At 31.1% G+C, this 72,089-nt stretch overlaps 4 protein-coding genes, 1 long non-coding RNA gene and 1 other non-coding gene across 6 annotated transcripts; 1 reads left to right on the top strand and 5 right to left on the bottom strand.

Annotated features, from left to right (window-relative positions):
- Nucleotides 1-2,462: 2,462 nt before the first annotated feature.
- On the bottom strand, nt 2,463-2,840 carry LOC141526511 (uncharacterized). Its single transcript, XM_074241545.1, has one exon. The coding sequence runs from the start codon at nt 2,838-2,840 to the stop codon at nt 2,463-2,465; it is 378 nt and encodes a 125-aa protein (XP_074097646.1).
- A 53-nt stretch (nt 2,841-2,893) lies between these two features.
- On the bottom strand, nt 2,894-3,712 carry LOC141526512 (uncharacterized). Its single transcript, XM_074241546.1, has one exon. It carries the CDS (start codon nt 3,710-3,712, stop codon nt 2,894-2,896), a length of 819 nt encoding a protein of 272 aa, XP_074097647.1.
- Nucleotides 3,713-10,511: 6,799 nt separating this feature from the next.
- Nucleotides 10,512-11,457, bottom strand: LOC141526543 (uncharacterized). The gene is made up of 3 exons (XR_012479046.1): nt 11,380-11,457; nt 10,937-11,064; nt 10,512-10,738 (listed from the first exon to the last, which is right to left on the bottom strand). It is a non-coding gene; the product is annotated as an uncharacterized LOC141526543 (long non-coding RNA).
- Nucleotides 11,458-14,377: 2,920 nt separating this feature from the next.
- LOC141526513 (uncharacterized) lies at nt 14,378-15,768 on the bottom strand. Its single transcript, XM_074241547.1, has 5 exons — nt 15,692-15,768; nt 15,396-15,516; nt 15,043-15,244; nt 14,785-14,967; nt 14,378-14,532 (listed from the first exon to the last, which is right to left on the bottom strand). The coding sequence occupies exons 1-5, from the start codon at nt 15,766-15,768 to the stop codon at nt 14,378-14,380; spliced, it is 738 nt and encodes a 245-aa protein (XP_074097648.1).
- A 9,570-nt stretch (nt 15,769-25,338) lies between these two features.
- LOC141526514 (uncharacterized) lies at nt 25,339-29,265 on the bottom strand. Its single transcript, XM_074241549.1, has 5 exons — nt 28,308-29,265; nt 27,847-28,049; nt 27,597-27,726; nt 25,566-27,389; nt 25,339-25,364 (listed from the first exon to the last, which is right to left on the bottom strand). Exons 1-5 carry the CDS (start codon nt 29,263-29,265, stop codon nt 25,339-25,341), a joined length of 3,141 nt encoding a protein of 1,046 aa, XP_074097650.1.
- Nucleotides 29,266-51,492: 22,227 nt separating this feature from the next.
- Nucleotides 51,493-51,679, top strand: LOC141526544 (U2 spliceosomal RNA). Its single transcript, XR_012479047.1, has one exon. It is a non-coding gene; the product is annotated as a U2 spliceosomal RNA (small nuclear RNA).
- The last annotated feature ends 20,410 nt before the right edge of the window (nt 51,680-72,089 follow it).

A 72,089-nucleotide genomic window follows, 5' to 3' on the forward strand; every position in this document is an offset into this window, starting at 1 on the left:
AGATAGTGAATTTTTATTGGACACCTTCAATACATTCAACATGGTGATGTGAGAAACTGCATAGTAAACGACGAAGAAATTAATAACCCTCTTAACAATTAATATAAGTATTCTCTTGATATAAGCTAAACGCTGTAAAAAGCAATTACTTACACATTTTTATTATTGGTTGATCGATCTCTTCTTCTAATGTAAAATTTATTTTGATTTATAACCAATAACATAGTTTTAATTACAAATATGTAACTGTATTGGCGCACGCACGCGCGCGCGCGCGCGCGTGTGTGTGTGTGTGTGTGTGCATATGTATATCGAAGATCTGTTTTCTTCATTCTTTATGCCAAACCGTAAGGTAAACTTCGTCTCGTCATCGTTTACCTACAGTTTCGTAATAATAATAAAAAAACAAATAATGAATAAATACTTAATGGATAAAAAACATTTAACACAGAAGAACAGGGTGGGCGAAAATCAACCAGTCTATATGTATGTGTGTATGTATACACATTTTTATAAAATTTTTGATTTCATCAATCGTTATGCCCAATGTTTAAGTTTAATTTCTTTATTATTTCTTACTCAAACTTTTACAAAGATGAGAAAAAAAATAAATTTTAGACATGTATTCGACGAATCAAAAACAGTATAACGTCAAAGAACAGGGTGGGCGCGGATTAACAGGCCTGTGCTTGTGTGTGTGTGCGTGTGTGTGTGTACATATTTATATCAAAATTTCGGTTTCCTTAATCTTTATGTCAAATTTGTCAGTAAAATTTGAAATATTATTATTTACTAACAGTTCTGTAAAGATACTTTGAAAACCGATAAATGTCCCATGTTTGCCGTACAATAAAAAATTTGAAGCAAAACTGTTCATCACGTTCATGTTATCGATGGCCCAGTTTATAATTTATATAAAATAATCGTATGGTTTTATTATAGCATACAACGGTCTTGGAATTTATGATAAAATTTCTTTATATACTATGTTTTTGATGACTTTATCATGATTATCATTTGCTAAATAAACTTGTAACCCTGACCAAGATCGTACTCTTGAAAACGCAACATAAAGTTGACCGTGGGCAAAAACATCTTTCACAAGATCTACTCCAATTTTTTCAAAAGTTTGGCCTTGGGCTTTATTAATAGTCATGCAAAAAGCTATTTTAATTGGAAACTGTCGTCTTTTGAAAGTAAAGGGATATGTATTTTCGCAATATAATGTTAATCGATTTATAAAAACAATCTCTCCAGCCCTGTCACCTGATAAGATTTTACATCTTAAAACATTTACTCCTAACTCCATTATCATCAGTCTTGTACCATTACAGAGCCCTTCACTTAGATTTAAATTTCTAATTAACATTACAATAGAATGTTGTCGTAACCTAAGTTCATAAGGTGGAAAATTAGATGGGTTTAAAGTATTTAAATATTCAGGTAAAACTATATCATCTATGTTTCCATTATCACAGTTTTCAGTACTGTCAACAGCGGTGAAAATTTTTTCAGTAGAAAAATCCAAAAGTTCTATTACTTGTTTATTTATTTCGTCTACATCTACATTTCTTGCTGATAGTATAACAGCTGAAGTAAGTTGATCATAACGTTTATTTCTGATAATCATGCCATATACATTTTCTACAATGTCATTACTATTTGAAGTGGTACATGAGTCCGGCAGAGTAATTTCATCATTTAAATTATTGTTTACACCATCACCAATATTTAATAAAAAATTTACAAATTCTTTTTCTTCCGGTAATGCTCTCATATTTTGTGTCAATGGAAATTGATAAAAATTTTTCCATAATACACTAAATTTAATGGAAAGATTTACAGTTTCACTTCAAGTTGCGTGAGGTTGTACAGGAAGTAATTGACACAAATCACCACCTAATCCCATCAATTTTCCCCCAAAAGGTAAATCATTATTCATAATATGACGTAATGTACGATCTATAATTTCTAACGCGTATCTAGGTGACATTGGAGCTTCATCCCAAATAAAAACATCAATATTTTTTAAATATTCTCCCTGCTTAGAATTAGGTTTAATACTTGAAGAAGAATTCGAGAACATTGGCACAGGTAATCCAAAGGTCTTATGAACAGTCTTCCCGTTAGGTAACAGAGTTGCTGCGATACCTGTGTAAGCCATTGTACAGACGTTTTTGTTTGTATTTTTCAAGACCTGACAAAGTGTTGTATAAATGAATGTTTTTCCTGACCCCCCTGGTCCGTCTATATAAATACAATTAGAGGCAGTGATTCTTTCACTGTTCAATGAGTTTATAATAAAATCGACAACCTCTTTTTGACGGCTATTAAGTTTATTGTAATATGTCTGTGGATCGTCTTCGTTTCTAGTTAATAATGTTTCACCATGTAGTAAACTTTCATCAATTTCATTGATTTGGATCATGCTAGGAAAGGATAAGAGGCTGTATCCCTCACGATTAAGCATAGAATTGATAAAAATGTATGCTTTTTTTCTCTCCTTCTTCCTCTCCGAAACGCCTATTATAATCCTCAGACATATATCCTTTAAATTCATTCCATAACTCTTCTGGTCGAAGTGGATGACAATGAATTAACATACGAACAAATAAACAACGTAATTGCCGAGGCATCATCCATATTATTGCTTCATTTAAAGTTCTTCTCCACTCCTGATCATCTTCTATAAGTCCAGCTGCTAAGCATGCAGATGTAAAGGTATCATAAAGAGTCCCATTTACTGTTCTGAGTTCTTCAAAACTTCTTGCCCCTTTGATATAAAGTAATAATAATCTCAGATGAAATAATTCAACTTGAGCAGGACTAATTGAATACATTCGTCCAATAACGTTCTGATGTTTTCTTCGTGGTCGCCAACTTGAAATTTTAGTTACATCATCTTTTTAAAAACGTAATGATATGGGATATCACTATAAACAAATTGACGAGCATTTGGATCACGTTCATTTAACTTAAAGAAATCAATTAACATAGATGTTTTCACTAAGGCTTCTTGAAGTTCTTCCTTAGTACAAGTATCATTAATAGTAATATTTTGTTCATTTGGTAAGTGTACTGGTAGCCGTATAATCGCATGACTTTTGTCCTGAAGATCTTTTGATAAAATACGCCAAACAGCTTCTGTAGGCCCAACGTAGCGAGCATCAACGAAATCACTTACTTCATCATGATTCTGAACGTTATTTGAATTAGCAGACTTATCATTTGAATCATGAGAGATATGAGCTTCTTCGCTTGTATTCGGTATATTTCCGTTGATTGTGATTGCTGCACTGTCATGGCCTTTATAAATATATTTATATAAATATTTTACAGCTTTAATTGAGGATACAACTTCCACGTTAATATGACAATTAAAAGTTTTTAATAATACAGGATTGTATGGTACAACATGACGATTATCAAATACGCAATTATTTCGTGAAAATGTAACACTTTCATCGCGACGACGATAATATGGATATCCATCTGCATCCATTGTTGTTTCATTTCGAAAAGACTTGGGAAATTTCTTTGAACAAATATTCTTGACTAAACACCAATCTCCACAAGGACCATGCAACATATTTTTTGTAACAATATCAAATAAAGTTGGATCACTCATAGGATCTGGAATTTCTGCAGATATTAATTTATCAACATGTTCAGGAGTAGTTATCTTAGAACCACTTTCTAATGTAACTAACATATGTAAATGTGGTAAGCCACGTTTTTGAAATTCGATGACCCAATTCTAAGCAGTGACTTGACCAAATAGATGATTTTTCACAATTGTATTAATTAAAACATTTTTCTTAATATTAAAGACACGAGCAACTAAATCTGGTCGATCAGACGCAGTTTGTCCCGGTAATAAGTTTTCTGAAATTTCACGCCACTTTGGGTTGCATGTCATAGTAATAAATAAATCAGGCTTTCCAAATTTACGCACAATAGACATTGCATCTTGGTAGTGTTGCATCATATTTCTTGGTGAACCATGAAAACTTGATGGTAAGATAACAATTTTCCCGATATTTGAATTATTACCGGAATTTTGCGATTGTAAATGATCTATTAAGCCTTGATAAGAATCAGCTCGTAGTTTCGACTGTTGTCTTCTGGTATATTGTAATTTGTCTGTCTCAATTTTAACGTATGCATCTACTATCCACTGCTGTGTCAAGCGGCGTCCCATATGAAAGATATTGAAATAGTCTTTAATTGCTAATTGATATTTATAATAATCCGCACGTGTTACACATCTTTCAGTTTTATATCTATAACGTATCGACATATGCCATCCCTGATTTCCATGAGGATAAAAAGAGGATAAACCCAAGGTTCAGAATTAGGATCAAGACTACTTAAAGTTTGAAATGATTTATCTGTCTTATTTTGAACGGTTACATATGCTTCGGGAATCTCACCATCTGCTGTAGTTGAAAAAACTGCAGCAACTTCATTAATCCTTTGAAAATTATAACGCCTCGCATCCATGCCAGGTTTTAAAGTAAACATTAATTGTAATTCAGGTTCAATAACATTACCATCTGAATTAAGTGTAGAATTTTCTTTCAAAACATCTTTCATCATCTGATACGATCGCGCAAAAATGTTGTATTGTCGTAATGTAGTATCGATGTCTTTCAAAAGATCAATATCACACTTAACATTTCTGGCAGAACGACATTCAGCAGCTTCATTAGAATCTACAATAAATAATTGTCCGTAACTGGGAGACTCATTTAACGATGGATATAATGATGTATTTATTTTGTAATAGATTTGTCCTTGTATTTTAAAGCAATATGGGCCATGTCTCTGAGAGGACAGGTTAACTAAATTAGCATTAAAAGAAGCAAATGAGAACGAACTATTAAAATTTCGAATACAGTCAAAAAAAATTTTAGATTTGACATGCGTTCCTAAAAATAAAGACTTTAATAATTGTGGAGGATCTGGCTGAGGTTTTAAGTTTACTTCACCGTGACGACAACAGTCATTAAAAGAATTGTATTTATTAGCAACTTTTTCAGCAGCAAAATGTTGTGCGTTGCAATGCTGACATTTCACATTCATTGTACCAATGTAATGTTCAGAGATCATACTTACATCATTAATGTTATTCAAATTTATTCGATTTATAGATACATTTTGATTAACTGAAGATGCTCCGGATCTATGTTTATTATTTGTTTTACTGTAATTATGATCAAAATGATGTTGTAATGACGCAGATTCAAGATACAATGGACGATAATAATCGTGATCACCGGATTTATGTGCAGACTTAGAATCATAAGTATATGAAGTATTAGCTGACCGAGACGAAATTCTAATATCAGAGACTTGATTGAAAGGAATAGAATTCGAAAAGTTAGCAGAAGAATTTATGCTAGTAGAAATCCCATTCCCAGCGATTGATTGCCAGGATGTAGATCTAGCTGCAGACGTAGAAGAGACGCTTATAAGGTTATTCAAGATATCATATGATGTTGGATTTAAAGGGTGATTAGTATTATTAGGTGTTTTAATTGTATTGTTTTGCTCAGTGTTATTAATATTTCGAGAATTGGACTTATCAAAATGGGACGCTTCATAATGATTAGATAATTTATTACTTTTTATTTTTCGTTTATTACGTTGACGTTCTTTGTTTTTTTCACGTCGTACCCGTTTGATTTCTTCTTCTTCGGCAGGTGTACGTACAATTTTTCTGCGACCCATGATTATATAAATTAAAAAATTAATAATAACAGAAATTATTACCGTTATGAATAGCAATGACAATTATCTATTATGAAATAAATCAAATGAAAAATGGTCGTACAATCAAAATTTTGAAATAAGAATGAATCATATGCGTTCATAAATCAAACGTTGATAAAATAAATTTAAATTATTATTTACAAGTCAGAATTGCTCAAATTTCAGTATATTTATAATTTATGAAAATAACAGAAACTTGTACAAGGATAATATATATATATATATATATATATATATATATATATATATATATATATATATATATATATATATATATATATATATTAGGTGATTCAAAAAAAAAAAATTTTTTTTTTTTCGTTTGGTACTCTGAAAAATAGGTTCCTAGACACCTCTAAGAAAGCCTCTCCAAGCATGAGTTCTTAATTGTAACGGGAAGGTCCTCCTTCTTACAGTTTTCTATTTTTTCTTATTATCAGATAGAAAAATTTATATCTCGCTTCCAACTACTTGAAAAAATATCTTGTTCCTTAGATTTTGTAGGAAATTGAATGCTCTACAAAAAGGTCTCTTACGATTTTTTTCGTAAACCCAACCGTTTAAAAGATATTAACGGTTAAAGTTTGATTATTTTTGGGAAAATTTTTTATTTCTTATGAATTTTATAACTCAATGAAAAAAATCATTATGAATGATGAAACTCATAGTTTTGTAGGAAATTTACTGCTCTATAAAAATGGTCTCTTATGATTTTTCGATCAAGTTGAGCGTTTACGAGATATTCATCGTCAAACATCAATGCATATCAATTTTTCTAGTTTTTGATCAATAATTCGAAAAATTTCAATTTATTCTGTGAGTTTCAAGAAAATTTAGACAAATTTGAGTTTCTATCAATAGAAATATGTTATGAACTATTTTTTTAATGAGTTTTTTTAGTCTTGGACATGTTTGATTACATTAAAACAAAAATTAGTGCATTTTTTTAAATATATAATTCAATTTAGTGTGTTTCACATGTGTTTCACTTTTTTATCGAAGAATTTATTTATTTAATTATCAACTGCCATATAATTTTCAATATTTTCAACATAACGGTACACTTTTACTGTAAATAATTTCCTCTATTGCAGTTTGGGTTGTTTTTTCGATGTTCTTTGATAATTTGCAATAAGTATTGGAATTGCTCTTCATTTTTGTCAAGCATTGATTATACTCACTAACTAATGCAACAACTCGTTCTGCTGAATCATTAACAACTTTCAATTGGTTAAAGTATTCTTTATTTTCAATGTAACTGTCATTAGTAGGCCACGATTCAATATCTTTATCAAGGAAGTCATATGGTAAATCAAAGATTTTAAAGAGATTTAAAGACTTTTTAGAAACAAAGTCACTCAGACTTTTTGCGTTAATGAATTCAAATCGTTTTTATCAATTATAAATTTTTTAGCTTTAGAATCTGTACCGTTACGAGTATTAACAGCTCCAACAATATTTTTTTACTTCTAATGAAACGGTATCGTCAAATAATGATAAAATGGCAAGTTCATCACTTAAATACCATAAATGCAAAATCATTTTTTCACAAGTTGCTGAAGAAATCAATGAATTGATATTTTTGTACTCGAATAAATTTTTCAAAAACTGCAAGTCATGATTAGCAGCAGTTGTTGCAGAAGTTGATGAAAACCAAGCTTTTAAATACAGTGTAACTATAAATATACAAATTTGCCGAAGACCGTCCAATTCTTTATTAGAAAGTTTAAATTCATTTCTGAATAGAAACATTTTTAAACTGTAAATTGCCTTCGCCATCCACCTAGCATGATGAATTGCACCAGGACGTTTGAAAAAATTTCTTCTTGAGGCATTTCTCCAAGGAAAATCAACGACAATTCCAACAATTCTTTATAGTCATCTCGGGGTTGTAGTAACTATCAAAAACAATTAAAAATTTGTCAGAAACAAGAAAATTTTTTTCTTAAAATCGCAGTTAAATCATACCTGTAAGGATTGTGCAATTAAACTAGATATTTCATTTTTTTATCCAAAATGATATCAGCAACAACAGTATCTTCAATTCCAGATTTATAATTAGTTTTATTTATTTCATCCCATGATTTTTTAAATTTTCCGAACATTGGTACGTTTGGCCCAGATGACACAGGCCAATATACTTCAAATGCACTTCTCAATATGATCTCAAAAATGTGGTGACGACATGGTAACTAGATTAACTCTCTTCCCAAAGTCTTTTCAATTGCCTTACATGTACCGTTATGAATTCCTGTATAAAGAAAATAGATAACTATCGTTAAATTTAATATTTTCAACAAATTGTAGATTATATTTAAAATCCAAATGAGTAAATAATTCTCAATAATTTCAAAAGTGAAATTCAGTAAGCAATAAAAATTAAACTAGAACGTTAATAATTAAATATTTTTTAGATTAAATTATCATTGATAAGTTACCTGTATTAACTGCCGTCGTGTCAAAACACATCGCCTTATCATAATTAGTAATACCCCATTCACTCAATGTCGATAAAATGGCTGATGTTTGATTGTCTGCCGTCCCAGAATTCATTTTGGAACCCCAAGTAATTGTTCGGTACCAAATGCAGTTAAAATAACTGGTAGCCGTTCCACAGATTTTGATCCAACAAGGTCATTCAGCATTTTTCCGTCCCAATGCACAACGTATTTATCGTGTGTCTTAAAGTTGTCATTAAATCCTTTAGCAATGTCTTCTCTTTGAAGCATACGAGCTCGTTGAATTGAACTATAACTGAGCGTTGTATCTTCAATTTTAATACCTACTGCTAGTAAAACCGGAGCAATAATAAACATTGCATTTCTACTGCTGACATTAGCTCGGTCGAGTCCAAAAATGACTTCAGGAGTTAAGACATCAAGTTTTGCTCGTTTTGTCGGAATTGGAGGTTCATACTCTGAATCAGATCCAAAATTTGTAACTCCACTTAATGTATACGTAGAGAACGACTCTGATTTTTCACTTGGAACAATCGCATGACTGGTAGACGGTTGATCTAAGTCTGGAATAAGATCTGTTTTATAAATTAAACGAAGAAAATGTATAGAATTTATTCATTTTGATGACAAATAATTAAGAAATGACTCCAAAAATTGTCTAGTCAAATGTCATCTAGTCATCTATGAAAAGTTACACTACTACCTGACTTTATAATAATTAAATATCTCAGATACTTACTACTCTCATCTATTCCCATCATAGTTGTGGTTAAGTTTGATATAGGTACATTATTAGAAAGAATCTCTTTATGGGTACCGAATTTTTGATCCAAATACAACTTTCTAATATTATCATCAAGCACTTTTAAGGATTTTTCGCTCACAATGTCGAATAATTGTTCAAGATCAGTCTGAAATTTCATTTCCTTTTGGTTTTGCGCTGAATTCTTTTTATCGAAATTTTTTTGTAATTTTAACCATTGACTGTGATAGCGAAGAAATTTTTGACTGCATTAGGAGCTCCACTAGTTGGAATCTAATTTTTTCTCCACAGTTCAATAACTTGGTCAACTGAATTTTTAGCACTTTGTTTGATTGAATACTTTAAAATTTTAAGTTGGTAGAAAAACACACGCATAACCTCTTTCACTTTTGGTAACTTACGTTCCGAAATTCTTTGTAGAGGTATTCCGATAAAACGTATTTCTTTATTCATTGTAGGTTAATTGATGATAAATAAATTTATGTGATGATTATAAGACCTATTTAAAATGAATTATTTTATTACGTATTCAAGATGATCAGTTTTAGGAACACTGAAAATACGGTATTAAATGGGTAGATACTGAAGATAGTTGAGAGTAAAAACATAGATGGCGTTAGTTTCAGAAGACAAACAGAAGAAGAAATGGAATTCAAAACAAAAATCCCCTCGAACGAAAATTTTATGTATATTTTGTGGCACAATTTAAAAATACGCACTGAACAAATTTTATAATAATAAATGACAACGCGATTAAGATTTTAAATTATTAAAGATAAAATTAAAAAAATATTATTAGAATAAAAACTTTCAAATGAATTTTTGAACAGAAAACATCTATAGGAGTTGCTTTTATAATAAAAACTCAAATTTGTCTAAATTTCCTTGAAACTCACAGAATAAATTGAAAATTTTTCGAATTATTGATCAAAAACTAGAAAAATTGATATGCATTGATGTTTGACGATGAATATCTCGTAAACGCTCAACTTGATCGAAAAATCATAAGAGACCATTTTTATAGAGCAGTAAATTTCCTACAAAACTATGAGTTTCATCATTCATAATGATTTTTTTCATTGAGTTATAAAATTCATAAGAAATAAAAAATTTTCCCAAAAATAATCAAACTTTAACCGTTAATATCTTTTAAACGGTTGTGTTTACGAAAAAAATCGTAAGAGACCTTTTTGTAGAGCATTCAATTTCCTACAAAATCTAAGGAACAAGATATTTTTTCAAGTAGTTGGAAGCGAGATATAAATTTTTCTATCTGATAATAAGAAAAATAGAAAACTGTAAGAAGGACCTTCCCGTTACAATTAAGAACTCATGCTTGGAGAGGCTTTCTTAGAGGTGTCTAGGAACCTATTTTTCAGAGTACCAAACGAAAAAAAAATATTCTTTTTTTTTGAATCACCCTAATATATATATATATATATATATATATATATATATATATATATATATATATATATATATATATATATAGATGTAGTAATAGCTTAGTTTTTGCAATATGTTATTGATTATATTAATAAAATTTTAGATTTAATTGGAATAAAATTTTCTAATTGTAAGAATGACGTGATATCAGAAGTTATTAATTTTTTGATAATTATTTTGTAAAGATTCTTGTCCAGTATGTTGTTATATTCTCTAGTTGAAACAATAATTTCGGTTATTGAACCAATTTTTTAATAGTTTAAAGTCTTCGCTTCAATGAAAATGATAAATCCACCTGAAAAAAAAAAATTATATTAATAAATCAGTTCATTCAGTAATGACTCTGAGAATCATAATTTAGACATAAGAAACGTCTTTGAATAGTATGCTGATTTTTTTACTTAATAAAAAATAAACAAAATCGATGTCATAGAAATAATATTAAAGGAAAATTATGTTTAGAAAAATTGAACAAATTATTACTAATCATTACCATTTAGTATCCATAAATTTTCTCTTAAATCTCACAAATATCGTATGTGGGTATCTTCTTTAATGATTAATTAGAATATACTGCCGGAACTGATCGTTATTTTGATCTAAAATTGTAGATTTAATTCTCTGTAAAGTAAAAAAATGTTATTAAATAAATTTCTTGAAATGTAATTGAAATATAATTATGTATATTATAAGACGGGTATACTTTAGCTATATTTTTATGCATGGTACTTATGTGAAATACATCTTTATGAATCTACCCTTTATCATATAGCTCTATGCCTTAGAGTATAAAATGAATAAATAAGTAAATACATAAAAATAATGCTAAGGCAGTATAAAACCGTAAAAATGTCTTAAACAGATCTTACGCATGTTAAATTTATAATTCATCAAAACAAAGTTAATTATAACTGTTAAATGAATGGAAATACTTACATGCACATAAATAATTTGAATTAAACAAAAAAATCACATGTATTCAAGACATTGTAAAGTAGCTGTCAACAATGTCAAAAATAGTCGTATTCTAAATCCTAATCAAAAAGAATGTTGATCAGGATAATATGGTAGTTATTATTTATCAGCAACCCAACATTTGACAAATAAAATTAATAAACTGGCAGTCTTCTGCAATAAGCTCTAACCTATAATCGGCTGAATAAAAGTACAAAGAGACAGGAAAGTGTTCAGTAACTCGAAACCGAAAATAAAATAATGTGCTGTTGTGTCGCAATAACTATAATGCTTTGGGTTGCATCTGGCAGGTTACACTATCTGTCAGATGAACCAGAATTTGAATATGTTAATTAGTTGCATTTATAATTTAAATTTATATTTATATTTTAAATAGATTTAGAATTTCTAGTGGATTTAATATTTGATTTAATTGTTGAGTTTGGTCGTTGGGTGCACAGGTGTCTTCGGAAGAGAAACTTTAATGTCAAGAAAATAGTACAAAGGAATATTGTACGAGAGCTGTAACTATTCACTCCATCTCTCCAATTTTTAAATAAACATCAACATTAAGTTCAATTGAACTCTTATCATTTAAACTCATACCTTGCCACTCAATCTCAATCAGTCAATTTTAAGTATATTTCAAATTAAATTATAAAATAAAATCCCGCGTGACAATAAACAACCCACTTGTCCACGAGGTGTCATCATCAGCAAATCTAGTAACCTCGCAGGACATAACAGTGCTTTGATTAGTGACATTTAGGGACAGTTTTCGATCCAGAGTTTTAATTTAACCAGTGTGAAGTTGTACCAACAGTAAAAATATGTATGAAGTGACATCTGTATCCGTCAATTACTCTGAACGTGTTTATTAATTTTATAATATCTATCTACTTTCATGCTTGTTTTCATCCTATTCTTTAATTTAGATGAAATATATGTGTCCGCAAACTATTCGTAACGTGATTCCTATTCTTTATTCCTATTCTTTAATTTAGATGAAATATATGTGTCCGCAAACTATTCGTAACGTGATTGGTTGAATATATCATAAGCATGAAAATATATGCAAACGCTATAGTAAGGCGCGCGCAAATTTGAATTCTAGTAAATAACATACTTTTTGAAATATCGCTAGCAAATAAATTAATAATAATAATATCGTTATGAAAGGCCAAATAAATAAATTTAAGAAGAAATATTTTTCTTTTACTTGCGCGAAATTTTGTGCATGTGTATTTTGGCAGAAAAATTTAGATGACCATAAGTTAGACATAACAATAAAAATTGGTCTTAATTACTGATGTTACCGTTGAATTACCTTATTATTAGTCTTGTTATGAAGGTTTAGAGCAAATTTTACAACAGATATATTTTCAAAATCCATGGAAAGTTGAGTCTATTTATATTTTGGAAAATAATCGCAATTAAAAAATCTTTACCGAACTAAATAAGTATATAATTACATAAGTGGAAAGAAACGAAATTGAAACTTAATTATTTAATTGATCATCCTATCAAATTTTCACGCCAATAAGTAAGCGCGCAGAGCTGCTGCGAAAAATACTATTTCGAAACTACAGTAAGCTTTATAAAAAGTTACCAAGAATGTCTCTTTTACTCTTGCAAATACCTTATGTAAAAGTTCAACCAAAATTAGACAACTTTTCAGAAAGCTTACTGTAATATAAGTAATATCTTAAAAAAATGACGTAATGAGCGAAAAATTCAAATGAACTTCACATCAAATTAAATTCTATTCGATAGAATACTCAATATCAACCAGAGTTATTTACTTTGTAATTTATTTTGGTAAAATTAAAACATCCAGATTCTAAAACGAATTATTTATTCAAACATCATTATTATTATTATAAATATTATTTATTCAAACATCATTATTATTATTATAAATATTAAATTTAAACATTTCAAATATCGAATTATTTTTCTGACAACATATCTTATATTTATGGTTAACATCATCAAATTATAAGTAATTAAAAATTAAGCAATCAGGTCACTTACATTATTATCATATTCTTATCAGTATCTTAACAATGTTTTAATAAATATAAAATACTCATGTCAAACATAGAACATTCAGAGACCACACTGGTCTACGTACCAGCGTACACAAAAAAAGCTCTTTCAACTACAAAGAATCACAATCATAATAATATAGCACATGAAGTTAAGCAATAAAAATAAACTTAAACAAAAATCTTATTTTTAAAATAAAAAAATAACACTTATTTAAAACTTTTTTTTTAAATAAACAAATTTTACGTGTATACTTTGGAATGCTGAACTTATCAAGTTTTATTACCTTATATAAATTATTTAAAAAAAAAAAAAAAAACTGAAGTTTTTAAGACACAATCAAAAACGTTAGACCAGTAATCGCTACAAAACACACGTCGAAAAAAAAAATAGTCCTCCGAATTTAATGAAAAAAAAAATAATTTTTGTAATCTAATTAAACACGCAGTAGTTGTTCAATTAGAAATTTAAATGGACGTTCAATACGTTTTCGTAAGGATTTCGTCAAGTAAATTTATTTTTTATATATTTAAAAAAAAAAATTAAAAAAGCTTTGACGTCTTTGAGACGTAATCGAACAAAAAAAAACGAAAAAGAATAATTTTCCAAATAATTAAACATGTAGAAGCAGTTTTTCAATTGAAGATTTAAATTGACATACAATAACATATCTTTAAATTAATAACTTATCTTTGAAGATAAAATTATAGATATGTATTGTTATTGATCAATTCCATTTACGAATTGAAAAACTGATCTTCCGTGAATACTAAAAAATAAAAATCTTATGATTAATTATCTGTGTATAGAAATTTCTAAAATTTCTATACATCACAGAACCTACTATGCATAAGTATCACAAGTTATTTATAATTAATAATACTTTTTAATGAGATGCATTTAGGTTTTAACTGATACTTTTAATTTAATCTTATTTTTTCAAATTTTGAGTGTCCATTAATTCCTCGGACTTACGTTTTGGTGGACGAACTCCTAATTTACGTAATTTGTCAGGAGTCAAAGTTGTTAAAGCCGTGTTAATTGTGATGTCGTCAACGGATGCTACCAAAAATTGAGTAGGACCATCTGCAAATCACAACATATCAATTAAATATTTTCGTATTTTAGATGTCAAGTAACTTACAAATAATATCACTAACATATTAACTTTTAATTATTAATAACTTTTCGAAATGACCGATACCGACTTTTCAAATTCTTAAAAAAAACTATTTTATATGTAAACTTATCAAAACTGAAAAATATATAAATTTGTATCTACTATTAACTCTCATGGTGAACGTCCTTAAATGATTAAATATTGTATTAAGTACTTACTAAGCGGTGTGTTAGCTTTCCCCAACATCTTCAAATGTGAACCTTTAGAGAAGTTTGCAGGTTTGGCATAGTTAGCGATCTTAACAGGCAATCTAATATCTTCGTCAACCACAACTCCACGACCATAAGTTGAACCAAACGTAGTTACAGATCCGAACTCTTGTTTTAAATAGCCGTAAACATCTTAAAAATAAAAATTAACATTAATATTTTTATAAATTAATAAACTGAATTCCAAACCTCAATGAAAAAACTTACAGACGATTTCCTCTAGTCCTTCTAAATTTTTCAAAGCGACGGTGCGAACTTCACGTGAGAAAGTGGGATCCTTGTATTTATTTTCAGAAATCGTTATTACAGATGACGGTAAAATAGTTAATTCTAAAGAAAATAAATTATCTTGAGGGTTTACGTATCTTGGATTAGGCTTGATCGTTTTAGCCCGAACAATTGTAATTACCTGTAATAAAAAATTCGAATAATTATTATAATGTACACTTTTTATAATTATTAATATTTAGTTAATTGAATAAAAAATAATTTACTTACAGTTCGATCAACAATTTTAGGAGAGTATTCTGCCGCCAAAGTTCCCCAAAAAGAACACGTACTCTCATAGTTGATCCATTATTGACAATAATTTTGAATAAAGCCACCTGTTTCGATGAAAGTCCTGTTAACGGCGTTACCATTTTTGTTCCCTCAATAGAATCAACAAATCCGGTAATTTCCCTGAAATAAATTCAATTAAAACTATAAATTCAATTAAAACTAACGTATATTATCGACAAAAATTACGATATAATTATTTAAACAGTGAATAATGCAGATGTATGGCATAACCTAAATACATCCTCGTAAAATCTAAATACCAATGTTCTTTCAAGAAAGTTAAATAAATACTCACACACTATCATCACCAACGATCCACTCTTCAATTTCTTCATCTAGAGTGAAAGTATCAATCAAGGATCCGTCAGTCATTTTTAGATGTTTGCAGTAACTTAATATTTAAAATTAACAAATTTATACGTAATAAAAACGTGATCGGACAGTAAGAGAACGCGAACAGAAAAGAAAGATGCTTCCCCACTTTTTTGGGGGGAAAGGTTCTTTGCACATGCGCAGTAATTATGCGCGTATACTTTCTAAAGCAGAAAGTTAAAGTTATCATTTTTTAATTTTTTATAGAGTATAAATTAATTATTAAAATAAATTTATTCATTATAATTAGTATATTAGTATAAATTATCTAACAAGCAATAAAAAATTTAATAAATATGAAAATAAAATATTCATGTTTGCACTTGCGCGTGCGTATGAGTTTTTCTACAACAAAGATCTTTGGTGGAAAGCAGCCTTTAAGTATAATTGAGTTCCTCTAGTATCTTTAGTAATTTTTCTAGTTTTTTTTCGTATACTGTAATGGTTGTATGAGAAATTTTTCGCTTTAATACTTTAATATATTATATATTATAAATTGTCGATTTGATATATTATTGTGTCATTTTTAAGTATATTATATTTACTTTTAACCAATCACGTTACGAATAGTTTGCGGACACATATATTTCATCTAAATTAAAGAATAGGAACGATCAACAGTCAGCTCAAAATGCACACAACAACAGAAGTGCAAAAAGAGTGACTGACGAAAGAAAAGGTAAGAAATTATTAAATGAAGATTTAATAGATGAGATTAAATTTATTGCTGATTCAGGAGCAACAGATCATATAGTAAAGAATCGATTAATATTAAGCAATGTTGAAAAATGTGAAAATAGAGTAATTAAGAGTGCCAATAAGAATAAATCGGCTGACATTGTAATAGATGGAAAAGGTGATCTTTTGCTCTACACGAATCAAGATAACAAGATAATTAAATTATCAAATGTTATTAGTGCTAAAGATGTATCAGATAATTTATTATCATTAAGAAAATTAGTAGATAAAGGATTTAAGATTTATTTAGATGATAAAACTTTGAGAGTATTTAGTGAAAATTTAGAAGAAATAATACTAGAAGGAATATATGAACAACCCAACTGGATTTTGAACTTCAAAGTTAAGAATTACATCGACGATAAAAATAAATTAGATTGGGAATACAACGCTTACCGTTGTAAAGCTGTAATGATTCAAGAAGTTGACACCGAAGAATCAGAAGTAGATTTACAAAGGAAGGAGGGAGATTCAGAAAACATAGAGGCCAAGGATTCTTCAATTAGGAGGGAGGGAGAAGTTACAACACCTCCAGAAATAGAACAACATCCTGAAAATCCAAATGATGACATATTTAATTGGGATTCTAGTTTAATAACTAGAAATACAATTAAGTTAGATGACATCGAGAGCATTAAGAATTTAGAAGAGCTATTCACATCAAATCCATTAGAGCAAGGGACAACAGAGTCAAGTAAAATAAATGAAGCTATGGCATGTAAGACTTGGTCATGCTTCATTAAATTATCTCAAGAAGTTACAGAAAGTATATAGCAAATTAGAAAAAGTTAGATTTGATGATTCAATTCTAGATTGTGAAATATGTATTATATCAAAGATGCAAAAATTACCATTTAAAGAAGTTAGAAGACGAGTATCAAGACCATTACAAATAATACATACGGACACGATGGGTCCAATAAAACCAACTTCACACCCAGGACACAAAAGATTTATTAATGTGTACATAGATGATTACTCCAGATTAGCTAGAGCATATTCAGTAAAGACTAAAGATGAATCAGGAGAAACATTAGAAAAATTTCTAATATCTACAAGAAACTTACTCGGCAATGATGAAAAGGTATGCTACGTTAGATCGGATCAAGGAACAGAATTCACTGGTGGAAAATTTCTAGAGGTTTTAAGAAAAGAAAAGATAGAATTAGAATTAACACCGCCTTATACCCCTGAACACAATGGAGTCTCTGAAAGATTCAACGCCACGTTGCAGAGAAAGGTCAGAACCTATATGCTAGATTCTGGTTTACCCAAGAGTATGTGGGAGTTAGCAGTGGACGCAGCTGTTCACTCATACAACCGAACACCACATAAATCTATAGATTATGATGTACCATTGATGAAATTTAATAAGAATGAAAATTGTCATTTTGACAAAATTAAAAGATTTGGATGTATTGGATATATTAGAATTCCAAAACCAGAGCACAAGTTCAGCGAGAGAGCAATCAAAGCAGTCATGGTGGGATATAAACCCACAGGATACTTGTTATGGCATCCAAGTACTGGAAAATTTCTAGAGTCACGACATGTTAGATTCAATGAAAAATTAGTGTACAAAGATGTATATAAGATTAAACAAACAGAAGAAACTGAAGATGAAATTAGTTGGAAATCAGATGAAAATGTACCAAATAATTTAGAAGACAAAACCAACGAAGAAAAGGAAAAACCGGAACAAAGAAAAAGAGGACGACCCCGTAAAAATTCACTAGATGTTAAAAACTTAAATGAAAAGAAGAACTCATCAGAAGAAATTAGACCATGTACTAGAGGTGAGATGAAAAGAAAATTAGAATCTAAAAAGGATAAAGATAGAAAATTGATTGAAGACATAAGCTTTGCAAGAAATGTCAACGTGTCTGAAGATCAATCTAACATGGATGAACAAGAATCAATAAGATGTTTAATTACTACTTTAAACAAAGAACCTATCAGCTATGATGAGGCAAGTAACTTAAGTGAAAGAAGTCAATGGATGAAGGCTATCAAAGATGAATTGGACTCAATAACTGAAAATGACGTCTGGAAATTCGTAGAATTGGAAGAAGCAAGTAAAACTAAAGGAAAATTAAATATCATTGATTCAAGATGGGTATTTAAAAGGAAAGTAGAATTAAATAAAGATGTACTTTATAAAGCACGACTAGTATGTCGAGGTTTTAAAGATAAGAATGATTATGATCTAAAAGATACATATTCGCCAGTATCTAGACTATCACTCATACGAGCATTACTTTCAATAGTAAATAAATATGATCTAGAAATCTGTCAATATGATGTGAAAACTGCATTCCTCTATGGAAATTTAGATGAAGACATTTACAAGAAGATACCAGAAGGTCTAGATGTAGATGAAAAGACGAAGCAAACAAAGATACTTAAATTAAAGAAATCTTTGTATGGATTAAAAGTAAGTCCTAAGAAGTGGAATATAAAATTCAATCAAATGGTAAAAGAAATTGGTCTCGAAAATGATCTACATGAACCATGTTTATACACTTGGAGGAAAAATGGAATTGTAGCTGTACTGCTAATTTATGTAGATGACATTTTAGCTGCTAGTAATGATCCAAAGAAGTTAGATGAAATTGGACACCATTTATGTAAGAATTTTGAGATGAAAGTTCTTGGTGAACCCAAGAAATTTCTTGGAATTGAGATATAAAGAATTAGAGAAGAGAAATACATTGTATTAAATCAAAGTAGTTATATAGAAAGCATTTTAGATAGATTTAAGATGACTGACTGTAACCCGCAGAATACTCCAATGGTTACCAGACAAGCTGAAAATAGAAGTAAAAGAAGAAAATTGGAAGAGTTAGAATCATCTGAATGTGAACAATCGTCAATAACTAGAAAAGCTCCATACAGAGAGGCAATTGGAAGTCTTATGTACTTAGCAAATGGAACTAGACCAGATATTTCTTTTGCTGTACATTACTTAGCTAGAAAACAATTAAGTGCTACCGAAGATGACTGGAAAGATGTAAAAAGAATTTTGAGATATTTTAAAGGTACAGTAAATTTAAACCTGAAATATAAAGGTAACTCAGATAACTTAGAAGCTTTCTCAGATGCCAGTTTCAAAGATAATGATGACTCCACGTCATCAGGAGGATATATTATTAGACTTTTTGGTGACGTAATTGCTTGGAGAAGTCACAAACAAAAGTACGTTACACTGTCCACTTGTCAAGCAGAATATTTGGCAATGAGTGATGCTTGCCAAGAGATAATATCTCTAGATAAAGCAATTAGATTTGTAATTGGAAAGACATTATTTTCTACTACTATTTGGTGTGATAACAAGTCAGCAGACGACTGTACTAAGAAGGATGGAAGTCACAAACTTAAGATGTTCGATAATAGTGTAAATAAAATTAAATTAGAATTACTAGAAAGAGAGAAAACAGGTAATAGAAAGCACATGGCAAAAACTCATGGTGATTTCATTAAACAATGCGTTAATGAAAATAGAATAAGAATCTGTTGGATATCTACGAAAGAGAACCTAGCAGATATACTTACAAAACCATTACCTGCAGAATCATTTAGATATTTAAGAGATAGACTCTTGGACTAGAATAATTAGTTCATAAAATAAGTTCATAAAATTAGTTCAGTAATAAGTTCATAAAATTGATAGAATTAATTATAATTATATGTTCACTATGTTACAGAAAACTTTGTTGATCGTAAGAAGTAGCGCAGTGGAAGCTGGACGTGGGAAAATGAAGGGAGTGTTAAGAAGTCAAGATTTACCTAAGCCCGCTTAAGCTTATTATTATTATATATCTATACTATTATTATTATAACTAGTGAGTTGGCGGCGATCTACGCGCCGCTTGACGGCGCATACGACTCCTCTCCCCTACATTCCATATTTTGTGTGTGTGTGCGTTTTTTTTTGTTCACTTGGTCGTGCTACACGCTACCACGTGCCTTTATATATTAATTATCTCTGTTACAGAATACGTTAATAATATTATATCATTATAATATTATTAATCACAGATTATTAATTATTAGCTATTTAGAAGACAAATAAAGATTTATCTAGATTATTAAGCATAAATACTGGTGTAAATTAATTCATTTCCTCACAGTTATGTTAGGTTCAAGAACCCGATTGGTAAATCCAAGTAATGATCCAATGGAATCTTCAGGTTCAAAATTTATATATTGATCACATTTTATTTCACTTCTCAACTCATTGTTGTTTGCTTTTAAAGTGAAACTTAGTTCAGGTAATGTCTTGGTTATATAAGTTTCAATATCTTTAATTTCATAACTCCCTGTTGGTATAGTTATTTCTTGAAATCTCTTGATTATACTTCTTTTGGATCTTTTTGATGACACATAAAATTTATTAGCACCAACATCAATATTTGGTATTGAATTGAATGTTAGAAGCTTAACGAGTCCAAGTAGATAATTTTTTGTTGATGATAACTCAATCGGTGGAAAATAATTTGCCTCCAGTATGGAGGAGTTTCCAGATAGTGTCAAGGTGAATGACTCTGCCATGACTGATGCTTGTATTCCCGAGTCACTTCAATTTATAGTTGTCCAGCCAGGAATTTTAAGCACAAATGTCCACATATGATTGTATCAAAGTCTTGATATCTTTTATGATTGTACTTTACGCTACCAACATCGAGATATTTCATCAAGTCTTGTGGGGGTTGCAGATTGCCAAAACTGTCAAAATATATTACTTAATCATGATTCTTCTTGTATGCAACCCAGTGAGTTCCAGGTCCAAGTTTATCATCTAAATTTATTATAGCTGATTCATTTATCTTTGGTCCAGATTTTGGTAAATCATTTCTCATGAAAACTCCACGAAAATTTGGAATTTCAAGTAGCTTGGCATACTTTAATAAATCGATGTTAGTCAGTGCTCGATGTGGTAGCTCTACTGGTTTTTTGACTTCTTACAACCAGTTCCCTCTGGGTATGGTTTCAGATAGAGCCCCATACCACTTCGGTAAGGTTTGAGGTATAATCCTCTACCTACAGCTATTTCCTCCATCTTCAAGTTGTGACGTTTCTTTTCAACAAGTTGATTTTTAGCTGCGCCTGCATCGTTCACAGCTTTTGCAACACCTGCAGCTCCACCTGTCAGAGCACCAACTGCTGATAACCCTGCGAACAGGGGAATCAAGAAAGGAAGTACTCCACCAATCTTTGATGGAACTGGTATAATACGAGGCAATCGAATGTTTTTCTTTCCACCAGCTTTCTTGACAGCCTTGCGGGCACCTTCAAGGGCTGTTTTAACCGGATCTCCACCAGGTTGCATAGACTTTTTAGCTCCATTTACAATCTGTCTTAGAGCAACATCCTTTTTCATGGAAGTCTTTCTTTTGACTACTTTGCGTTTATTTATCTTATGCTTCATTGTTTTTCTTTTAATTGTCTTACGCTTAGGAATAGGTTTTTCTTTTTTAAGACCCATACCGAAACGTCTTTTTAACTTCATGATTTTATTTACACTCCAAGCAGCAGCTTTTTCACCAATAGTAGCGTCCCTCGCTTGAAATCGTTGCCACGCTTTCTCAGCAAGAATTTTATCAGCCTCGTGACGGGCTTCCAAATTTTCACGATTTTTAGAGTAAGCTATATCGTGTTCCTTACACGCAGCGTCCAGAGGATTTATGCCTGGATCACCTCGAGCTAACCTCTTAGCTAACTTTGTACCTGGACCGCAGTACTGGTACCCAGGGATATGGAGTTCAAGTGGGAGCTTATTGATTATGTTGTTGAACAAACCTTTACCACGTCTGCTCTCAGACATGTCACATCGAAGACTGACTCGCTTATCTATATAAGCCGGTATATATACCTCTTGAGCTCAGAATACAATCAGCAGTCATGGACAACAAACCAAGAGCTCAGTTGCCAGTTATCAATTTTGATCAAATTGTTCAGGGAACCGGTGTGAAACTCAAACGACACGGTGCTTTACTTCCCAACAGTATCCGTGCAGTGTTTTGCGGACCATCAAACTGTGGAAAGACCAACGCTCTACTGTCTCTTATTGTACATCCAAACGGCTTGAGGTTTGAGAATATATATCTTTACTCAAAGTCTCTTAACCAACCAAAGTATCAGTTTCTCGAAACACTGCTTAAACAGATTGATGGTATTGAATTCTTAACATTCAGCGATCATGAGGCTGTAATCAAGCCTGAAGATGCAAAACCTAACTCCCTGATGATATTTGATGATGTTGCTTGTGAAAAACAAGATCACATCAAGGCTTTTTTCTGCATGGGTCGACACAAAGATATTGATAGCTTTTATCTCTGTCAAACTTATACACGAATACCTGAGCATCTGATTAGAGATAACGCAAACTTTCTCGTGCTATTCCGTCAAGATGAAATCAATCTGAAGCATATTTATAATGATCATGTCAATACAGACATGTCGTACAACTCATTCAGAGATTTATGCTCGGCATGTTGGAATAAATATGGGTTTGTGATAATAGATAAAGACAGTGAATTGAACAGTGGTAGGTATCGCAAAGGATTCGACTGCTTCATTAGTATAAATTGAGGTACTTTAGAGTGTGATAGTCATACATGCTGTAGACGTTAACCTGTCAACATGAAGCCTGAAGAAATATCAAAGCAGAAAGATATTCTGCATCAGATATCTCAAGCCAGTGATGCCATCCGACGGAAGCACAAGATGTTGAAGTTGGGTAAAGATACAGCTGAGAAAGCTATGGAGGAAATATTCAAGCCTATTGTGACACCACTCCAGAGTATAGTTGAATCTTCAAAGTTGAAAGGGGAAAATATTAAAAAAGAAGAAATACCACAGGTTAAAAAACAAGAGGTTGAAAAATCTGTATATGATGATCCAGAAGTATACAACAGTTTAATAACAGATGATGAAAGTTCATTTGATAATACAGCACTTGCTATTACTCAGCCACCACCATCAACAAGTACTCCAGCTCGTAGAAATCCTCTTCTCACTAATTATCTACAACGTTTAAGTAAAAAACATAAAGATAATGATATGAGATATGGTGTACGCAGAAAACGTGGTGAAATGCATATGGGTGATTCACCTATTTCATTTGCAAATGATACAATAACTGTCAAAGAAAAAAATTATCCAATAACTCCTGGGTTGTTGGAATTATTATTTAGAAAATCACCAGAGGATGCACTCATCACCCCAGATAATAAGAAAAAGTACTTGGACATAATTCAACATACCAACGCTCATAGGAAAAATTATGATCCAAATCGTACCATTTATGAAGATACAACAATCAAGTTCAATAAATACATTGCTGATTTTATCACCAAGTTCGGTAAAGGGTTACCTAAATATATGATTGCAAGAAAACAGAGATTACCAATGGACTATGTTTACTGGGATGATCCAAATGAACTAGTTGATCGTTTGCGACTACTTATGGCATCTCAAGCTGCTGGAAATCCAAGTCACACGAATGAAATCATATCAATTATTGAAGAGCTTAGGGAGGCTGGAGTTATATATTAAAAGCTTCTGAAAAATTAAATCATTCGCACGCTGACAGTCAAAGTGTTCATAACCATGAGCATCGATATATTTGGACGTCCACTGGACAATGATAAGTCAGGTCAACGAGGCCCTGCTGGTAGAGGTTTCAATGTAACTTCTGATGGAAACTATAACATTGAGAATAAAAGTCTGTGCAATCTCGGTAATCCTTCAAATGAACATGATGCGGCGACAGTGCAGTTTGTACTGAGACAGATGTCTGAACTGAATAAAAGTATAGACAGTGAACAGAAAGAGATTATTTCACATTTACACTCTGAAATAGTAATACTGAAAGCTGCTGTGAAAAATTTGCAGACAGCTATTGAGGAAGTTAAAGCAGTACTTTCCTCTCATCAAAATAATATCAAATATCTCGTTAATAATTTCAATGGAAGAGAAAAAGCTGGTGATAGCTGAAGAGCTTCACAAACCAGCTCGCAGGAACTATAAACGTTGTCATGTTGATATCCGAGGTCTCGATGAGACTTGGCAAGCCGACTTGGTTGAGATGATTCCATATGCAATAGTCAATAAAGGATACAAGTATCTGCTTACAATCATACACATATTTTCTAAATATGCCTGGGCAGTTCCTATTAAATCAAAAAGTGGTGGAGATGTCACTAGTGCTATGAAGTCTGTACTCCAGCAAGGTCGTGTTCCTAAGAATCTCCATGTTGATCAGGGTAAAGAGTTTTACAACAAAGAATTCAAAGATCTGATGAAGCAGCATAAGATAAATCTGTATTCAACATTCAGCAATCTCAAAGCATCCATATGTGAACGTTTCAATAGAACACTCAAGACTAAAATGTGGCGAGAGTTTACAGCTCGCAGCAGCTACAAGTGGACTGATGTACTTGATGACTTGGTGAATACATACAACAACACCAAACATAGTACCATCAAAATGAAACCTGTTGATGTTACCGCTGCTCAGGAGAAACAACTATTGGAAAATATATATCAACCACTGAAAACCAAATCGAAGCAGAAGCAGAAGTTCAAAGTTGGAGACAAAGTCTGAATCAGCAAGTACAAGCATGTTTTTGACAAAGGATACACGCCAAACTGGACAACAGAAATCTTCACAATCAAATCGGTGCAGAATACGAATCCAACGACGTACAAGCTCGTGGACTATCAGGATCAACCAATTGAAGGCGGATTTTACAACGAAGAACTCAGCAATGTCAAATATCCAGATGTATATCTTGTTGAAAAAGTAATTAGAAAACGTGGAAATAAATACTATGTTAAATGGTTAGGCTTTGATACTAAACATAATAGTTGGATCAATAAATCAGATATATAAAACACAAATTATATTTACATTGTTTTTATTTACAAAACCTTAATACATAAATCCTTAAAAATATATTTACATTATTTTTACTATTACAAAACTTTTTGTTTCTTATTATTATTTTCATCATCTACAATCTTTCTTTTCTTAAAAACTAGTGAGCCTTTATAACCCCAAGGCACAGTATCAGTGCTTGCCTCAATGAGTTGACGTTTGTCATCAGCCCAACTGCGAGCAAGTTTCTCCTGTTTTACTGTGTGCACTTGATGTTTTTTGCTTTTTATCATATACTGCTCTTTCTTCAACAGCACATTTTCAAAAAGACATCTTTTGAAGTCATCAAACATGATGGTCTTGAAGGCTGATCCTCCGATACCCTTTGCCCTTTTCTTGATTCTATCCTTTTCCTTCTTAGGATCATGGATTTCAAAGGCATACAATTTGGCTCTGAGACCCACGAACTCGAACATGATTTTTCCATTCTTCTCATCCTTCATGAGTCCCAGAACCTTTTTGTTAACAAGGGGCATGTTGAAGACGTTGTTAGGTGGGTAGTCGGGAGTATCAAACCTTGAGATATCACGTTTGATGTCTTCATAGATGTTGGGTACATTGAATTGGTAAATTAAACTGTCAGTGTCAGTGTACAATAGTTTTGAATCTTTTTCATAATTTTTCATAACATAATTGTAATGAAAGTCATAGATATAAGTTTTGGATAAATCTAATATACTAAACCCTACATAGATCGGCTTGTTGAAGCAAACTCTTACTTGTTTTAATTCAACTATAACCATATCCTCATCAAAAATTGTAAGGCTGTGGAAGTTTGGTCTACATACTAAATCTGATACATTGTATCGACCTTGCCACTTTGTTCTCAAGTATACATCCTTATATTTTCTAACATTCTCCATCGTCTTTCCAAAAACCGCATTATTCATCAATTTATAAAAGTTCTTTTCGAACTCATTTTTTGCAAGCTTTCGACATTCAGTATTTTTATCGATATATGATTTGAGCCAGTCTGATTGCTCAAATTTCAAGACTCGATGTATTTTCTTAAGAACTAAACCTAAATCTAAAGATTGCTTTAAATTCTTATAATGTATTACATAATTAGACTTATCATACAGAGTTGTCGTGAGTTTTTGTTGTTTGATACCAGGTGGTACAAAATGTTCCGGGCATAAAGGTAGATCTTTGTGTAGATCATGTAATTTCTCAGGATAGTGTAGATCTAATTCAAGGATGTAGCCTACACTCTCATCATTATTGAAAAACTGATCTGTATTGTCTACATTTTCAACCCATTCAAATTTACCCTTGGGTAAAGACATACTCATCGCTGCGCCATACAAATTATTTACATCATAGTACATCAGGTATGTTTCGGGGTTGTTTGAATCAAAATCTTTACCCATGTACCGGTTGTTAGCTTCAGCGTGTCTATTAGCACACATCGATACCCCACCGCGAACACCCTTCTCAATGAAAAGAAGCATCTCAGGATCAGTTAGCAGTTCAAGTTCTACTTCAGTATGCTTTAACATTGCAGCGTTTGATAGTCCGGGAGCAGTATAGAAATGAAGTGCATCGAGATTGTACGTCTTGAAACAACTAAGTCTAAAGTTTTCAAAGACATCAGCCAAGAGAAGTACGTCAGTTTTCAAATGCAAGTCTGAGTACTCTCCCAGCGTGTTGATTTTAAATTCACTCCAAACTACTTGAGCAAAAGCATAGTCATCATCAGAAATAGTTGAGTTTGTTAATTTGGAATAAAATGATTCCTGGTTAGGTAACTGTGTCTCGTCTAGTCTGTCAATACTGTCAATGTACTCATATGGGAATACACCCTTACGTATTGCTAGTTTGAATTTGTCAGGGTCAGGGTAGTGTAGTCGCGTAATCTGTTTGTCTTTGTCATCAAGGTATGAAGCTAATTTCTCTAAACTGGAGGCCATGAATCTAAAAGAGTCAATAAATCTTAAAGAGACTGAAGTATTTTTAACTGATTTTGTGAAAGAAATGTAACGCTCCTTATTGATTGATAATAATGAAATTTCACCCTCAAATACTGTAGCTAAGGACTTAATTATGAAGTGTGAGTCGTAGCCGGATAAATTATGAAAGACAACTGGGATAATGGTAGATTTTTGATAATTAACGTTACATGATTTATGTGCAGCATCTCTGTAATTACCTGTGAAGTGACAATGATCATAAACTTTATCTGAAGCAGAAGTGATTGGTTTTTCACAGATGTGACACATAGTTGCCTGGTTGTGTCTATCTTGTTGCTCTTTCGTTAATGGTTTCATTTTAATAGGATTCTTTAGAATTTTTTCAAAGTTCAGAGCTAATGACTCTAATTGTTTAACAAACCAGTTAATGCAATTAGGAGAACGGTTTAATTCAAATTTGGAGAGTGTGTTATCATAGCTGCAATGTACATAGTAAGCAATACTGTGTGGAACATGTTTATTAATTGTCTTTTCATCATCTCCCGGGGGTTCGAGTGTGCATTCTAGATCCGCGTAAACTACAAACGGCACAGTATCTTTAGACTTAAAATCTTTGAATTTCAAAATTTTATTTTTTTCACTGGGAAATTCCATGCGGACTTTGTTAGATTTAAAACAGTCTACTCGGTGCTCTAAATAATATTTTTCTAATTTGAAATGATTCAAACAACGATCACAAAAGTACAATTTATGTTTACCTAGAGATATTTGACTTCTAATTAATGCAGAAAGATTATGTATCCATGCAAAGTGATAGACTGACTCAATATTATCTAAATTATCGGTATAATTTACACTTTTTTTAATCATTAATAAATGTATTGTCGGTATTTCTGACTCGAAGTTGCTTAAATATAATGGGATAATAGTGCTTTTTTCAGACTTTTTACCCGTGAATTCTGACTCTATACCATATACATTAATGCTAAGGTTATTCATTTTCTCAAATTTCGGCACATCATTAAGTTTAATTGGAAATTGAATACCTTCATAGTTCAATCTGACGCTGAAGTGACGATAACTTGAAGGGTCAGCTGGAATCAATACTGGTGAATGCAAGGCAGCGTTGACACACCACAGGAAGCAGAACTCATCATTGTTCTGGATGTTCGTAACCGCATGCTTCCTGATAATATCCTGCGGTAATCTGACGAAGGTGGAGTTTCCAACTTGGGTTGGTACGAATCTTGACATAGTCACCATCAAGCTGTTCGGTCCAAGCAGACTCCATCCGGAACCCTCATGCTCAAAATCTTCAATTCTTTGAAGTAATTTGTCATAGACATGTTGACTGAACCAATCCTGAAGAGATGTGGCAGGGAGAATCTCGCGGCTTTTGGTGATGAAAGACTTTCGCTCTTCTACATCTTCTTGTTTCCGGAATGTGCAAAAGAGTTCAACATTCACTTTCAACCCTGCCAGATCTCTCAAGACACTCTGCACCTTGTTGATGACGATGTCCCGTGAGGCCTGGAGAAATGATGCTGGATCTTTGTGATGTTGGTTGATAACACATCCAGTCTGGATGTTACCAGCGAAAGCATTCTCCAAGTCCTTCCATTTGACTCCTTGGTTGATATCTCCACCAACAACTTGGTTACCGAGTCTAGAGAACTGATCGGTAAACCAGTTGAGTTGGTTGATGTGTGCTTGAACACTTCGTCTCACTTGAATTGATGTTCCAGGATCGAGTAATATAGTGTTGAAGTACTGGATAGTTTCATTGCACACCCTTAAACACCTTTGACGATGATTATCAGTGAGCTGCTCTCCCAACAGATCAGCATATGAGACAGCAATAGTGTCCACCAAGTTTTTGAGAGCCTCAATGAAGTTAGGTTGAGCCATCTTGGGAAGACGCACACTTCACTACTGTCTGCTTACACAATATTGAAGGTTATGCACACTGTTTATAGGTTATATACACTGTTTATAGTTTATGTACACTTTTATAGGTTATATACACTGTTTGTAGGTTATATACACTGTTTATAGGTTAAGTAGACTGTTTATAGGTTATGTACACTTTTAAAGGTTATGTGACTGTTTATAGGTTATGTACACTACACAATAGTTTTTGCACACTGGACTATACTCGCGTACTTCACAACACTGAACTTCACTATATTTTATATAACACTGAATACTGTTTAATCATGAGAGATGTACTTCGTTTTTGTGAAGTACGCTCTCGGCGAGCTGCTTATATAGGCAGAAAATACTGCGCAGTTACCCCCACTCCTCTACCTAAAAACCTGTTTGATGACGTCATCTACTGCGCAGTAAGAAAATTCTAGAACAGAATGAGTTATCTGATTCATAGAAATTTCCCCCACCATTTTCACAAAAACAAGTCTAAACCTGTTTGATGACGTCATCTACTACGCAGTTAGAAATAGAACAAAGAAAACTACGCAGTTACGCGACCTTGAACAGGTTCAAACCTGTCTGATGACGTCATCTATTCCGCAGTTAGAAGTAATGCAAGCTGCCACCAGATGGCGCTGCGTAAAATCCTTCTCGCAAGCAGTTATCATAACATCATTTTAAATATATAAAACATGGATATATCATATTACAAATGCGTAATCCTGAACTACTGATCTGTTATGGCCGAGCCGAAGGCGGGTTAATAGTTGAGGATGCTTTTTTCTAACCTCAAAATGTTGAACTTGAATTTAAAATGACGGAAATCAGATTCAAAATGGCGGATTCACAAATCAAAATGACGGATAGCAGCCATCAGATGGTAGATAGCAACCACCAGATGGCGGATAGCAGCCACCAGATGGCGGATAGCGAATTCACAATGGTGGATAAATTTTAAAAATGGCGGGAAAATGGCGGACAGTAAGATGGCAGCGGAATTCACCACCAGCGCCACCTGCAAAACCTCGACCATATCCTCAAACTGTCCGTAAAACAGGTCGCACATATCGACATATGGTACTTAGCATGTGTACGAACCCATAAATCTGTTTTACCGATGGAGCCAGATCCCCCTGATACCCTACTCAGGGAAACGTGAGGAAAATAAATTAGCAAAATTTCTATTGCTTTTTAATGCTTCATTAGCACTTGTTTGCTCATCTTCAGAGATATTACAAACTATTACAATAGAATCATCTTCAACCGTACCATCAGGCCGTGCACATAAATAAAAGGATTCTTCATCTGTAGAAATGAATAAACCACAACGTGAAATTACACTTCCAATTTTAGATTCCAAATCTTGAAGAGCTTTTGCTCTTTGATTTTCCATGAATTCGAGCTGATCATCATCATACACAACTGGATTACATATATTGTTAACAACAGGTATACAAGACGATGTTTTTGCCATTTTACAAATTTTTCCGAAGAGATGAGAAGGAATCATATCTGTTTCAAAAGAATGAGGTTCACCATACTTTATTTCATCTTTGGTTTTTTTTTTCAAGAACAACACGATTTTGTTGCCGTTCACGAAGCTTGTCATTATGAGCTTCTTTTTGTTGATGATAAAGTTGTGGGTCTGTTTCAGCTAAATCTGGCTGAGCGGCGTTAGGACCATAATCTTTATCAGTACCTTGGCATCGGTTTTGATGTTTATTCTTTTTGTTAGTTTCACGGTATTTTTTATTGCGAAGTCTTTGCAAAACGTGTTCGTTTTCTATTTTGCTAACTTTTTGAGGAACATCAACTTTGCTGTGACTAAAAATTTTACTCAAAGGAGTACCGGTAATCTGATCGATAGCAGCTACATTCACTCGATCTTGATAACCACTTCTGCTGTAATAATTGTTTCGCTTGCCAGTAATGTACTTGGAAACAATAGAAAAGCATTGTTCAATAGCATTCGTAGTCAGTTTATGGAGTAAATGGGTAGCATTTAAACTAAATTTTTCCAAAACTTTTTCTACTCCAGCTAGTAAACCATACTCAATTAATTTTACGACAAAGTTCGGTTTTGAACGATCATAACGATCACCCCAATGTAAAGGGCACTTTTCATGATTACCAAAAACGTGATGATGAACAAATTTAATGGTTTTTTGCAGTTCTTCAGCTTTTCCTTCGAACTCTTTAAGCTCATCATCACTCTTTGATAATTTATTTAAATCCAAATCTTTTATTAAGAGATCAATTTCATAGCTAATGACTTTTCGAATCTTGATCCCACTAGTTTTAATTTTTTCTCGTACACTACCAACGCCGTAAGATTTTATAGCTTTTGCAGTAGAAACTTCCTTAATATGTGTACCAAATCTACGCCACATATGATTGGTACACTTTATTTTTTCTATTGTGATGTCGTATTTTCGATAGGGATCGGCATCACGGATAGCTTTATAAGAACTACTATCGTCATCCCCAATCACAACTAAATAAATCAAACCATTTTTCTCAATACTTCGTTTAAATATTTTGACAACACCAGCAGCTTCCATGCTTCCAGAACTTAAATTTCTGTCATAATTCTGGTAACAAGTATGCTTTGGTGGCTTCAAACCACGGTTTTCAGCAATTTTACATATTTGACAATATTTATTAAGAACTTCGATGGCTATCAATTTCTGAGTAGCTTGACCGATGACGCCTACAGTAGCACCAAGAGAATCATATTTTCCGCCTGGATAACTTCTTTTACCAAATCCGCCATCTACAATTACTCTAATGAGGGGAATACCATCTGAAGTTACATCAGCTTTATTGATAGCAATTTTTGCTTCTTCCAATGCAGCTTCTTTCATTTCTTCAGCAAGAGCATCGTCAATAACACGGTTAAATTTTTCTCGATATTTATTAAAAGTAGTATGTGATATATATGGAATATCAAATATCGCTAATGTACTTTGGAAAGCTGTAAAAGTACTACCTGTTCCTAAAACTGCTAATACTGAAGTTTCATTGATAGTAAAAGCATTAGCATGCTTAGGTGGATTGGTATAAACTTTTTTAATCATTTGACATTGAAGGCACTTGAAATATATCAAAGTATTTAAGCCAAAATCGTAAGATTCAGTTATGTCAATGTCCGCTAAAAGTCTAGAACAATTGGGAGCATGGTTCTTAGCATTACCGAAATTTTTCAGTTGTTCGTGATAGAACATAGGTTCAAAAATACGACGACCAGAAATAACAGAAACACTCGTATTACTAGAGATCGGAAGTGACTGTCTCGAATTATCAAGAGTTTTATCTGAATTATCAACATTCTTATCTGAATTATTAACATTGATATCTGAGTTATCATCAGTTAACTGAGAATTTGTTTCTTGTGAAACATTGTCAGGATAAGAATGAATCGGATTACCATCAGCATTAACAAACGCATTGTTATTCTGATTATTTTCAGCATGACTGTTAGATAATTCAATTGGTACTTCATCATCTTTAAGCTCATCACATGATAAATAATCTGTATTATGAGTTTCTTGCGAAGCATTATCATCTATTGTAGTGAAAGAAACTTCGCCATTACTGATTTCAGTATCATAAGATAAATATTCCGTATCATAAGATATCTCATGTGGCAGCGTATCTTTTTCTACAATAAATGGAGGCTTACGAAATGAGTTTAAATTCAAACTACCAAGTCTAAGCGTTTCTAATCCACTAAGTTTTTTGTTTTTTGAAGTCTCTAATGATACAGAAGCAACTTGACTTTTAGAATACTCGATATCATCCAGTTCAACAGCCTGAAAGTCTAATTTCTGGCTATTAGCGAGAATGATATCACTAGCATTTTCTACAGAAGCGATACAAGCATACTTATCTCTATTAGAATTTAAACTATCAAGACCGGATACATCGACGTCAGTAGATTGCCGAAAACTCCGATTCTCAAACGTATCTGAGTTATCTTAATAATTATCCTGAGTGAATCTTTCCAGATCACGTGATAAGCTACTACTTATTATAACATTACTGGTAACTTTACTTAAATCACTAGCTTCGGAAATTCCATTATTGTTCTCCACTGTACTATATACAGAATCTCCGTTGGAGTCAACTTCCATGACATTAAACTCAGTAATGTCGATCACCACATCATCTTCAATGTCATCAGCTACTCCAGCTTCAATGAGTTTCATCCGAGCTTCTTCCCATAGATGTGCCTCACGTTTTAGTTTCCGTCTGTAAAGTGATGAACAAAATGAAAACATATTTGAAAAATTTAAAATTTTATATTGATTTGCATCAATTTGCTTTGTTTTAAAATTTAATTTTGAATTTAGTCAATTTTATGGAAAAAATTTTCAAATCATAGAACATAACTCTAATCTATCAAATTTATCTTAAACTTTCGGTAATTACTTCAAATTTATGCTATTATTTGTCTAATTTTGATAATTTTTTTAATGCGTTTCATGACTTTGAGAATTTAAAAAAATTTTCTAATAAACATATCTCGAGTCTTCATCTTTAAATAATTTTTTAGCCATACAAGATAGCTTCAATCTATTGATTTTATGTCAAGATTCTCATAATTATCATCAGTATAATAGTCCAGTCGGCGTAGAAAAAAAAAGGGGTTTGTTGGCAACTTTTCGACAAAATGGTCCGATTTTGAATTTTTTTTTTTTTTAAATACTCAGAAAAATATTCTGATCATTTGTGTGCATGTGGGAAGTGTTGCTTTTTTTTGTTTAAAAAATAGCGTTTTAGCGTTGAACTTCAAATTAAAATATCTCGGAAACTACGCAAAAGTAGTCGGGACATGTTGCGTATGAAATTAAAAAAATTGAATAAGGCATAGAATGAGCCAAACCGGATGTCTCTACGACCAATAGTTTACGAGATATTAATTTTTTAATGAAGAAAAGCGCGGTTCCACTCGAGCGCTTATAAACAAATAGCTGTAACTCCGAAAGAAATCAATCGATTAACTTTTTTTTTTTTTAAATTAAAGCTTTTACTGATTTTTATAAGTAAAAAAATTGGCTAAGCTTAAAAAATTTTTTTTGAATTTATATAAATAATTTTACGTTTTTTTTATTTATGCAATAGAAAATAGTTAAAATAAAAAAAAAATATTTTTTTTGCATGAATAAATTTTTTCGGCAATAAAGAATCGACCTGAAAAAAAAAAATTTTGAAAAAAAAATTTTTTTAATACAAAATTACAGATGACTCGTTTAATTAAAAAAAATATGAGCTCTACGGGGTTTCGATGTCGGGACCCGAGGCATCTAGCGCGCGTCATTCCCCTCAAACCGCTGTCGGAGAAAAATTTTATTTTTTCTTGTAATTTTTTCAATTTTTTTCTAAGTCTTAATTAACTTTTGAAAAATCGATTCCACAATATAGGTATCAATCGATTCAGAATTTTATGAATCGTAAAGATATCTTATAGTGTCGAGAACTTTTTTTCTCGAATCGATTTTTAAAAGTTAATAAACTTATGTGTTGATGAAATAAAAAAAGATTCGTAAACTTTTGTAAAATTGATCTAATATCGTTAGTTTTTCAGATCACTGCATGAAAATTGGAATCGTTAGGTACCAACATTGTAAAAAAAATTTTTTTTGTTGAATAATTATTAGTTTAAACAAATGGTAAGAATAAAAAAAAAAGTTCCCCACACGATAGGATATCTTTACGATTGATACCTATATTGTGGAATCGATTTTTCAAAAATTAATTAAGACTTAGAAAAAAATTGAAAAAATTACAAGAAAAAATAAAAAAAGAAATTACTCCGAGTTTCTGAGCGGCCGCTTACTATTGTTATTGTTTGCCTCACATTATGATTATTTCCCCCATTTTTCTCCGACAGCGGTTTGAGGGGAATGACGCGCGCTAGATGCCTCGGGTCCCGACATCGAAACCCCGTAGAGCTCATATTTTTTTTAATTAAACGAGTCATCTGTAATTTTGTATTAAAAAAATTTTTTTTTCAAAATTTTTTTTTCAGGTCGATTCTTTATTGCCGAAAAAATTTATTCATGCAAAAAAAATATTTTTTTTTTATTTTAACTATTTTCTATTGCATAAATAAAAAAAACGTAAAATTATTTATATAAATTCAAAAAAAATTTTTTAAGCTTAGCCAATTTTTTTACTTATAAAAGTCAGTAAAAGCTTTAATTTAAAAAAAAAAAAAGTTAATCGATTGATTTCTTTCGGAGTTACAGCTATTTGTTTATAAGCGCTCGAGTGGAACCGCGCTTTTCTTCATTAAAAAATTAATATCTCGTAAACTATTGGTCGTAGAGACATCCGGTTTGGCTCATTCTATGCCTTATTCAATTTTTTTAATTTCATACGCAACATGTCCCGACTACTTTTGCGTAGTTTCCGAGATATTTTAATTTGAAGCTCAACGCTAAAACGCTATTTTTTAAACAAAAAAAAGCAACACTTCCCACATGCACACAAATGATCAGAATATTTTTCTGAGTATTTAAAAAAAAAAAAATTCAAAATCGGACCATTTTGTCGAAAAGTTGCCAACAAACCCCTTTTTTTTCCACGCCGACTGGACTATAAGCTAATACTTGTCGACTTTTGATAATGTTTATAATTTATATCGTAAATCGCGAAATTAATAGTATATTACACACCGAGGGAAGTAAAGTAAGAAATGTCTCAGATCACACGTAATTGTTGGCCGAGGCGAAGCCGAGGTCAACAAACATGTGATCTGAGGCTTTCTTATTTACTTCCCGAGGAGTGTATGCTATTTTTTTGCTCGACAAAGGCAGAAAGTGGCAACTTCGTTTAGCGCAGCGGGCCGAAAGTTGACGCTTTCTGCCCGTCGAGCAAAAAAAATTATTTCTAGTTTTACGTTTTTAAATTATATTTTTTTTTTCATTATGAATCCAAGAAATGTACCTATCCTTGTTAGGTGTAGCCGGACGGCGTTTTTTTTAATTCGATACATTTAAAATGTATGTGCCATGACTTAGCGCGGAGCTATCATCGATCATAGCAACAAAATTTCATTTGAACAATTAAAAAAAAATATTTTGAAATCGATTTATGAATGTCCGAATTTTGAGGTAACAAATATAAAAAATGAAAAAAAAAAAGTACAACTTGAGAAGTAAACTCCAATCGTGCATCGGAGCTAACTCACAAATTTTTTTTTTACTGACATTTAAAAAAAAATTTTTTTAAATTATCTAAGATATTTTCTAAAAAAATAAAATAAGTCATATACTTACGCTTGCATCCGTTTATGATTTCTTGAATGTTTTAATATTTTATTCACCTTCCGTCCCATGTTGATGACTTAAAATAGCACAAAATTTTAAAAATATCAACACTAATTAAATGTGTTGAATTCACCAAACTTTGCTATTGTCACAGGACACTTTAAGTAAAGATGTAATTATTGCTGCTAATATTATTTTATCAATAGATAATAGATTTATTTTATTAACTATTATTTAATTCTTTATTTATTTAATGATTTATTTATTTTACAATTTATTATAATTTTTATTTTTTTTTATTTATATTTTATTTATTGAACGATTTATTATAATTTTTATTTTTTTTTTATTTATATTTTATTTATTATAATGTATGACACTATTTGATTAACAAATAATTTATGGTTATGGGAAAATCAATTGTTAACTGAAAAACTCTGCAAAAGCAGATACATTAAAAAAAAAAAAAGCATCGATTGTCATTTTGTTTATTGGTGAATTGTTGTTATTAATCCACCTAAAAAATATATAGTACGATTCATTCTGTTTAAATGACTCGTAAATTTTTTTTTTGTTTTATAATTTTTTTAAATACTGAAATATAATTATTATATTGCAGTAGATAGAAATTTAGGAATTAATATGAAAATTTATGTAGTGTAAATTCAATAAAAAAATAATGCAAATTTAAATTGCGTCGCACGCGCCATATCTAGTAGCTTGCTATCGACCTGCCACCAAGTGGCAGTAATCTCTATCTCTTTTTTCCTATATAATTCAATTGATGATTGAGTGAAGTTAGCTTAATATGGAAAAAGTGGACCCGGATCCCTTATTGGTTAGGATGAAAGTGCGCGCGCAAAGCGAAATTCGCGCAATTTAAATTTCTAGTAACAATTAAATGAAACCGATCAGTAGATTACCACCAACAATCAATAATTTCAATTATATACAGTCATTTGCATAATAAATAACAACAATAATCTATCGTGTGCAGACCCATTTTTGAAAAGTTATAACTTTTTAAAAATGGGACCCCACACTATAGGTTATTTATTTGATTCATGGAATTTGGAATCGATTGATGCCCATATTGTGGAACCGGATTTTTAAATCGGAGAAAGAAGGAATTTTTTATGATTCTCAATGTACACAACTGTTAAAATTTACGCCCCACCAATGCGAAAAACGGTTCAATTAACGCGCAGCTTGTCCGCTATATATATATATATATATATATATATATATATATATATATATATATATATATATATCGAATTATCGCAAAAATATGGTCCCTGATTCTTTATTGGCTAAAAAATTAAAGCGCGCGAAGCGCGCAATTTAAATTCCTAGTATATATATATATATTTTTCATATATGAAAAATTGATGTGGGAACTCAAATAAAAGGTCTCAATTAGTGTAACTCCAGGAAGAGCTTATGACGTTCAAAATATCACTAGTACACAAAATATATCGTAATTTCTTTATGTTACGCTTATCGAGACCTTTCATTTGAGTACGCTTCTATCCAAATTTTTACCATCGAAAATTTAATTTATCAATATTTTTACAAATTTTATTCATTAATATCTAACCGTTGCCATGGTAATCATTACCAAAATGGTTGCCATAGCAATAAAGAGTGACAATAATGAAAAAGAAACATCAACTTTTTAATAACAAATTGCCTGTCACAAGTCGTGTTGACATGTCATTTATAATTTAGTTATAGGTCCCAAGAACGATTTATTCGGTAAATGTAAATCGGTAAAGGTTACCGATTTGTTGGTAGAGACTACCGATTTTTCTGTAGAGGCAACCGATTAAAATCGGTAGAGGTTACCGACTGAAAATCGATAGCTGCTACCGAAAAAAAATCGGTAACCTATACCGATTTTGATCGGTTGCCTCTACTGAAAAAAAAATCGGTGACCTTTACCGAGTACCAATCGGTAGCCTCTACCGATTATTTTTTTCAGTGTAGAACCTCAAACTTCGAGATCTGATGAAAACTCGATTTTCGATAAACAGGATAAAACCAATACCATCCCGATTTCCAGAAATTTCCAATTTTCTTGGCGGGAAGTGAAAAATTATCTGCAAGAGCAAATTGAGCAATTTGCTCTTTCAATAAATTAATATTTTTTAAAAAATGCAAGTGCAAAAAAAAATTTTTTTCGTTTGTAGGAAAAAAATTGAAATTTTCATAAAAATTAAAAAAAATGTACAGTAATTATAATGTTAAAAATTTATAGATCTGGACTGTATACCCGAGTCAAAATTAAAAAACTAGATTCAGCCTCTAACTTCTACCCGAGGGTAAGGAGGCTGAAATCAGTTTTTTAGATAAGCCCAAGCTGTACAACGAAACCTTAATTTCAGCCTGAACTTGGTATTTTTGTCCGCTTTTACCAAGTTAAGGCTGAAATTAGTATTACAGAACCATAAAATGACCATCAAAAGCCTACAGTTTGAATTTGATGAGGGGAAAGAAGGGAAAGGAGAAAGAAGGGAAAGGAGAAAGAATGGAAATCAATATGGCTGCCGAGAGCGGGAAAAATTAAGAATTTTTAAATTATTTATTATTTTTTAAGGTAAGAGCCCCAATAGATGATCACGTACCAGTATATGATCATCTATTGGGGTTTTTACCTTAATTTTAATTTTCAGAAATTTGAACAAAATATAAGTAAAATTATCAAATTACTTTAGAAAAAGAACACGCGAAAATCAAACACCTGAAATAATATAAAAGTCAAGAAAAATGAGTGAATTTAATTGATTTTTTTATGCCGTTGAAAATAATCATTTGTTTAACGCAAAACGGATTTTAGGAAAACAGCGCAACCAACTTCAGTTAAAAAAAATTTTCTTACCTTGAGAAAATTTTTCTCTTGAATTTTTGATACTCATTTTATATTTTAGCGTGCAATTATACATATTGAATGAAAAAATATGATTCAATATTGTTTGATCTTCCTATTTGACATGTTAATCAATAAAATTATTAATGAAAATTTACTTCTATCTTTATATTTAATTTTTTGGAGCAAGAGAAAAATTTTCTCAAGACAAGAAAATTTACTTCTATTAAGAACTAAATTTTTTGGAGTAAGACTGAATTTTCGGAAAACAAAAAGATTTTCTTGGCTCAAGTGAACCTTTTTTTCTGTGTAGATAATTTTATAAATTTACATCTATATATATATATATATATATATATATATATATATATATATATATATATATATATATATATATATATATATATATATATATATGGGAATAATTTTTTTCTATGAGAATTATTATACATAATTTATATATTATATTATTTTAACTTCAGTACTTCGCATTCAAAGTTAAAGTAATAACTTTAAAAATTTTATTGAACGCATAAAGTTAAAAAATTCTAAGTCCAAAACTGGACTTAGTTAATTTTTTCAACTGTTAACTGACGAAATTCTATGTTTTATGAAATCGTAAAATTGACTTACTTATACTCTTAGTAGGCTGAAGTACCGGAAAATAGGGTTTTAAAGCGATCTTAGGTTTTAGAGGTCGAAAATATTATTCTACAACACGAATTTCGGCCTCCATACCCTATTTTGAGTATGCTGAGGGTCAAAATAGTATTTCACACTCAGCGGTAGGTACAACATCAAAAGAAATTAGGCTTTGGAGGCGCGAATTAGTATTTTAATTTTGACTCGGGATAATATTAATAAAATCATTAAAAACTATTATTTTAGTATTATGCAAATAATCACTCCAAGCAGTTTATATTTTATTGATAATATAAATAAAATTCCCTTCGCAGAGCGAATTTGACTTTAGAGAGAGAAAATCAATTGAAAATCATCCACGCCGCATTTATGCGGCATATTTTTAATAATGTGCTATAATCAATAAATACATTAAATTTTTTCATTCTTCAAAATTCTCGCTACGTCTTTCATCCTTTGCCGGACACTGAGACAAAGATATTTACAAGAAGAAAGCTTAATTTGCAGTTGTAGTGCCATCTAGCGACGCAAATCTTAATTAATTTCAATTACCCAATTACACTCACCGCCATCTCGTGACTCGTCACAAAATTTTTGAACAGATGTTTTTGATTGACGTTACGAATAATTTCGATTATTTTAACAAATTTTATTTTTGAAGAAATTGTTTGAGCTTATGAAATCATAAATTCTCAAACCAAGTATTGAAAAAAGTGATCAGGTACTTATCTTGAATTTGACGGTCACCATTTTTATCAAAAATGCACAGAAAATTTTTATTTTAATGTTTTTAATAGTCAGCCATAACCTCTCGATACGCGCCGAATTTAAAAATAATTAATCATATTTTTTTAAAATTTACTTGTCAAAATAGTGAGTTTCATATTCTTCAGAATGGTATTCTGATTATTTTCGCCAAGTTTCTCAACTTTTTATCCACGAGAACCCCCAAACAACGCATTTGAAAAATATTCCTCAAATCGGTAAAAGTAAAACATTTCATACGCTCTTAATTATTGACGAATCAGCAGTGCACTACGGACGTCCAGTCAGCAGATAAGTAAATTAAACCGTTTAGAATAGTACTCGAGTAATCGAAAGCATACAAATATTTTTTTAAAAATTCGTAAATTTCACCAATGACATGTGAGAGTAGAACAAAGGAGTTCTGAAGTATGAAGGATGACTGTGATTTTTTCGAAGCGAGTACACGTATATTGAACACTTTGGAATTTATGTAGAATGAATAAAAGTGTACAATTAAAATTCATCCGTTTTAAATTTTTTTATTGACATGCGCGAATGGATTGACAAGGTTCCGGAGCACGGATGGTGACAGCAATTTTTTTCTAAGCTTGTACAAGTATATAGAACACTCTTGAATTTTTTCAGAGTAAACAAAAGAATGCAGGTATTTTTTTTATCTTTTTATTTTTTTATTGATATGCGCAAGTGGGTTGACCAGGTTCCGGAGTACAGAGGTTGACTGTGATTTTTATTTAAGCTTGAATAAGTATGTTAACACTCTAGAATTTTTTCGGAGTAAACAAAAGTGTTCAAGTACTTTATTTTTTAATTTTCAGATTTCACAAACGACATGCGATGGTGGAATAAATAGGTTCCGAAGTGCGGAGGTTGACCGCGATTTTTTTCTTAGCTTGTACAAGGATGAAAAACAATCTAGAATTTTTTTAGAGTAAACAGAAGAATACGAGTATTTTTTTTCATTTTTTCTCTTTTGTATTGACATGCGCGGGTGGGTTGACCAGGTTCCGGAGTACGGAGGGTGACCGCGATTTTTTTCTGAGTCTTTATGTGTGTAGTCGATACTCCAGAATTTTTTTAGGGTAAACAAAAGCGTTTAAGTAATTTTTTTCGGATATTTTAATTTGAGGCCTTTACTTGTGAGGGTGGGATTTAGCCTCCCCTATCCAAACAAAGTTTTTATTTGATTTTTCATACTCTTGGCACCTCATTATGCCATAAGTAATATATTTTTCTGATTTCAAGCAAATTAAAAATTCGTTAGAATCCAACGTTCGGAACTTCAGGTTCATAACAATTGTACGTGAATCAATTTTTTTTTTATTTTCGGAATTAATCATAACTAATCAATTAATAAAATTTTATAACAATTAACACTACAAGGTCCTTGAGGAGTCCTCAGGTATAAACCCCCTTGAGGTACTCTCAACGAAACTAGCGAATAAAAATATCAATTAATTAACTACTGAATCATAAATGTTACACGGAAAAAAGTAAACTGTAATATTCACTCGAATTCCGGTTAGTTTTTATAGTTTCAAACAGTAAAGCGGACATCGGGGTGGCAAAAATGTAAATATTACAGAACTTAATGTAGAAAATATAAAAGCCACAATTTATAATTTAATATCCAAAATAATTAATTAGTAGTTGTCACTATAGTAAATAATGACTCTTTTATCTTTAAAAATTACAGTTTCAAACAGTAAAAATTGCCATTTCAATATATAGTCCATATTATGAAGAGAAGGAGAACTCAGATGAAAGAGAAGGGGGTCTCACTCTGGGAGAATTTAATATTTCAAACAGTAAAAACTATACTTTTAAAATATACATTTCACCAGTCTAAGCAAGTCAATAATTACAGTTTGATTTTTAGCGTTGCGTTTAAAATTTACCATTTTACTTTGTAAATGTTGACGTTGCTTGTATTAGAAATTTACTAACTTTATTCTATACTTTTTACATATCATAACATCATTTTGTAGGTACGAAATGATAAATATTAAAGTCTGAATTGTTAATTATTATACTTTAACATTTTAGACATTTACATGGCGAATATTACTGTTTGAAATAGTATTTTCTTCCTTGTAAAGAGTAAATTGTAAGGTTTAAATTGTAAATATTACAATGTGAATAGTAAAATCATGATTTTACTGTTTGAAGTGGTAATTTTTAGCAGTTGATCATTACTTATTATAAATCGACTGTTATTTATACTGCCGAGTATATGACCCCGCGGCTCATATATATAAAAAGTCTCCATACCGTGTAAGATTTTGGAATTTGAAGAAGACTCCCTTGATCCAGTTATTTTCCTCCTTTGGACTTTTCTGCTGGCACTTGTCTTGATCACTCAACTACTTCTACCCGTTGGAAAATTATTTTCTCGCACGTAAACCCCAAAATACCCCCATTTAATGCTAATTGGGTCCCGAAGATCGAGACGCACCAGTGCTATGTCGAATAATTATCGATATCCGGCGACTTATCGATTAAGGGTAATTTTACCCTGTTACAAACTCTTAAAGTTAATTTTTTAGGATAAAGTACAAAAATGGCGTCTTAGCGCTGCCGATTGGCTGTCAATATAAGATTCAACTCAACAATTATGTACTAGTTATTGACACCCATCATTTAAACATTATAAAGCATACAATTAATTTCGATTATTCAATTTTCTAACTTTTTCATATATTGTTAATTGGAAACGAAAAAAAAAATATCTAATTAAATAAAGAAATTAATTTAAACTCGGCATTTAAAAAAAACTGCTTTTCTAATCAAACTCGTTAAGAAAATAAACGCTCGTAAGCTGGTTTGATAAACTGGTGCTAACTTTATTTTTTTTTTTTAATATATAGTTAATTATAATTAATATTTAAAATTTGAAACTGACAGTAATTTTCAAAAAATTTTTTAATTTTTTTTCTTCTAAAAAATTATTTTTCTTTCATTTGGTAATTATTATTCTATATGCTTAAGTGATGGCTATTAAGGAATTCCTTATTAAATTCAACGCCATTTCGGCAATATTAAAAAATTCATAACTTGAATACAAGCTCGATTTCCTAGCTCAAATTTTCAGGGTTTTTTAGGAACATAATAAAGCAACGTTCCTGAAAGTTTGAAGGAAATCGAAGGTCGGAGAAAAAAGTTCCAGCCATCTGAAAACTGCAATTTTTTTAAATTTGATTGGTTTCAGATTGCTATAACTTTACTTAATAGAAGCAATCAAGTAAAAGTTGCATAGATTCCACTAAAGTATACCCCAATAGAAGACATTAGATGCTGGTCGACCCTTAACTTCAAACACTGTACATATACTAGTCTTTTACAAATAGGTCAAATTTATCCAAAGCCGTTCGTTAGTTAGAGGCTGTCAGCTAAGTCCTATATGAGTTTAGACTAAATACTAATTTTTTTCTTAACAGTAGACATCCTACTGAGAAGAATGTCGTTTGGTAGGAGTCTTTAAGTGATTTAGAAGCTGAGATATAAAGTATTAGAATTCAATGAAAAATCGACTTTTCTCAAAATTCAAAAAATTCTCCAGCGGCCGAATTTGATTATACCGGCCTAAATTTTCAGGATATTCTTCTTTCAAGGTGTACTTTTGAGGAAAAAATCGGCATCAAAATCGCTGACCTAAGTACGCACACTTTTGTCGAAAATTAACCCGAGTCGAAATTAAAAAAGTGATTTGAGCCTCATGAGCCTCCTTTCTTTTGTTGTTGGGTTTGCATTGAAATTTAAAACTGTATTTTTACCCTCATCGGCCTAAAAATAGGCTGTGGAGGTCGAAATCACAGTTTTAAACGGTATTTTGAGCCTAAAGAGCCTCCATCGAGGGTCTGTAGGTTGATTTCATCTTTTTATTTTTTAAAACATAGAATTTTTTCATAATAGAAAAAATTTTTTAAGTAAAAAACTGGACTTAGAAAACTATTAACTTTTATCTGTGCAAAAAATTTTTTTAGTGCAGAGTTGAAATAAAAATTATGACTATTGTAATTAACGTTGCAACAATTTAGCAATCATCCATAAAATATACGGACGGTAATAAGCAATAACATCTGAACTTATATTTTTTCTAACGTTTATCGTTAGAATATTCGGGTTAATATATGGGGCAGAGCATTTCATGCCAAATCGACCACTTTTGACCCCGTCGATTTTCGATTTTTCTGAAATTTTTGTATCTTTCTCTACCCGACAAAAAATACTTTTTAGAGATTTTTCAAATTTTTTTACCCAACCAAAAAAAAAATTACAAGTTATTTAAAAAAAACTAGCTTTTTTTTTGTTAAACAGCCTTAACTTCTTTGAAAATTGACTTATTGGGATGTTTTTTTAAAAAATTTTTTTTTTACAATGTTCTTTTTAGAAAAAAAAGTCAGAACAATAATACGAATTCGTATTCAACATTTTTTTAAACTTGTAGAGGAAAACGAAAATTTGAGAATGATGCTCATTTTTGATTATCGATTTATTTTTTTTTAAACCAGTATTTTCCGCGAATTTCTTGAAATTTTCAGTAACATTTTTTATTCTCTCTATTTTCTGTTTTAGAAATGAAAAAAAAATTTTTTTCCTTCAATGTTTGTTTTTCGTCATACCACTCTGAAAATTTTTCAGCAGAAAGTTTTCTAAATAGAAAACTTCAAAATCCGAGAAAAAAAAATTTTTAAAAAATTCAAAATGACAATCATTGATAAGATTGAATTATTTTCTTATATTTTTTTTTCTAAAACTATTATCTAATTGTGAGAGAATACTCAAATTATCCTGAATTTAGGATATGTAAATTACTTAAACGTCTAAAAAATAAAGTCATATTCCATTCACAAGTCTACTGTTTATAAATCATTCAACAAAAAAGTTTTTAGCTGTGTAAATGAAAATAAATTCAATAAAATTTTGTTTGAAATTAATTGCCTCAAAAATTTTGAGAGTTCATGCATTGCTCCAAAGTGGATCGAACGCCAATTTGATTGTTTTGTTTTTGCATGTAGTTTTGGACAAAAAATACAAAAAAAAAATTCCATGGTTTTTTTTATTTTTGATCTGACTTTATTGAAAAAATAATTAAATCTTTCGAATGATTATTGTTGTTAATTTTTGTTTTTATTTTTTTTTCTCGGATTTTGAAGTTTTCTCAATCTGCTGAAAAATTTTCAGGAGAAATAAACATTTAAAAAAAAATTTTTTTTTCATTTCTAAAAAAAAATAGAAAGAAAAAAATGCCACTGAAAATTTCAGGAGATTCGCAGAAAATATTAAAGTATTTTATAAAAAAAAAAAAAAAAATCGAAAATCAAAAATGGCAATCATCCCGAAATTTTCGTTTTTTTCCAAAAGTTTAAAAAAAAACGTTGAATATGAATCCACATTATTATTTTCATTTTTTTCTCGAAAGTACATTTAAAAACAAGAATTTTCAAAAAAACAAAACATCCCAGTAAGCCAATTTTCAAAAAAGTTATGGTTATTTACCCAAAAAAAAAGATATTTTTTTTAAATAACTCATAACTTTTTTTTGGTTGGGTAAGAAAATTCGAAAAAATTCTGACAATTGTTTTCAATAGGGTAGAGAAAGATAAAAAAATTTCAGAAAAATCGTCACCATATAGATTTAGCTTATAACAATGATAAGATGTGAATTAGCTCATCAGTCGTACAGTGTAGGGATTAGTTATCGATCTGGCAAGCACGCGGCTCAGGTTCGAATCTCGGTTAGAACAGACTTTCAATTTATTTCTATACTTAGCAAATGTTAGGTCTAAATTAAGAATCACACGTTATTGAACTTGCAATAGCTGTACATCAACAATAAAATATAGATATGACACTGTCAAAATCCTTCTTTTATCATTTTTTATAAAATGGCATATGAGCTGGACATAGCATGCCTCTAACGGCAGCCATTTTTATGTGGATCCATTCCCCTTTCCTTCCTTTCTCCTCGTCGACATTATATTAACAAATAAGAATCTTTTGTACGGTAGAGATGTAGGCCCAGTAGGCTCAATTTATGGTTCTAAAACCGTGATTTCGGCCTAACTTTGGTAAAAGCGGACAAAAATACCACTTGTAGGCTGAAATTATGGTTCTGATATACGCGTCATCGTAGTCGAAAAAATCTAAAACCATAATTTCAACCTATAACTCCTCCGGTTGGTTGTGGAGGCTCAAAATGTTTTTAATTTTGACTCGGGAATGGATCTACCCATGTGTATATTTGTATATATATATATATATATATATATATATATATATATATATATATATATATATATATAATTAATTATATATATTTACATTACATAAATTCAAGCGAAATCGTTTTTTCTCGGGTTGAAATTCGTCCGAAAAAATTTGGGGTACTCAATGACGCGCGCCAAGTACGATAAAAATTTTTTTTTTTAATTTTTAAATTTTCAACAAATTTTTTTCAATTTTTTCAACATTATGACGGTTTCTTGGTATTTTTTTGTATTTAACTTTTTTTTGTATAGAATGAAAATTATTGTAACGAGTCTTATTTTTTTGCAAAGTGCAGATGTTATTGAGATGAGTTTTATGAACGTGGAGTTGGCGCAATTTTTAACAGTGAAACTGTTTTTGTTCGGATTTACATTACGTAAATTCAAGCGAAATCGTTTTTTCTCGGGTTGAAATTCGTCCGAAAAAATTTGGGGTACTCAATGACGCGCGCCAAGTACGATAAATAAATTTTTTCTTAATTTTTAAATTTTCAACACATTTTTTTCAATTTTTTCAACATTATGACGGTTTCTTGGTATTTTTTTGTATTTAAATTTTTTTTTGTATAGAATGAAAATTATTGTAACGACTCTTATTTTTTTTGCAAAGTGCAGATGTTATTGAGATGAGTTTTATGAACGTGGACTTGGCGCAATTTTTAACAGTGAAACTGTTTTTGTTCGGATTTCTCTTTACCCCCTTATCCGTTTTTTTACCTGGAGTGTGGCAACATACTCACTCCCACCCTGACAGCGAGCGCTTTCTCAGTAAAAGTGTTGACTTCCAGCAATTACGGTTAATTTATACATCAAGTTGGCGGTAATTCTTCTCTCAACAACAGTTGTAAGCAAATTGACGGAAATCTACGACCGCAACTGGAATACAAGTTAACAATCAAACTTGTAGTTAAATTTCCTTTCAACTTTACTAAAATTTGAAGGAAATACTTGTACAGCAAGTTTTGACGTCTATTTGCAGAGTAAGTTATAGGTAACTAATAGGTAATCGCTCGCTTTGCCAACTCTTTCCGTCAAGTTTGCTTCAAATTGCGGACGTAGATTGACAGTAAGTTATAGGTAAGGTGGCTATCAGGGCAGGGGATTGGTGAAAAAACTTGTCATCAATTCTCTTTATCCCAGTCGGGTAACCGACAGTGCTGGTAACTAATCAGTACTGTGGTTCTCTGACTTATCCTCAGTGGTTTGTGACGACCAATTACCTACGGGTAGTTAACTGTCGCGACCTTCCTAGGGTAACTTGTAGCGAACAAGTTCACCAGTGCTACACTGGTAACTGACCCGCTACAGTCTTACCTATCCTACCACATACCATTACCCCGAGGACGGAATTAAGGAAACCTATTCCTTAATTTCGAACTCCCTAACTTCTCTCTCTTCCATACTTTCCTGTGGTACACTTAACACCACAGGGCAGTATACTTCTTATTTCCGTTTCTTTCTTTCTTCGGGTCCCTTGAGCCTACGGGAATAGCGGATACCTCCCGCTTATCCCGTAATCTCGTGCCCTCTATCCTTTTTCTATCTTTCTCATTCGTTTCCTGTCCGTGGGTTTCGTGGTCCGTTCCACACCCCTAGGACAACCTTTTGCACGCTTGTTGGTTCCCTTGTATAAGGGGACTATATATTTCCTGTTCCCCCCTACGTGTGTGACTTCCCGGTATGGAGGTTATCGTAAACATCCCCCTCCCGAGGGAGCTTAGGTGCCCGGAGTGCTACGCCAGCACTGCCCGAGGGGTAACTGGGGTATATGGGACTCACGCTGCATTTATGCAGCACTTCAAAAGGACGCATCTCGGGGCCAATGTCATCCACAGCTGTAACATCTGTGGGTTCGTTGGAACCGGGAGGTATCCGGTGAAGATTGTGAAGTCACATATACTCAAGGAGCACCCGGGTGACCATAGCCCCTCGGAAATTACAGTAGGCTCCCCCCTCAGGGGAGAACCCGCGAATAATTACACCACCACGCGGAAAATACTGTCGGGGGTAGCTGCTGCACAAGCCAAAGTGCGTGGAGCCAGGCCTGCAGCAGTCCGTGCCTCCGTGGCTTCCGCAAACCCGGTCGTCCCAAATAGAGATAGGAGGAGCGGTAGCACAAGCGAGGATGTAGCTAGCAGAGTGAGGTGTAGCACATCCACAAGTAGTACTGCGTCAACTCGAACCCCCCCTAGTAGTGTCCCAAACACCAGGTCGTCGCTCACCACCATCACCAGCACCGCCAGGACCACTAGGAGGGAATCAACATCTACGAGCCGCAGGATTGCGGGGGAGAAGCGGGTCAACCAGACCGTAAGGGGAGTTGATGGGGATCTGGCAGCGCTCAGACCTGACCTGGTAGTCAGAAACGAGCAAGCCAAGTCCATTGTCATTGTGGATGTCACTGTGCCATTTGAGAATCAGTGCAAAGCCCTTGATACGGCTCGAAAAGAAATAAGTGAGAAGTATCAGGAGCTTGCAAATGCGCTCAGGGCACAGGGGTATCAGGTGACCGTGGACGCGATCGTCGTCGGCTCCCTGGGTGCCTGGGACCCGAACAATGAGCCGGTTCTGAGGAGGCTTGGTATTTCTCAGTACTTTGCTCGTCTGATGAGGCGGCTCATTGTATCGGAGACAATTCGTTGGTCGAGGGACATTTACGTGGAGCACGTGTCTGGGAACCGGCAGTATGAAACGCCCGATCCGCTGGTCGGGTCCGCGGGCGGCTCCCCCTACTCTATAAGTGACGATGCCTAGATTGTAAAAATGACAACAAACATCAACAGATTCGGTAGAATCTGACGCCAAGTTCCGTTCTCAAGCCAGACTACCGAGTGTGTATATACCGTAAGCAGAATCGTTTTTTGAGGTTACAAGTTTTTTTTCAAATTTAATTTGATTTTTTTTTTATATGATATTTTATAATAGTAGTTCATGCTTTTTATTACGCGTATTACTTGATTATTATCAATTATCTTTATAATTTCTATTTAAAATTATTAAAAATAATCAGCACAAACTATAGCGACCCAGATTTTTAGATTTTAACTTTTTTCTTATGTAAAAAGCGGACGGCCAGAGACTAAATAATATAACGATGCATGCTAATCTTATAATAGATGGGAAACTACAGTGAAAAAAAGATATTTGACAGCTTGCAATTACACACGCCAGGCGGCGCAAGAATAACTTTTACATGAACTATAGCTTAAAGGGGATAGTTTGCCACCGGAAATGTATTAAATTAAAATTGTCAATTTTTATTATAATTACAAAAAAACTGAAATCGAACAAAAACAGTTTCACTGTAAAAAAATCGTGCCAAGTCCACGTTCATAAGACTATTAAGAAAAAAAAATTTTATTTCTTTACAAAAAGATATCAAATAAAAAAAAAAAAAATCCAAGTAACCGATATGGTTGTATATGATTTTCGAAAATTAAAAAAATTTTTGTAAATTTAAAAATTAAAAGAAACAATTTTGGAACGTACTTGGTGTGCGTTATTGTGTACTTCAATTTTTTTAAGTGTCCTAGTAGATACAATTTAGGAATTTCATAAAAAGTGAAATATTTCGTAACTACGCACACTAAATACGTTCCAAAATTGTTTCTTTTAATTTTTAAATTTACAAAAATTTTTTTTTAATTTTTGAAAATCATATACAACCATATCGGTTACTTGGATTTTTTAATTTTTTATTTTATATCTTTTTGTAAAGAAATAAAATATTTTTTTTCTTAATAGTCTTATGAACGTGGACTTGGCACGATTTTTTTACAGTGAAACTGTTTTTGTTCGGATTGTAATATCTTGGCATTGCTTGACTGATTATGCTTATAACTAATTTTGAACGACTTCGCCAGCTCTGACAAGGAAACTAAAAACTGAAGTGCCTAGGCACAAAACACTGTGATATACTTCTTTATATACAAACTTATTTATTTATTTACATATATTATATACATATTTATTTACATATATTTTACATATATATTGTACATATTTATTTACATGTATTTTATACATATTTATTTACACTTATTATACATATATTTATTTACAAAATCATAACAACAAGGAAAATATATATACACAAATCCAATATTGGAAAAATCAGGGGCTGGTGTAATAACAAAGCCACCACGAGGCTTAGCCATGCGTGAATGTGAGCGAGTGTTAGGTTATATTATTTTGAAATAAAAAAAAGATTAAAAGTTACAAGTTTTGTGAAATAAAGTATGAATGTGTTAGAGTGAATGTGAGGAATGACACAAGGGCGCTAATGCCCTTTTCTGTATTAAATTTGACGACAAAAAGGAAAAAAATTTTTGACTGTATACTATTGTACCACCTGAGATGGGCCTGTCCATCTCAGGCAGTTTTATTGATTTATTTTTTTTTTTAAATAAAAAAAGTTTTAATCTGTTCTTATCAGTTTAATATCTGGTACGATCCTCATTGAGGATCCAGTATATTAACCTGATTTTTGAAAATAGGTAGAAATCTGGGGCTTGCACCGGTTCCGCCGTGAGTTGCCTTGGCATTGCAGTACAGCCAAGCGCGGCTCTATAAGCCTATTTTCGAAAACCAGTGTTTCCTAACACCTTGTTTTGATGGGGATTAATTAAAATCCCCACGAACTTTAAAATTAAGCAACTTTGATCTTGGCCAAAAAATTGGTCTCTGTGATATTTTTTTACTCTAATTATTTTAATTAAAATCAGTGAAAAAGTTTTTGTGAGTAAAAAAAATCACCACCACCGGAGAAGACGACTTCCTGGACGACTGGCTTGGTGGAATCCATGGAGTTTCTGTCATCATCACGGGATACCTCCTGCAAAAGGTAAGTCACGCACGTTTTTTTACTTGGGAACCTTCCCTCTTTCTCTCTTCTTTTTTTCTCTTTACCCCCTTATCCGTTTTTTTACCTGGAGTGTGGCAACACACTCACTCCCAGGGGATTGGTGAAAAAACTTGTCATCAATTCTCTTTATCCCAGTCCGGTAACCGACAGTGCTGGTAACTAATCAGTACTGTAGTTCTCTGACTTATCCTCAGTGGTTTGTGACGACCAATTACCTACGGGTAGTTAACTGTCGCGACCTTCCTAGGGTAACTTGTAGCGAACAAGTTCACAAGTGCTACACTGGTAACTGACCCGCTACAGTCTTACCTATTCTACCACTTACAATTACCCCGAGGACAGAATTAAGGAAACCTATTCCTTAATTTCGAACTCCCTAACTTCTCTCTCTTCCATACTTTCCTGTGGTACACTTAACACCACAGGGCAGTATACTTCTTATTTCCCTGATAGCCAGCGCTTTCTCAGTAAGTGTTGACTCCCAGCAGTTACGGTTAAGTTATACATCAAGTTGGCGGTAATTCTTCACTCAACAACAGTTGTAAGCAAATTGACAGAAATCTACGGCCGCAACTTGAATACAAGTTAATAATCAAACTTGTAGTTAAATTTCCTTTCAACTTTACTACAATTTGAAGGAAATACTTGTACAGCAAGTTTTGACGTCTATTTGCAGAGTAAGTTATAGGTAACTAATAGGTAATCGCTCGCTTTGCCAACTCTTTCCGTCATGTTTGCTTCAAATTGCGGACGTAGATTGACAGTAAGTTATAGGTAAGGTAAGGCTATCAGGGCCGTTTCTCTCTTTCTTCGGGTCCCTTGAGTCTACGGGAATAGCGGATCCAAACAAAAACAGTTTCACTGTAAATAACTGCGCCAAGTCCACGTTCATAGGACCCATTTCAATAACAATTGCTTTTTATAAAAAGAGGACTCATTTTGATAATATTCATTATTTACAAAAAGTTGTGAAATAAAAAAAAAACACCAAGTTTCTAATATCAACTTAGAAAAATTTTGGTTGAAAATTAAAAAAATTAGCAACGATTTTTTAAGCGTACTTGGTGTTTTTTTACGCTAAATGTTTGCATTTCCGCGAAAAGTGAAAATTTGATGAGTACGCACATCAAGGATCGATTATAATTTTTAAAACATTAGAAAAAATTTTGCTGAAATTTGAAAATAAAAAAAAATTTTTAATCGTACTTGGCGTGCGTCATTGAGTACCCCAAATTTTTTCAGGATTCATGAATGTAACTTCAATGTACACGGATTTATAAGCAGGTTGTACTATTAAATGCATAAATGTAATTATTGTTACTATTTCATAAAAAATTTGCAAAATTGAATCTGCATTGATTTAGTCACACAAAACTAAAAATAAGTTGAAGTTATTTTAATTCTATATAAAATTCAATTTAAAGTTTATATAAATAGTTATTTATAATTATAAATGCAATTACGTATATATATGTAAATATCTGAACAAAAACATTTGGTAGAAGATTCAACAATTTTATGAAAACTTATATTCAAGATATGATGATAACTCAATTTTCGCAAAATAGAGTAATTCCAACAACTTCTTAAATTATTTTTAAGAATTATTTAAATAATTTAAATTATATTTTAAGAATTTATTCTTAAATTATTAATTTTTCTTATAAGGGACTAAAAATACATTGGTGGGTAGAAAAATGATCACTAATCTACTTTAAAACACTGATTATTAATTGCATCAGTAAAATAATAGAAACAAGCTAGTTATGACATAAAAAAATTTGGGGTACTCAATGACGCACGCCAAGTACGATTAAAAATTTTTTTTTATTTTCAAATTTCAGCAAAATTTTTTCTAATGTTTTAAAAATTATAATCGATCCTTGATGTGCGTACTCATCAAATTTTCACTTTTCGCGGAAATGCAAACATTTAGCGTAAAAAAACACCAAGTACGCTTAAAAAATCGTTGCTAATTTTTTTAATTTTCAACCAAAATTTTTCTAAGTTGATATTAGAAACTTGGTGTTTTTTTTTTATTTCACAACTTTTTGTAAATAATGAATATTATCAAAATGAGTCCTATCTTTTTATAAAAAGCAATTGTTATTGAAATGGGTCCTATGAACGTGGACTTGGCGCAGTTAATTACAGTGAAACTGTTTTTGTTTGGATCTACAGATTCGGTAGAATCTGGCGCCAAGTTCCGTTCAAAAAGTCCGTTGTAAACGGAGCGCCAGACTACCGACTGTGTTTACTGTAAGCAGAATGGTATTTCGAGGTTGCAAAATTTTGTTTAATTATATGGTACTCCTTTTTCCAAAATGATATATCATAAAAGTAAGTCATACTCTATTTTACTGATATTAATTAATTATAATCAATTATAACATTTAATTCACTTAAAATTATTAAATTTTATCAGCACAAACTATAGTAAGCCCAGAAATTTCGATCCTGACTTTTTTTTCATGGAGAAAAGTCACCGCCACAGACTAGATAAAATAAAAATGTGTAGTAATCTTACTATAGATACGCAACTACACTGAAAAAAGTTAATTCACAGCTTGCGGGCAACATCGATTTATCCGAAAACCTAATTTCTTTCAGTCTAAAAACGTATCAGGGACAGATTGTTCCCTCTACAATTTTGAAGCAAATACTATTCAATACAGTCATACTTAGTACAGATGATATTTTGAGGCAGGCAGATTTTAAGTTAGTTAAATTTGTATACAGTTCAATTTTAATACACACGACTGCTGAATCTATACAACAATACTACCAACAAAGTTTATATTTTAGCAACTTAATACCAAAAACTATTTGAATTGACATATTATTCTGCCACATAATAATTACTCCTTATCTGGATTATTGCTCTATCATTTTATATCTGTCATTATAAATTACCAGTCATTATTATTTTAGAAATATTATATTTCTTGTTTCAATTGGAGCGTATATTTTTTTCAGGGCCGGTTTTTTTTTTTTTTTTTTTTTTTTTTCAATGTTAAATGATAAAATAAAAAGATGTTAGTCAATTTATTTTTTAGCAGCGACTTTTTTAGCGGGAGCTTTTGCGGTTTTATTTCAAGTTACTCTGTTTATGAACGACTCAGACTTTACATTTGTATGAATTTCATCTAGGGACATATTGATGCACGACTATTTCAAGCCAACTATGAAATGTTGCCAACATATTTCATTACGGTGCATTTTTAGTACACACATATTTCTTTCCGTCACGAGTTCGCAGCACCACGAGTATAGCTCGAGTATACTTTGTAACATATTACAGAACTGATATCGACTGTAGAAATTTTATTTTTTTTGTTGGTAAGATAGGTTTATAATGGTAACTCCTGTAGCAGTTTTACAGTTTTAGATAAAGATTCGAAGGTGAGAAAAACTAATCTACTTTGAGAGGAGCTATATCAATTAAAAAAATGTATTTAATTATATTCAACGACCCTATATTATAATAAATAAATAAAAGATTATTATTTTTAGTTAGTCTTTTCTTTATAAAGTTAAAAAATTATATTATACAGTACTGTGTGTTCAAATGAATTTTAAAATTGTAAAAAATTTACTAAATGAAATTATCTACCCGCACATTTTCTCAAGTTTAATTGTAACAAAATAAAATATTTTATTTAAATTATTACGCGTTTTTTTTTTAATCAAACTATAATTGTAATAATTATTAAGTTATAATATTATTTCAATTTGAAATTAGAATTGTAACTTTATATAGTAAAAATTAATTAAATTTTTTAAAATTATTATTAATTACCTCTCGTTAGAAAAAAGAACTTCAAAGCCAGCTTCAAAATTTTTAAATAGTGAAAATTGACAATGATCCACTTTACTCGTGATGTATTTTAAATATATTGGAGAAAACACGAATTTATAATTAAATGTAATAATAATTTCATGGAAATATATTTCTAATTTATAACAAGTTTATTTATATTAAATATTCAAGAAGTTACACATTACAAACGTTAAAAAAAAATATTAAAATTGTTAAAACATATATTATTATAGTGACAAATTCCACAAGTTTTATAGATTTTTAAATAAAATAAATTATTAAAATAACTTATTAAATAAGTATTACAAACTATTAAAACTTTTAAAATATCAATTTAAAAATTAATATGAATGTATTGTCGGAAACTCTCCACTAAGGAGAATTTCCGTAATTCTTCTGTATGTAGTTGATTGGTTGGAAATTAGTTCAGGATCTATTTATTTTAAAATAAAAGACTCGGTGTTGGGGTGAATAATTGTGATTAATTTATTCCCCAATGGGAGAAAACTCTAGCAATTGCTAGAGAAAAACTCCTCGAAGTTGAATACAATTAAGAGATATGTGAGTGTATATGTGTATTGATATGAATGTATATAATAATTGCACTGTTGTGCAATGAGGGGTGAGAATTGATCTCAGCCGCCGTTAGGTTATTGTGGTTAACCGTCAACCGTTAATATCTCAGTAGAGATGTAAAATATAATTATGATCAGAAAGGATCGTGTGTTTGTAATCGGAAGAGAATTAACTGTGTATTTAGAATGGTTTGAAAGAACCAGTAGGTTCAAGTATTGAATTTGATCGCTGGGATCGAGTTGTGTTATAAATTTGATCGCTGGGATCGAATCCTTGATCAGTGGGATCAAGTTGTGTTATGAATTGATCGCTGGGATCGAATCCTTGATCAGTGGGATCAAGTTATGTTATGAATTGATCGCTGGGATCGAATCCTTGATCAGTGGGATCAAGTTATGTTATGAATTGATCGCTGGGATCGAATCCTTGATCAGTGGGATCAAGTTATGTTATGATCCGAGAGGATCGAATTATTTTTGATTTAAATGATCTGAATATTTTGTTTAAATTAGTAGTTGAATATAGTTTTCTAATTTACGCGAGAATTTACTATTTAATTTAAATTATTTTCTGAATAACTCAACAAATTATTAAACATATGAATTTATTAATGTACCTTGTTTCTTGTAAATTTGATTTGAATTTACTAAATAAAACGATTAAAATTAATTAAATAAGGCACATCAAGTGAAGTTAATTTAATAATGACGACTGAATAAATTCAATTAATAATTACAAAATGTAATTAAATGACACTAATTTCAATTATAATCAATTAATAAACGGAATTGAAAATATTAATAAATATTCAAGCTGAATTGAAGATTCTTGACAAACTTTTAACAATGATAATCTATTGCGTCTAATTTATCACGCGATTGAAGACAATGGCCGCGATGCTAAACGCTAAGTACGACGTACTTTTTATTAGCGTTTTAAATATTTTTCCACGAATTTATATTAAGTTTAAAATTAATGCACAAATGTCGAATCAATGAATTTAATTAAGTATAAAAACTGATAATGAACTGATGATTAATTACGTTAGCAAATAATAAAACACAATGGAATAATTTCTTTGTCAGAGAGAACGCAGGTATATTGCACTAGTCACTAGTCCCAGTACAACTGCCGCTCATGGCGTCCCCACCGGCCTCGTGCCCCGGGCTCCCGGTCTTCTTCCCGCTAAATCATGGGCGCATGTGCAGCCGCCATTTGACATCGCGTTCATAAGAACGATCATAGAAATTGCCATGAGAATGACCCATGTTAGATATTAAGTATAGGTGTTTAAAGTTTGAATACACTCATGAGAGCGCTTTAGTCAATCTCTTTTGTACCGACATCAAACAATGAAGCTTAATTTTTTTTTATTGCGTTAATTGATAATCCGCTCTTAAATCGTCTGCAATTTCAACCAAACTTCTACACAATATGCAAGTGAATGATTCTCCATTTGCAATCGCCTCATCATGCCATTTATTATTACACGACCAACAAAATGGAGCATGATTGCAAGGTTTATAACCAACTTCGATTAAGTCATTAAAACAGCCTAAGCACTGCTGAGCGTAAATATACGGTTGATTTATATCTGGTTGCTCTGAAGAAATAATTATTTCGTTTTCTGATGCAATTGTCAGTACTCCGTTGTTAACATCAGTCGATTCTGACATTACAATAGGGTCCGGAAGTCCTGTGCCTTTAAGTAGACCAAGTTCTGGTAAATTATTTCCTATATTTGTTAATTCAGAACGATCATTACCATTACCATCAATGGATTCTGATAAATTTTCTACAGCAGGGAATGATAAATCATTATCAATGCCAATTAAATCAGGATTGATGTTAGAATCCGAAGATTCTTCATGGTCAGATTGATCAGAAGAAAAATTATAATTATGATCCATAGATGTTGGGTTGGTAAGTAAACCAACTGGTGGTGTTGAGTCAACTTCAACAACTTCATTAGCTGACATCTGTGGTAAGTCATCAAGCGATTCTGCAAATAATTAAATATAAAAATCTTTAATGATTCATAATATATCACTACTGGAAAATAATGCAAATGAACAATCAATTTTTTTGAACTTACTCATAATTATTAGGATGCTGTATATCTACAAAAATATCGATATTTAAGAAGCATTTCGAATCTACAAGTTTTTAGCTTTATAATTTTGTGACAAATATTCTAAAGCTTTTAGATTAATGCAACCTTAAAAAGTAATCCGGGAAAAAGGACAGAGCAAATATTTTTAATTTAAGAATTTTATTTATAACAGTTTTACGGTAGTACTTTAAATATATTTTTACCTTTAAGTACGTAAAAAAATATACATTTCAAAGCTGAAAAAGCTGCAAGGTGCGCTGAAAAAAAACCAATTTTTTTAACATCTTTGAGCTTAATGATTCAAATTAAAGATCTCATCGAGTTTTACGCTTGAAAATATATGGGATGGCTCTCGTGGTCACCTGATTTTCAGATTTTTTTTATCGAAATCCATCGTAATATAAAAATGTTACTCTTATCACTTATGGGAGAGTGGGGTAATCGCGGACGCGGGGTAATCCCGGACACTACGATTTCAGTACCTTAGGAAAAAAAAAATTGTTTTTTTTTGTCATGGAATTGTAGGTGAATGTATACGCAGTGTCAGACAATAAGTCAACTGCGCAGGTTCTACATTTTATTCAAGGTAAATATTATTTAATATTTTCATCGTTTTGCATGTAATATTTGTTATGTATATATTCGTTAAATTCTCGCTACACTTAAATGATATAATTATAAGTTATTTACGATGTGTTAAGTAGAATTTAAGAAAAAATTTTTCGTCACAAATACTCATTTTTATTTATTTCTAACCTCAAAAAAAAATTAACTTTTGATTTTTTAACCTTGTGGGGTAATGGCGGACGAATTGAGTGGGGTAATCTCGGACGTTCGCCATTGCCCCACATCGATAATCATTCTGTACAATTTTTAATTTAATTTCGCTTTTTTTCAGATGGCTCGAAAATATAAAAAGAAATTTGAAAAAAAATATGATTTAAGCAATTTGGAACGTGCAATAAGAGATGTAAAAAGTAAAAAATTGACTATAGGAAAAGCAGCTAAAAGTTATTCTGTACCAAAGTCAACTATACATGATCATTTAAAAAAAGAAGTTTTAGTTCAGCCAAAAAGTGGAAAAAAATCTGTATTTTCTGAAGCTCAAGAAAAAGAATTGGCTGAGCATATTATCAAATGCAGTAAACTATTTTATGGATTGACTATTGAAGCTGTACGGAAAACTGCTTATCAGTTTGCAGAGAAAGATAAATTAAATCACAAATTTAATAAGAACTCTCAAATGGCAGGTAAAGACTGGTATTATGGATTTATCAAAAGACACCCTGAAATTTCATTGAGAAAACCAGAAGCTACTTCCTTAAATAGAATAACTGCTTTTAATCCAGATGAACTATCAATATTTTTGATAATTTAGAAAGTTTGATAGACTGCCATCATTTCAACGCTGATAGTATTTACAACGTTGATGAAATGGGTATCACAAATGTTCAAAGAAATTCTAAAATATTAGCTCTTAAAGGTGAAAAACAAGTGGGTAAGGCTACAAGTGGAGAAAGAGGAGCTACTACAACCGTTGTATGCTCATTTAGTGCTTCGGGAAAATACATTCCTCCATACTTTATTTTTAAAAGGAAGCGGATGAATGCTAATTTATTGCGAGGAGGAGACAATAATATGGTTGCAGCAGTTAGTGACTCTGGTTGGATCAACGAAAATTTATTTGTTGAGTGGCTACACCATTTTATTTCACATGCTAAACCAACGTCTGACAAACCTATACTATTGATTTTAGACAATCATGAAAGTCACATCAGTCTTGAATCTTTTTTATTATGTCGTCAGCATGGAATAAATTTGCTTTCACTTCCGCCACATACTTCCCATCGCCTGCAACCATTAGATTTGACATTTTTGGTCCACTAAAAAGAGCATATTATCGACAGTGTGATTTATATATGGATGAACATGTAGGAAAAAGAATTACACAATACGAAGTTGTTGAATTGTTCACCAGAGCATATAATAATGTCACTAATATAGAAAAAGCGGTTAATGGATTTAAAGCAGCAGGTATACATCCAATTAACCGTGAAAAATTCGAAGATCTTTTTAAAATTTCAACATCTGTAGAACCTGAGTCTATACCTTCTGAAAACTTATCAGAAATTGCACAAACTAAAAGCTTAACTCCAAATTTGCCTGACGAACAGTTATGGTTGAATCAATCGACAGATTCAATCAATTCATCAGTGCCCCTTACTGACATTGTTACCCTGCCTACCTTACCAAAGAAAAGCACGAACCGAAGAGTTAGAAAAAAACATTCAGTTATTCTAACTAGTTCTCCAATGAAAGAAATTTTAGAGGAAAAGAATCAGAAAAGAATGACTAAAAAGCAGGTAGAAGAAATTAAAAATAAAAAATTAAGACTGGTACATTAACTGAAAAAGTGTGAAGAACTTAGTCAATTTGCCTAGTGAAGAGCAGGTCGAAAAACCAAAAAAGAGCACGAAATCAAAGAAAGACACGAAACCAAAAAAAGACAGGAAACCAAAAAAACAAAGCAAAGAAAATAAACAAACTCAAAATGAGTGTTTTTGTATTTTTTGTGCGGGAAAATATGAAGAACCACCCACTGAAGAATGGATAATGTGCTATGGATGCAATTTACGGGCACATGAAGAATGCAGTGATGGTCAAAGCACAAGCAAAGGGTTCCTCTGTGATTTATGTAGAGATTAATTCAAATTTATTCTCTATTTATTATTTATTTTTTACTTAAGATGATTTTATTTAAAAATTTTAATTTTCTAAGTTATAAATAAGTTGAAACTATTTATTTATGTCAAATTATTCTACTTGTTACTATTTAATATGAACTGTCCGTGATTACCCCACCACTGTCCGGGATTACCCCACAGATTTGAAAGGATCAAGAAAATGACACTTTTCTTTTTTTGACAAAAAAATTACTTAATTTTCAAATTTAATGAAATATAATGATTAAAATTAATAGTTAAAACCTTTATCTTTGTTCTTACTCAATAAATTAACAGAATTTTTATTTAGTATTTTTAATATTTACTTTTTTCCTTAGGTGTCCGTAATTACCCCACTCTCCCCTAAATATCGATATTGTCCCAAAGATATAATACTTTCAAAATTAGCAAAATATTTAGGAAATTTTATTTTCCTTTTTTTTTTCAAGTACATTATATAATACAGTAATTGTCTTACCGGCTGCTCCATTGATAAATAATTTTAATAATCTGAACTGAGTAGGAATTTCAACATCCGAAAGTAATAAATTACGTAAGACTGGTATTAGATAATTTGCCATTCTTAGTACGAAGTCTGTAGAATTTACAGTTTCTGCTGTAATTCTGGTCCATAAATCAGAAATACACTTGCAGTTTTTTACATTACTGAAAATATTTTTAACTTTTTTCGAGTGTATAATGAAATGTCCTTTTGTCCTCAAGTTATTGTGATGGAAATGAATTTGAGAATTCATTGATGATACTTGATCTAAATGAAGAAAAAAAATATGACTACCCTTGTGGAAATAATTCTCTGAAAAAACTCTTGAAAAGTCTTTATAACTCTGAATAAGACTTTTCGAAAGTCTTCACATCCCTAACTAAGTAAAGGAAAGACTTAATAAGTCTTCAAAACTCTGCGATACTCTTCAAAAATCAAATTTTCCCTGCAATTTCGGAATTTCTCAAAGAGTTATTAAGACTTGATAAGACTTGTTCAGTTTTACAGGAAAAGAAGAAAATATTTCTTTTCAAAAAAATTACTTATCAGAATTAAATAAAACTATAAAAAGAATTAATGCATGTTTTAAAAAATTTTTTTAAATAATATTTTCATCACGAAAATACTTTGATGGGCATCGAATCACTCATAGTTGAGCAAGTCAAAACATCAACAGCAAATGAAGTGCACTTGCTGTTGGAAACAGATATTACTCAAAGAGTAAATCCAATCGGTATTTAATTTGGACTATCAAATATTAAAGTCAACTTTCTAGGTAGGAAAGAATTTTCTAACCACATGCCACCTATTAGAAACTAAGAACACTCAAAGATTCTAACTGTAAATTCGTAAACTAAAATATGTTAGGTATCAATTAATTCCAGCAGATGGCGTGTGGATAGAAAATTCTCTCCTATCTAGAAAGTTGACTTTAATATTTGATAGTCCAAATTAAATACCGATTGGATTTACTCTTTGAGTAATATCTGTTTCCAACAGCAAGTGCACTTCATTTGCTGTTGATGTTTTGACTTGCTCAACTATGAGTGATTCGATGCCCATCAAAGTATTTTCGTGATGAAAATATTATTTAAAAAAATTTTTTAAAACATGCATTAATTCTTTTTATAGTTTTATTTAATTCTGATAAGTAATTTTTTTGAAAAGAAATATTTTCTTCTTTTCCTGTAAAACTGAACAAGTCTTATCAAGTCTTAATAACTCTTTGAGAAATTCCGAAATTGCAGGGAAAATTTGATTTTTGAAGAGTATCGCAGAGTTTTGAAGACTTATTAAGTCTTTCCTTTACTTAGTTAGGGATGTGAAGACTTTCGAAAAGTCTTATTCAGAGTTATAAAGACTTTTCAAGAGTTTTTTCAGAGAATTATTTCCACAAGGGTATTTAATTAACTTGGATGATATTTTTATTAATAAGGTATAGCAAGATACTAACCAATGAAACTCCACACAGTTTTACTTTTCTGAAGTCGACTTATCATGTTTTGGAGAACCAATTCACTATTTTTCCACAAGGACATTATATCATTATAAAAACAGTAATTTTCGACTTGAATATTGGTAAGCCAGTGTTCATCATAGTAATCCATCAGATTTTCAAAATGTTGAAATTCATTATTATTTATAGAATTAACAATCTCGCGCAAAGCATTTATAATTTTGCTTTCGGGTAACAAACTGATGGATATTAATTTCGATACTGTTAATATTGTCGTACTATCCTTCAAGTCGTGATTTAAACGATGAACTTCATTTATTATGATCTGAAAAAAAAAAATTAATACACCTACATTATACAAATACTCCGACTTAAAAACTTTTTCGATAACCTGGCAAATTTACTATTAATGATAACTCATATCAGAGTTTTGTAGTATATATCGATGATTATTTTTATACATTGATTGATTAAATAGTTATTATTATGTACAAAAAAAGTAAGATATTCATGTTCAATGTTCACTTTAATAAAAAAATTAACTTTACACTTTTTCTCAATTCATATCCCTGGTTAAAAATATTGATTGAAAAGGATTGAAAATGATGAAATTAGAATACTTTTGAATAATTTCAATTCTTTTTCATGTATATATAGATCCGAACAAAAACAGTTTCACTGTAAAAAATAGCGCCAAGTCCACGTTCATAAAACTCGTCTCAATAACGTCTGCACTTTACAAAAAAAAAATAAGACTTGTTTCAATAATTTTCATTCTCTACAAAAAAAAGTTAAATACAAAAAAATACCAAGAAACCGTCATAATGTTAAAAAAATTGAAGAAAAATTTGTTGAAAATTTAAAAATTAAGAAAAAATTTTTTTATCGTACTTGGCGCGCGTCATTGAGTACCCCAAATTTTTTCGGAAGAATTTTAACCCGAGAAAAACGATTTCGCTTGAATTTATGTAATGTAATTATGTACAGTTCTATATATATCTTATCAGCTCTAATTATATGATATATGATTTTATACATTGTTATATTTATAGATTCACATTGGTGGAGTATACTCAATTAATTAAAAACACTGCTTACTGGATTAATATCAGTTTCAGTGATAAAATCCGTTTCTAGAATTTTTTCAGATTTTTAGTGAAAATAACTGTCAATATGGTAGTGTGGTGAAGATATCTGAAATTACGTAAAATTTTTGTATTTAATTTTTTCAGTTCTGTCATTAAGCTTTAATAAAGAAACTTGATATTGCTTCGTTTAATTGTTAAATTGTAATTAACACATTTTAGTTGGCAATCACACCGCGTTTTCTCAATTTAGTCGGTCATTTGTATCATTTTTAGTCAACTCAATTTTCGCAGTGACTCTACTACAGAGTCACCGTATGCAGACGTATTCACTTGTAAGTAGATTGTATAACCGAACAAGAGAGGGCGTTTTATTTAAATCATCAACGATGTGCGGAGAACTTAGAAATTTCAAATAACATACATATGCTATGTTGATTGTACCTAACTTTTGTTAAACGTATTATGAAATAATATTTTATTAATTACATTTATGCATCTTATAGGCTGACTTACTTATAAATCTTCAAACATTAAAAGGATGTTCATTTATCCTGAAAAAATTTGGGGTACTCAATGACGCGCGCCAAGTACGATAAAAAATTTTTCTTAATTTTTAAATTTTCAACAAATTTTTCTTCAATTTTTTTAACATTATGACGGTTTCTTGGTATTTTTTGTATTTAACTTTTTTGTAGAGAATGAAAATTATTGAAACAAGTCTTATTTTTTTTTGTAAAGTGCAGACGTTATTGAGACGAGTTTTATGAACGTGGACTTGGCGCTATTTTTTACAGTGAAACTGTTTTTGTTCGGATTTCATATCTTTTTGTTAAGTGCACTTTTTTGCTCACCTCTTATTACATTCTTAATTTTAAAATTGAACTCTTCCCGCGCAAAATTAGAAACATGTGAATAAACTAATTCATGCAGGTAAAGCTATTGTCATATAAAAGGTTATTTTTTCGTTAATTTTGAAAATCAAATCCTAAGAAAAAAATTGAAATTTTGTTTCTTTCATATTAGCTAGTAGCATTAAAAAACTTAAAGTTAGCGATCCGTGTAAACTCCTCGGTTTATATCAATTAACGAGCTTATTAATAGGGACTTTACATTTTTCATGTATTTATAGTTAAAGTTTAACATTTTTTTGAATTAAAAAGTTCATAATCCAGATTTTATACTCTAATACACATTAATTTAACAATAACAATAATTATGTTGGTAATAGTAAATAATGATAATGATAATGATACTTTTAACATCAATTTTTCATTACCAATATAATTAATTTCATTCTTATAATTATTATCATTGTTATTGTTATTATGACATCGTTGTCAATAAAGGACACAATGCATCATACGCATAATTACGATACCTATGGCCTAAAGATTTCAATCATTTAAAACCCACCCGATTGTATAACAATGCCACCTATAGGCAAAGACCACGAAATCATAGAATGTGTACACTGTCCAATGTCATTCGCCAGATCTTAAACTGCTGGATTGCCGGAAGATAGTAAATCTCAAACAATATTTAGTCTGCTATGTATTTAGTCTCGTTGATAAATCAAGTTTTATAAAGATGATGTGTTTTAAAAAAATATGCATACAAAGTTGTTCGATAGTTTGTTCTAGAAATTTTTACTCATAAAATATTTTCACATTTTTAATTAAAAGTTCGAACTTTTCCCGCAAAATTAAAAATTCATAAATAAATAAATTCATGCAGGCAACGCTATCGTCATATCAAAGGCTGTGTGTTTATTAATTTTAAAAATTAATTTAATCATAACACTAATTATTTTAGTTATAACAATGATATAATCTATTATTACCAATATTATGAATTTCATTCTTATAATTATTATTATCATTGTTATTGTTATTATGACATTGTTGTCAATAAAGGACACAATGCATCATACGCATAATTACGATATCTATGGCCTAAAGATTACAATCATTTAAAACCCACCCGATTGAATAACAATGCCACCTATAGGCAAAGACCACAAAATCATAGAAAGTGTACACTGTCCAATGTCATTCGCCAGATCTTGAACTGCTGGCTTGCCGGAAGATAGTAAATCTCAAACAATATTTAGTCTGCTATGTATTTAGTCTCGTTGATAAATCAAGTTTTATAAGGATGATATGTTTAAAAAAATACGCATACAAAGTTGTTTGATAGTTTGTTCTAGAAATTGTTTACTCATAAAATATTTTTACATTTTTAATTTAAAGTTCGTACTCTTCCCGCGCAAAATTAAAAATTCATAAATAAATAAATTCATGCAGGCAACGCTATCGTCATATAAAAAGCTGTGTGTTCGTTAATTTTGAAAATCAATTCCTAATAAAATAATTAAAATTTTGATTTTTCATTGTTCTAGGAGGTTTAAAAACTTAACGTGACTGATGCGTGTAAACTTCTCGGTTTCAATCGATCAATTATCTTATCAATGGGGATTTTACATTTTTATATACATATAGTAAAAAAATTTAACATCTTTTTGAATTAAAAAGTTATTAATTGAGATTTAATACTCTAATACATATTAATTTTTTAATAATAACATTAATTATTTTCATAATAACAATGATAATGATAAATATTAGTGTCACTATTATTTTTAACATCGAACAAAATCGAACGACTCATTCAAAAGTGACAGTTGTTTAACAAATACGCTTGGAGCTCCAAGTGCTCAAAATGTGAAAAATTGTGCTTTAAGCTTGAAATGCTCAAATATTAATCGAAAGACATATTTTGAAGTACTTGAAATGCGAACTCAGCAGGATTGTTCTGCACGGTCAACCGATTTCCAGATTTTTTGATTATGTAGAAATAATTTTTTTATGACGTTTAAATAAACTTTATTTAACTAGACAATGCGTTATAATTAAACTTTTAATGTATTCAATACTTTTTTCTATTATTAGTGTCGGTTTTTCTACAAACGTAGGATAACGCGATAGGTGAAATATTTAGAAAGATTTTTATCTTGTTCCGTCGAAAAAGTATAACTTCTAACGTGCGTACATAAGTACACACACTTTTTTTTTTTAGTATTATAATTTTTTCAATTTTTATTTCTTTGTTTGTTTTCATTAAAATTTTTCATTAAAATATCGTTGTGAGCGAGCTATAAAGCGAAATAAGCTATTTGAAAGCAGACCTGGGATTTCTATGCTCAAAATTTTTTCAACGTTACAAAAATGAGTCTATTTTTTATTTTTAATTACCGTCATTAAATGTTGTTAATATGTTATTTTTTTTTATTTAGTCTTATAATTTTTCAATTTTTGTTTGTTGTTTGTTTTCATTTAAGTTTTGTTTTTTATTTTTTTTTATTTAAAAATAATTTTTTTTTCCATTTACAATAAGTTATTGGTAGTAGTTATTTTATTTAATTTTTCGGAAAGTTTAAGATAGGGTGATATATTTTTAGTATTAAGATGCGATGTATACCTCAAGTTTCAATTTACTTCTTTTGTAAAGAAAAATACGTAAGCATTTTTAGAATTTGCAGGCCATCTTACTGATTGTACAGTCTCATCATCAATTTGGATCCAATTTAAATTATGTTTAATCATCGCAACATGATGAATTTCAGAATTACCATCTTTTGAAGAGTTAAATATACCACTTACAACAGAATAGTTTGTATTACATAATGTTATTTTTGCTTTCGGTACCGATTTTATGAACCCTTTTTTCCTATTTATTAATTTATTTTTTCCTTTGATAGACACATGTAATTTCACAACTAATATCTGTTGCAAGGAATTTAATGAAGTTTTTGTTAGCGTTTCTTTGACTTCTTTACAATTTTCACATAATTTTAAATTAGTAAACCAATATCCAAATGATGAATCAATTAATTCTTGAAGTTCAAATGTTTTTTTTTCGTCATATATTGAAACATGTAATACATTTTCTAGTATACTGTAAGAATTGGAATAATTGCACGTTTTGCATCGATCATTAATGTCTAATTTAAATTGTACTAAATTTCTAATATCACAATTATCATCACAAATTTTAAGAAATACTGATACAGGATCGTTATTTGTCATACAATAAGGCTGCTCTATTAATGACTCTTTAATGTCACTGGACTTTAAAAGTAATTCGCGATTATTATATTTGCTATATAAATTACTAAGTTTATTGTTGACAGATTGATTTTTCAGGCTATGATTGATTAATAATTTTCGAATTATTGTATTGTTAAATATACATTGAATAATTGAATCAAGACCATCGGAAACGTTATCACAGTTTTCAATACCTCGAAATTCTAATAAATTAAGAGAAGCTTTTTCGCATTTTTGGGTTCAATTTGAATAGAATGTTCTTCAACTGCCCAAATCATATCCCATACTTTTTGCCAACGTGTATCAGGAATTGGTATGGTAGGTAAATCAGACCTATAAATTTTTCTTAAACGATTATATTCTTTAATTGCTGAAGAGCTTGCTTTAACGGAATGAGGATCAAAATTGATTAAATGTAATCCACGTAACTCTGTTACACGAGATAGGGCTACATAAATTTGACCAACATTAAAAATAGTGTTCCCTGCTTCAATGATAGCATTTTTAAACTTAAACCTTGACTTTTATGAATAGTTACTGCATAACTCAAGCATAACGGAAATTGTTCTCTTACAACAAAAGCTCTTTCGAATAATTGAAATTTTACTTTAATTTTCTCAATAGCGTATTCAGTATCTGCACCAAAGTCTATATTAATAGCTTGTATTTCACTCCCATCAATCGACTTGGAGATTGATTTAACTGTTCCAATAGCACCATTTACTAGACCAAGAGTAACATCAATATTTCGACGTAACATAACTTTTGCACCAATTTTTATTGTTATAGTTTTAGCAAGTCCAGCTGATTGACTAGCATTGTCTTCTATTTTATTTAAAGTGTCGGATACTTTTTTATCAATGATTTATTACAATCTAAGTGGTCACGAGCCGTCAGTATAATTTCTTCAGAAGAAATTTTACTCGTCATAACTGAATTTATTAAATCACATTGTTTACAAGTAGGTACTAAACAGACTGAATCCGACGGCAATTTATCAATGTAATTACATATTTCATGTAATTTCTCATTATACGAAAGAGACGGATCTATAGTAATTTTTCTCTGCTCCAATAATTTGATGTCGTCATTAGTCATAGAAGCAACTCGCACTCGAGAAAGCAGCTGACCATAAATATTATCAGTTTTTGTCTCATATTAATTCGAAGTTCTTCATAAGAGAATAAGTCGGTCCATAAATTAACACTACACATTGACCCAATATACTTTTCAGCATCTTCAGATGATAATGTGACATAACTTGGATTTTCATGTACAGGAGGGAGTTGAAGTAAATCTCCGAAAACAACAACATGTCTACCTCCGAACCAATCATCGACATCAAAAATTTCTACTAGTCTTAAATGTATATATATCAAAGTAATATTTGAGACCATTGATATCTCATCAATGATAAACAGCGTTGTGTTTTGTAACTGATCACGTAATGCTTTTAATACATTGTCAGATAATTGCGTGTAAGATGGTGTAAAACCATGTTCAACAGGCAATTGAAATACTCGATGTATAGTCAATCCATTAATATTGAAAGCAGCAATACCAGTAGGGGCTGTTACAACTGTTTCTCGATTCAATTCCTCTCTAATCCAACGTTTTATTACATTAATTAGAAAACTTTTTCCTGTACCACCTTCTCCGCTTACATACAATCTTAATTTTGTATTATCGGATGATACATTATTTTTAATTTTTTCAAAAACTTTCATTTGATCAGCGTTCATATTATTAATCATATCAGCTAGAGTACAATTATTATTATCATGCTTTTGTGCAGCATCATTAATTTCTTTAGCAATTATATGTACTTCTGCAGCATCACAATTTGATGACTTTTTCTGTGAATCATCATTATTATCATCGTCATTATTACATTTATTTTCAATCAATTTTTTTATGTATTCTAATCCTTTTTCAAATTCTTCATTGTATTCATGATAATCATTAGCTTGTTGAAGCATATACTGCTGATGAGTAAATGACTCTGTGTAAGTTCCAAATCCATTTTTAAGCTCATCTGTATTACGCCATGGTTGGAATAATAATAACAATGAGTAGAAATAATCCTCTGGACGATTTGCAATATTATATCTAAAATGATTAATTAAGTAACCTCGCAACCGTTTTTTCAAAAATAAACCTGGACGTATTTCATAATACTCATTAAGATTATTTTTGGTTCTGTCTTAGTTGTATCGTACCATTTAGCAAAATTATACAAGCATAAATTTTCTAAATCTTTAGGACGATTAGGATAATAATCATCAATTAATGAAGGACAAAATATGTCAGTTGATTGAGGATCATTACGTTCTAATTCTTCTATTTCTGCTTTGGTTTTTAACTTTCTATTTCTTATCATTCGGACATCTAACCATTTCATAATAGTTTCTGAATCTGTACCATGTAGAGATATACCCAATAAAGTATCAGCAGCTTCTAGAGCTCTGACTTCTCTGTGAGTCAAACTACGAAACGCAATCTTCCACAAAAGCTGAGGTAAAGTTTTAGTTGAGTTGATTTCGTTAATTGTTTCTGATGATTTAGTTATTTCTCTTTTCGTAGCATATTTTGTGACATATTGTGTTAGTATCGTAGATTTTTCTCCGATAAATTGAATATCCATATTTCCTTCCCAGACAGATAAAACTGATGGATTGTAATCATTAATATTAACTTCGTTTTCATTGCGAGGAAGATCATACAGTCGGCTTTTACTTTTTAAGTTTCTACGCCCGGCTATTGAAGTAGCAGTATCACGAAGTACAAAGTTTTCAGAAACAGGCCGCGGAAATCCGAATCGACAAGCTTTACTCACTTTACCGGACTTTGGTTTTTTTGTTCGTAAGCAGTAACTATTGTGATTGTGTTGTTGATGTGTAGTTACACGTCTGTAAAGTGTTGGTGATATTTTTTTATCTGGTAACTTACAAGTTACGTATTTCATGATAAATTCAACAACTTCTTCATTGGTGTTAATACCCATTATTGGAGCACCTTCTATCCAAAGTATTAAATGAAAATGTTGAATTCCTCTACCTTGATATTCTCGGCGCCAAAAGTAATGGCTAAGTGGACCGAGAGGTTGGCTATCTGATTTAATGAATTCAAGAACAGCTTGAAATTTATTATCAATAAATCTTGAAACTGATACTGGGTCAGCTGCAATTACTTCACTTGCAGATAGTTTATCAAAGTGTGGAGTATTAATTTCCTTTATATACTCAATTAAATCATCCCAAAGCCATTCAGCAGGACTGACAGTAAAAACCATGTTGCAGGACCGTAATGACGTGTCATACATGCCAAATTATTTCTAGGCTTACTCCAAAATTGTTCTGAATTTCGAAGTCGAGCAAACAGAGTTGTTAAATTTGCTTCTAACTGACCATCTTTGAGATGTTTCAAATAACTTTCGACTGTGTATCTTTCACGAACATTTGTAACATTCAGTGTATGATAAACACCTGTACTAAGCTGACGAATGTTAGCGTCATTTAATAAAAAGAACAAATATTGCTGGTTCAGGCGAAAACGTGGATCGGCGGATTTTAACCGTGCTTTAATATACTCGAAAGCAGTAAGAGGTACATTTCTTTCTTCACATTGGCCATTTTTACCATAAGGATATAAATCTGGAAAACATTGTAAGTCTAATGTTTTCAATCGATTGTCTAATGCTTTTTCATTAATTTTTAACATTTGATACATATTTGTT

This window comes from Cotesia typhae, unplaced genomic scaffold (assembly GCF_013202065.1).
Source record: "Cotesia typhae breed Kobodo isofemale line unplaced genomic scaffold, CoteBio_Ctyphae contig_34, whole genome shotgun sequence".
In the NCBI taxonomy this organism is placed as follows: Eukaryota; Metazoa; Arthropoda; class Insecta; order Hymenoptera; family Braconidae; genus Cotesia; species Cotesia typhae.

Coding starts and splice junctions, on each gene's coding strand:
- LOC141526511 (XM_074241545.1), bottom strand. CDS start 2,840: ATGTATTCAATTAGTCCTGCTCAAGTTGAATTATTTCATCTGAGATTA.
- LOC141526512 (XM_074241546.1), bottom strand. CDS start 3,712: ATGTTAGTTACATTAGAAAGTGGTTCTAAGATAACTACTCCTGAACAT.
- LOC141526513 (XM_074241547.1), bottom strand. CDS start 15,768: ATGACTGACGGATCCTTGATTGATACTTTCACTCTAGATGAAGAAATT. Junction 15,517..15,691: donor ATCGTTGGTGATGATAGTGT/GTGAGTATTTAT, acceptor AATTTATTTCAG/GGAAATTACCGGATTTGTTG. Junction 15,245..15,395: donor ATAATGGATCAACTATGAGA/GTACGTGTTCTT, acceptor TTTTTATTACAG/GTAATTACAATTGTTCGGGC.
- LOC141526514 (XM_074241549.1), bottom strand. CDS start 29,265: ATGGCTCAACCTAACTTCATTGAGGCTCTCAAAAACTTGGTGGACACT. Junction 28,050..28,307: donor TATAGAGTCAGAATTCACGG/GTAAAAAGTCTG, acceptor AATATTATTTAG/AGCACCGAGTAGACTGTTTT. Junction 27,390..27,596: donor TGATCATTGTCACTTCACAG/GTAATTACAGAG, acceptor AAAATACTTCAG/TCTCTTTAAGATTTATTGAC.